The 72,089-nt window shown below is 30.0% G+C and overlaps 5 protein-coding genes across 5 annotated transcripts in view; 3 read left to right on the top strand and 2 right to left on the bottom strand.

Moving 5' to 3' along the window:
- Window positions 1-21,037, bottom strand: part of LOC100215352 (zinc finger protein ZPR1) — a 30,993-nt gene extending 9,956 nt beyond the window's left edge. Inside the window, exons 1-5 of the mRNA XM_065788827.1 lie at window positions 19,741-21,037; window positions 17,015-17,176; window positions 9,943-10,033; window positions 453-523; window positions 1-206 (exon numbers count right to left, since the gene is read on the bottom strand). The exon at window positions 1-206 is cut by the window's left edge and continues 200 nt beyond it. Coding sequence (XP_065644899.1) covers window positions 1-206; window positions 453-523; window positions 9,943-10,033; window positions 17,015-17,176; window positions 19,741-19,821 — 611 coding nt within the window. The 5' untranslated portion in view covers window positions 19,822-21,037. The remainder of the gene's footprint in view (window positions 207-452; window positions 524-9,942; window positions 10,034-17,014; window positions 17,177-19,740) is intronic.
- A 13,555-nt stretch (window positions 21,038-34,592) lies between these two features.
- On the top strand, window positions 34,593-35,414 carry LOC136074588 (piggyBac transposable element-derived protein 4-like). The gene is made up of 2 exons (XM_065786923.1): window positions 34,593-35,183; window positions 35,298-35,414. The coding sequence occupies exons 1-2, from the start codon at window positions 34,593-34,595 to the stop codon at window positions 35,412-35,414; spliced, it is 708 nt and encodes a 235-aa protein (XP_065642995.1).
- A 6,160-nt stretch (window positions 35,415-41,574) lies between these two features.
- Window positions 41,575-43,740, top strand: LOC136074587 (zinc finger MYM-type protein 1-like). Its single transcript, XM_065786922.1, has 5 exons — window positions 41,575-41,597; window positions 41,831-42,106; window positions 42,468-42,651; window positions 42,754-43,000; window positions 43,061-43,740. The coding sequence occupies exons 1-5, from the start codon at window positions 41,575-41,577 to the stop codon at window positions 43,738-43,740; spliced, it is 1,410 nt and encodes a 469-aa protein (XP_065642994.1).
- A 3-nt stretch (window positions 43,741-43,743) lies between these two features.
- LOC136074586 (uncharacterized) lies at window positions 43,744-44,337 on the top strand. The gene has a single exon (XM_065786921.1). The coding sequence runs from the start codon at window positions 43,744-43,746 to the stop codon at window positions 44,335-44,337; it is 594 nt and encodes a 197-aa protein (XP_065642993.1).
- A 3,339-nt stretch (window positions 44,338-47,676) lies between these two features.
- LOC136075484 (uncharacterized) lies at window positions 47,677-49,961 on the bottom strand. The gene is made up of 3 exons (XM_065788826.1): window positions 49,647-49,961; window positions 49,408-49,522; window positions 47,677-48,900 (listed from the first exon to the last, which is right to left on the bottom strand). Exons 1-3 carry the CDS (start codon window positions 49,849-49,851, stop codon window positions 48,546-48,548), a joined length of 675 nt encoding a protein of 224 aa, XP_065644898.1. The 5' UTR covers window positions 49,852-49,961; the 3' UTR covers window positions 47,677-48,545.
- Between the last annotated feature and the right edge of the window lie 22,128 nt (window positions 49,962-72,089).

Genomic DNA, 72,089 nt, shown 5'->3' with positions numbered 1-72,089 from the left:
AAACCAAGTTGTTCATTGTGTTCTTTTGATCGTTTAAAGTATTCCATTTTAACAAAAGGATCTGCATTAGGTGCGTACGGGTTTTCTACAAAACTATTTCCAGATATGTCTTCTACTATCAAAGTAAATGGTATATCTCCAGTTTTATATTCATTGAGCTTATTGATAACTTCATCTATTTTTTTTGCAAGATCTGGATCTTGAATCTAGATAAAAAAAACCATTTAAAACTCAACATTTAACTTAAAGCATATAAAATTGTTGCAAAATTGTCTTTAAAAATTTCATGCTGCAAAAATGTCTTTCTTTTATATTTTTTTGTTGTAATGTTTATGCATGAAGTTTATTGCAAAAAAAAAAAAAAAAAAAAATATTTTTAAAAATTTTATCTTGATTAAAAAAATTAAAAGTAATTAAAACCAAAAGTAATAAAAACTGAAAAATAATATTACCATTCTGAGCTGTTGTTGTTGCTGCAAGCCAGCAATAGCATTTTCAAATAATCCTTCAATCGTTGTAAGAGCTAAAATTAAGTAAATTTAATTTAAGTATTTTTGTTTAATTTAAGTATATCTGTTGAATAAAATATATGTTTACTTCAGGGCTTAACTGTTAAATATATGTTACTTTAGGTATATCTGTTTACTTTAGGTAAATCTGTATTTACTTTATATTTAAGTTTAGTAGTTATGTCTGTATGTTATGAGTATGTCTGTATTACTATGTATCTGTATATACCCTTATTACTGATGTAATTGCTCTATTAAGTACATCAGTAATAAGTATGCCTATGTATAGAAAACAATAACAATATGAATGTCTTAACAATTTTAAATTAATCAAAAGGGTAAAAAAAAAAAAAAAGTAAAGGGCGTTTTTATTCAATAAAATTTCAAAAAAATATTTTATAAACAACTTCATTGAAATATCTCAGATCACCAAAAATTTTAATTGAAATGTGCAAGGTTGCAAAATATTTTAAATGAAATATGCGAGGCCACGAATAATTTTGAAATTTTGAAATGAAATATGTGAGGCCACATATAAATTCAATAAAAGAAATTAGTAACTCTAAAGTAATAAATACCAAATATAAAAATATAAATTAAAACTATTTATTAAAAATTTTAATCAATAACAACCCAGTTAAATTTTTATACAAATAAAAGTGAATTTATGTATATTTGTTTTGGTTAATTAGTATTTTAAACTATAGACTTAATGACTAAATATAGTTAGCATTAATGTTATCTTTTATTGCTTCAACTACTAAATATAGTAATAAAAATAAAGATATTTTTATAAACTTAATGATCAAATATGGTATTAATAAATATAAATTTTTATAAATTTAATTACTAAATAACCGTAACAATAGATACTCTTTATGAGCTTAATTGAATCAGTGTTTTTTAAAAGGGTGAATTTGCTCAAGAAGTTTTGAGCAAATCTGCCAAAAAATCATTGATTCAATTATCAAAAATGATAATAATAATATATAAATAATCTTTATAGACATAATAACCAAATGTGGTAATAATAAATATAAATATTTTTATGTAATTACCAAATTTGAGTCATGAAGCAGGAACAACATTAAAATTCTTGATGATGTAAATTTATATTATACAAATACTATTAACTTTAATACAAGTATCAAATTCGACAAACAATGGTCTAACGAAAATAACAAAATTACCTCTAACAAATATATTTTCAAAATTACCTCTAACAAATATATTAACAAATATATAACTACCTCAAATATTTGGTGGATAATCTCAATATATGTTTATATAAATGCATATATATGTACTTCTGTAATTTGAATCTACTAAATTCTTCAAAAGTTATAAAAAACTAAAGAGAAAATTTTTCAACCATCTAGACAACTTTCTAACAAAAAAAAAAAGTTTGATAATCAACGAAAAGTGATAATAAATTAAAAGACAAATTAGGCAATTGCAAATTGCGATGGGACAGAGCCATTCAGAAACTTTTAAAAGTATATTATTTGAAGCAATTGTGGTTGCTGATTTTTATATTTTTTATATAAGTTAAAGTTTTTATGAAAAAAAGTTTCATCATGTTTTACGAAAAATATTGATTTAAAATAACCCAATAATATACAGGGGTGTTGCAATAGAATAAATATGGTAAACAAAGTACAAACACCACCAAGTCTACAATAGGATTGAGAGTCAGCGAGTTTATTATAGGGGTAAAGAAATTGTGAAAAAATCATTAAAAGGGATGAATTTTCTCTACAACCTGGTCATACAAATATTACTTTTGGTTATTTTTTTGTAAGGTCAGGCAAAGCCTATTAACAAGTGACTTTTTGTCACCACTAGTATTAACAAGAAATATTTGTTTTTAAAAATTCCCTAATTTTTATAAGCTTTTTTAGTTGAATAAAATAGTAATGTATTTTTATATACCTTAATTATATTTTTTATTTATTTTGGTCAATAAAAATTAGTATTTTTATCCTGTATTTGTATTACTTGAATTAAAATCTGTTTTATTAATAACAAGTAATATTTAAAACAGTGAGTCTTAGTGAATTTTTCTATTTTTGTTGCAGTAAATTGTTGTTTTTTCAGCAAATATTTTTGCCACCTGGTAAGTTTGAGTTAATTTGCCACTTGTAAATATCAAGAACACCCTACACACTAACACTTAAGTTAAATACTTAATAAGTTCTTTTATGATTAGAATTCTATTCAATTACCTGAATATATTATACTAAATCATGAGTTCAATAGAATCTGTATTAAAAAGTTGGTGGATTCTTGGAAGTAGTGTGTTAACTTTGATAGACATTATTTTGATTGATAATGGTTATCAATATGGCTTATCAATAACAGTCAAGTGACAACAACATGGAATTATTGGCTGTCTACAAAGTTAATAAAAATTTAGCAATTAGTAATATTAACATTTTTTTATCACCTCATCCATGTAGATCTTATAACAAAGGTAGTTTAATATTGAGTATTAAATTTAATGTAACAAAAACTTAACTTTTTTTTAATTAAAAGTTTTTTTAAACTTTTAATTAAAAATTTGTTGAGATTTAGAAAAAGAAACAATAAATCAAAGCAAAAAAAAAATAAACAGTTTCAAAAATATAGATTAAACTCCACCATTACATATTAAGTTTTAGCATTGCTGGAGACTAATCTTTATTTTTAATCTATTGCAGTCCTCAGCAATTCCTTTTTTGTAATGCATTTTTCTAAATTTATAAATAATGCTTTAAATCGTGGTATTAAATACAAACCAGCACCATAAAAAAAGTATTACAAAAAATTAAAAAACAAATTGCATCAAAATACTTTATAATGTGATACTCGGCTTGTTATTTAGGGCTTGTTATTTATTTATTTTTTTGCCAAAATCAAATTTTAGCTTAAATTTAATGCATTTAAAGGGACTCCCAAGTGCTGGGACAAGTTATGTTTATTTTGTAAATAAACATTAGGAAATAAGTTTTGAGTTTATTAAAATCACTAAAACATTTTATTTATTGAAATATTAACAAAAAACATTTGTTGTTTTGCCATTATACTTCCAGTAGAAAGGTAACATCACGAAACTCCACGAATCTGGATAGTTTTTTAGATTGGGTTTTCCCCTTCTATTAAAAAAATGTTTGCTCTACATTATACAGTGTAGTTCAACTGTAGACTTGACAAAACAAAAATTGTAGTTAAGCAAGGAAACTTTGTTTTATTTTTATTTCCACTAAAATGTTTTGCTATTATTTAAAGTAAAGTCAAATCTATTTACACTATTTCTTACTAAATCAAAAAAAAAAAAAAAAAAAAAAAAAAAAAAATAATAATAATAATATTTTTGGTTTTAAAATTTTATAAGCAGAACTTATTTACAAATATCAGTATAACTTTTAAATTTGCATATCTTACATTTATAGCACTAATATTAGTTTTGTTTTTAAAATAAAATAAACATAAGTAAGACTTTTAAAGTGTTTACTTATTGATCGTGTTATTTTTATTAGGTTATACATTTTATAAAAGGTTATATATGAAGGGCTCAGTGTAAAAAGTACTTAAGTTACATTTTTTCAAAAATGAGTTAAGACCGGTATATTATTTGATTACCTCCCCTAAACCATTCCTGTAAATTTGGGCCATGGAAAAAGTACCGAAGTAGCTTAAATCGAATACTATACATCAGCTGTTTTGGTAAAATTTTGAAGAAAAAGTTCTTAAGTGCTGATCTTTAGGGAAAAAAGTTCTTAACTGTTACTAACCAATCACAAAAATACTGCCAGCCAATAAGAATGCACCAAAGAGTCACACCCTTCCTGTTACTTTCAACAACAATGGCTGACACCGTAGTTGAGAAAAGTGAAAACAAAACTGGGAAAAAAAGAAAATCTACACCAAATAAATGGTCAAAGACTGCAATAATGCGTGCCAAAGCTTTAGGTATGTTGTTTATTGAGTAATCAAAATAATGAAATTAAAGATAGCTATGTATACTAACTTATATTTAAAAAAAAAAGTCACTTTACTTTAAATCATGCCATGAGGCATGATGCTATAATTTCGGCTTCCATGCTGTACAGACTGTACACAGTACTGTTATCACTGCAGAATTTCGGCGATTTGAGGACTTTATTATTAACATTATGTAAAATCTAGATCTAGTCTGTTTTAAATTATACGTATATTAGCCTTAATTATTTATTTCTATTGAATTAAACAGTTCTCAGTTCTATTTTTAAATAGTAGGCCCTATCTTAATTTGATTTTTTTTACATTTATAGTTTATAGATCTAGTTACTAGATTTAGTATTAGCCTATCTATACTATTAGTATTACGCCCTCTTCACCTCACTCATTTTATGTTGTAGTCTAATGTAAAATGTAAACTTTATATTTGCAGGCGATGCGGACAAAAACCACGTGGGAAAGGATGTTGATGAAAGGAGCCAGCACTATGTGGACTGCAGGTGCAAATGCCTAGAGAAGTTTAACGATGGAGAAAAGAGTAATATTTTTAAAGAATTTAATGAGCTTGCCACTATTAGGCGAAAACAGAGTCAGGCAGTCCCCAAAACATTCCGTAGCAGCTACAGCTACACAATAAAAGAAACTGGCTCTCCTATACCTGTGTGCAAAAATGCTTTTTGTGCTCTGCACGGTATTAAAAAATCACGCCTGAAAAAAAAAGTCCTTGACTTTGAAGAACCCCTACAAGACTTAAGAGGAAAGCATGGCCATCACAAAAAACTTAATGATGAGATTCGCCAAGCAATCCGTCAACATATTTCTTCATTTCCTGCAAGAGAAAGCCACTATTCTCGAGCAGACAATAGAAAATGGATCTACCTAACCTCTGACCTTAACATTTCTGAGATGTTTAGGTTGTTTTTGGAACAACACCCAGACATGAAAACTATCGCCAAAGAATGGATCTACAGAGATATTTTCAACTATGAATTTAATATTAGTTTTGGGTTTCCAAGCACAGATGTGTGTGACACATGTGAAAACTTTAATGCTGATATTAAATCTGCCACTGTCAACATAAATAATGATTTGGTGTTAAAACTGAGAACTGAACATGAAGTTCACAAAAGAAAAGGGGATGCCTTCTACGAGCAGATAAGAGAGGACAAGCATCTTGCTCTTTCTACCAATAATACTCAAGTCATAGCTATGGATTTTCAAAAGAACCTGCTTCTACCTGTTACTGGGATTGGTCAGGAATACTACAAAAGACAGCTGGCTGTGCATAACCTTGGCATTCATGATGTTTGCTCTGGAAATGCTTCGATGTACATTTATGCCGAAAACTTTGCTCACAAAGGACCCAATGAGGTTCTTTCATGTCTGGAACACTATATAGATGAATTGCCAGCGTTGATAAGGAAACTGGTCATTTTCACAGATAATTATTTTTCACAAAACAAGAACCGATACATTGTTGCTTTTTTGCAAAATTTATGTAATACTAAACTCAGTGAAGTTGTTATTAAGTACCCTATTCCTGGTCACAGCAGAATGCCATGTGACAGAGACTTTGGCAGGATTGAAAAAAAAAAATTAAAAACAGATAAGTTTCATAAGCCTTCTGACCTGGTAAATCTTATTGCCAAATCAAGCATTAATAGTTCATGAAAAATTGTGTATGTCGAACATCCATTTACTGACAATTTGGAAATGGACAGTAGACCTGTTGTAAGGGTTAAAGATTTTAAATCTAGCCTGGATAAAGTAATTAAAGCGCCAGAGGGTATTGCCAGTCTCAGAGGGATTTTATTTGAAAGGCTGAAGAACCCTGTAGGCAGAAGCTCAATGACTGGCCCCCTCACTTCCATTTAAATTTATTAAAAAGGGGAAAATCACTGAGCACCTTAAAATCGGCAATTAAAGATTGCCCTTTGGCATTCAACGGTTTTCTTCCAATAAAAAAAGCAAAATTAAATGATATTATGTCACTTTTGTCGCATGTCCATCTTCCAGAGAGTGTAACTTTTTACACTTCCCTTAAACCTATAGAAATGTCTCCAGAAGAGGATGAGCAAGCTGATGATTTTGAATAGGGCATTAATTTAATTTAAATTTGTATAGATAATTATGAGGAGGCTGAATAAGTGCGAATTTCATAACTGTGAATCTGCATAAGCGCGAAGCAGTTGCAAAGACTGGCATAAGTGCGAACTGGCACAAGCGCGAATTGGCATAAGTGCGCCGAAAGAATTTGCAAACATTGGCATAAGTGCGAACTGGCATATGTGCGAATCAATTGCAAAAACTGGCATAAGTGCAAACTGGCACAAAATCGAACTGCCATAAGTGCGCCGAAAGAATTTGCAAACATTGGCATAAGTGCGAATTGGCATAAGTGCGAACTGGCATGAGTGCGAATTGGCATAAGTGCAAACTTGCCAATTCGCCATATATGCCAATTTGCACTAATGCCAATGTTTGCAAATTCTTTCGACGCACTTATGCTAATTCGCGCTTGTGCCAGTTTGCACTTATGCCAGTTTTTGCAATTGGTTCGCACTTAAGCCAGTTTGCACTTATGCCAGTTTTTGCAAGTGATTCCCACTTATGCCAGTTCGCGCTTGTGCCAGTTCGCACTTATGCCAGTTCGCACTTATGCCAGTCGCACTTATGCAGATTCGCAGTTATGAAATTCGCACTTATTCAGTCGCCCTATAATTATTATGGTAAATAGTGTTACCATCAAGATTGTAAATAATCATCACATCACATTTGTTTTACTATTTTTGTTGACCAATAGTGTAAATTCACTTTGTGTTTATACTTTTTTGTTTAAAATTTGAATGGAAATAAACATTTTGACATAATCATAAACAGAATCTTGTCAAAAAAGTGTGTTTATTGTTAAAGAATATTACTATTTGCCATTAGATGTTTACCTTAAAGGCAGTCTTTTAATAAAATGATTTTCCAGTAGGTATTATTCAAATAGCAACTATAACAAGTATCAGCAGATTGTTCCATCTTATGTAACCTACACTAATAGGCAGATGATCACTGATGAACTTAACACTGGCAACAGAAATGTTATCTACCTATTAATTAAACATCATACTAACAGTTGCTTGAATTATAAATAAACAGGGTGTGAGAAGGGGACTATTATAGATTGACAAAAACATTTATTGGTGCAAAACATTGCTGGTAAATTTAAAAATTAAGTTGAAAATAAAAATTTAGGGCAAAAAGTACCTAAGTGCAAAACATCTTATTTATCACAAAATCATTATTTTTTTACAAAACAAGTATAAAACTTGGTTTAGATATGTAGCAGTGTGTGCTGGATATAAAAAAAAATGTTACAGTTGAGTAAAATGAATAAAAGGTATTTCAGCTTCAATTTAAAAACTTTGACCTACTTTTTCTCATAACTCTCAAAATACACTTAAGTACTTTTTCCACTGAGCCCTTCATATGAATGCATTTTTCTACATTAAAAGTTATTTGCAAAAGGGAAAACCCAAACATAACATTTATAACTCGAGTTTAAGTTATCTGAAAGATATTTTTTGTATTGACGTCATTTATAAACTACAAAATTGCATTAGTCAGACCAGTATTTTTTAAAAAAAAATCAAAGAGCCGGATCTTACCTTAATTTTAATCAGTTTTTTGCTAATATCTTGATAAATGTTCTGGAAAGTTTGATTAACACGAAATTTATTTTTTTAAAATATTAATGACATGAACACAACTTGTCTTGGCACTTGGGGATCAATTTAAGAAATTAACTTTTGTCAGAATCAATTTGAATGGGAAGCCCGTATAATTAAAGATTGTATTTCATAAAATATAAAAAAATATAAAAAATTTGAAAAAATTGTACAAATTATACAAATAGTTTATTTGAGTACATTTACCACGGTTTATCATTGTCTGATTTAATCAAAGGTGGTAAAAAGTTACACAAAAAACATGTTACAGTGAACAATTGATTAGCTGATCCATAAAGATGTGGAGATATTTCTGATTGGTTGTCAGAAAACTTTTATACTTATAAAAGATGTGGAGATATTTCTGATTGGTTGTCAGAAAACTTTTATACTTATAAAAGATGTGGAGATATTTCTGATTGGTTGTCAGAAAACTTTTATACTTATAAAAGATGTGGAGATATTTCTGATTGGTTGTCAGAAAACTTTTATACTTATAAAAGATGTGGAGATATTTCTGATTGGTTGTCAGAAAACTTTTATACTTATAATGGCTCACTCGGATTCTGACAAATGCTATTGTTTAACTTTCTACCACTTTTATATTTGTACTTAATTGTGACCTTCCATTTCAAAAAAATATATTTAGTCCTACATCAGCTTGATTAGTTGATTATGAAAAAAACATTACTCAGTAATAGTTTTTTATGAAAGCAACACATCTTGTTTTAGTAATACTTTTTTTTCTAAATTGATTAATTGATTTGTTCACCTAAGTATAACAAACTGCAGATTTGCACTGTTGAATGTAATAAGCTACACTGCCCCTAAATACTTTTTTTTTGTTTAATACTTTGTATTTTGCAAACTAGAAGCAAGTTTATATTGCATCAAATTATTTGAAAGCAGAACTGCTTCACAATACCGCTGATGATATTTAGTGAGTGGGCTTTTTAATATATTTGTATGTTTGAGTTTTGTTCGAACCTTTGGCGCGGTGTTCATCCACTCGTAATTCATTATGTATTTATGTATGTTTATGTTCAATTGTAAACTTCTTGTTTATTTTGATTAATAATTTTATTAACTTTGATGATTATTATTTTCAAAATTTTATTGAAAAGTTGTTGTTGAAAGTTTTGTTTTAATAAAATCAATCGTACAAACTGTTTTAAAAGATTTACATTTAAATAATAAAAAATAATTCTTAATTATATAGTTTACTAAACTTAATATAATTCTTAATAAAACTTACTTAACTTTATATAATTTGAAAAAAAAAATTTAAATATTTACTTTTGATTTAAAAATCAATAAAAGTAAATCATCATTTAATTTAAAAGCACTTTACTAATATAAAAACATTTGATTACAAAAGATTAATCTTACGAATTTAATTCTTTTAGCGTGTTGAAACTTTTCAAACATATACATAAACATATATAAATTTGAATGTTCTTAAAACTTCTGAAAAGCTGTGACCAAGTTGTCACAATTAAATATAATTTGTGTGGTTTGGAGGAGTTCAATCGCACCCACTTCCCAACCAAGCCCGCATTTGATGTTAGCATCACAATTTAAAAGGTTTTTAAGAGGTTTATGTTAAAGTTACATAAATTATTATTATTACAGGAGATGTCTATTATAGCAAAACTATCAAAATCTTCCTAAAACTCAAAAGCCTAAATTTTTGAATCTTATTAAAAAATCTTATATGTTTGTCAGATTTTGACACCTACCTCCTTGTGAAGTAAAAGCCGGACCTTCAAAGTCTAATTCTTCAATTCGAAACATTGCTGATGCTTGCTTAACAACTTGACGATCCATCAACTTATTAAGAAAACAAAACAAACATAAAAATTAATACATAATATAGAAATAAATATTTCTATATACAATGAACAAAATTTAAAAACTAATTGCAATCAGTTTCATCATCAAAGAAAATATGCTATATATACCTCTCTCTCTCTCTCTCTCTCTCTCTCTCTCTCTCTCTCTCTATATATATATATATATATATTTATATATATATATATATATATATATATATATATATATATATATATATAACCCAGGGTTTTTTCAATCTCTCTCTCAATATATATATATATATATATATATATATATATATATATATATATATTGAGAGAGAGATTGAAAAAACCCTGGGTTTTCTAAAAAGTTGTGTTTTACCTGATATAGCCAACAAACAGATTGATCTATTGCTTGACATCCATACTATTCCAGCTTCTTTATCTAAAGTGATTTCCTGCTTAGACTCTTCAACAGCTTGTGGTCCAGACAACATAACCAACCCTCGGAATTAGGAAAAAAAAAAAAGAAGGCAATAATTTGCCGACCTCAATCTTTTAGAGGTCAGCATCAGGTCGGCAAAAAAATTTGATACAAAGGTCTTGCCATAAAATATAGAAATGAGGTCGGCAATTTTTTGCCAACCTCAAACACTTTTAGGTTGGCAATTAGGTCAGCATTGCCGAATGCCAACCCTAATTCCAAGTGCTGCATACCTGTTATAGTCTTGCAGAAGTGTTCTCTATACTTTCAAAAATATTAAACAATTGCTTATCAGAATCTTGTTTTCCAGCCTGCTGGAAAGTGGTATCTGTTATTCCTATTTTCAAAAACTCTGGAAAGCAAAATGACTCATCTAACTACTGTCCCATTAGTCCTCTCCCTATCTTAAGGAAGGTTTTGAATCTTTAATTAACAAACACTTAATCTTTCATCATTAATCTAACAACTTCCTTTCTGATCATCAATATGGATATAGATCTTCGCATTCTACAGCTGACTTGCTAACAGTAATAACCGATAGGTTTTATTGTGCATCAGACAGATGTGGAGAGGTTAAGGCTATTGCTCTCGACATTTTTAAAGCTTTTGATAAAGTTTGGCATGCTGGTCTTCTCCATAAACTTTCTTCCTACGATATATCAGGTAAGATCTTTAAGATTATTGAAACCTTCCTTACCAATCATAAAATAAAATTTGTCCTCGATGATAGCACTCTTCTTCTTATCCTGTAACTTCAGGGGTTCCTCAAGGTTCTATCCATGGCCCTATACTCTTTTTAATTTACATTAATGATCTTCTAAATATTCTCACATCTAAGGTGGCATTGTTCACTGACAAAACTATCATTTATTCCTGTCTTGATAAGAAGCTAACACTCTCTGATTGCTTGAAAGGGGCATTTGAGCTTGAAAAAGATCTCACTTCTGCTATAGCATGTGGCTCTCAATGGCTGATGAACTATAACTCAGATAAAACCCCATTTTTTTCGGCTAATTGTTATCTTCCTATGTTTACAAATGGTAATGTACTCGATGAGTCATCTACCCTTCATCTTCTAGAATTAACTCTTACCTCTGATCTTTCTAGGAAACCATGTATCAAATCAATTGCAAAGTTAGCATCTGCTAAGGCTGCATCTCTTTATTGTGCTTGCCACTTTCTTACTCAGGATTCTATTCTTTATCTCTATAAATCTCAAATCCTTCTTTGTTTGGAACACTGTAGCTATATCTGGGGCAGATATTTCGATGATGCCCTTTCTCTTTTAGACAAGGTGCAAAAACATATCATAAACATATTTTGATCTGCTCTTGCGGCCAAACTCCAAACATTATCACATCATTTAATGTTGCTTCTCTTTTCAATAAATACTATAATGGGCAATGCTCTAAAGAGCTGTTGTCTCTTGTACAATCTACTAAAATTCATCATTGTGTTACTCATCATTCAATTAAGTCTCACCCTCTAACTGTGACTGTTCTTAAATGGTCCAAAAATTCTTATTCATCTAGTTTTTTCCTCGAACATCAGTTCTTTGAAATTTGCTTCCTTCACCTTGCTTTCCTAATTCATATAATCTTTTAAGTTGCCTTTCAATTGTTATCTTGCTCTATAAACTTTATCTTTTCTCTTCCAGTAACTTTCAACTCTAATAGTGGTTGCTTGCAGCCTTGTTGAAAGTGAAGATTTTGAAAAGAAAAAAAAAAACTAAGCTAAATGGTTGTTTTCTTTTGGGAGGGAGGGGGAGGGCATTGGGTTTTCAAAAATTCCAAATTTTTTTTATTGTATGTGTACAGTAATTTTTTTAATTTCATAAATTTACCTCCTTATTGCTCTAGTGTCCACTACAGGGAAATACTTGTTTTTTTAAAAATATTCCTCCTAAGAAAGGTCCTAGGCATGATCAACATTATACATTAAATATCTTTATTGATCATATTCATATTTTTAAAACGGGGTGAGAACAATGATTAGCCAACTTGGGGTGACATTAAACACTTCCTGTTTTTATTTTTCAGATTTTGGATAGATTCCTTTTGCAAAAGGATATGTGCCAAAGCTTAAATTGTTCTTAAGAATATCTAAAATGGATTCAATAAGAACTATTACAGTGTCTTCACCACCAGGTTCTTCATTTTTTCCATTTTATCACCTCAGTTTTGCAACTGAACCAAAATAACACAATATACAGCTCTATTAATCTCTATTGTGTGTATTTCTTCACCTTTTAGTAAACTTGGTACTGATGTTCATTTTTACCCCGCTGTTCATAGTCATCCTCATTGACGGTACATGTTGAAAACCTGTAGAATAGACAGATGAGCATGAGTATCATTTTCACCAACAAACCTTGTTCTTGTGAAGTGCATACAAGTTTCCAAAATGTTCTCTCATTAAATGAGCAAACATGTCACAAACTTGCATGCATATAACGTATGTATTTAATGTTTTAAGGTTGTATGCACTTCACCTAGACAAGTCCACAGTCTAGTAAACCAAAGCATAACTTTTTTTGCCTCACAAATTTCCACTTTCAGACTGTGAATAAAGTTTAACAATTTATATATATAGTGTTCTGCTTGTAACTTTGCACTGACTTAAGTTAATGTTATAAACTTTTACTGTTTATAACATAAACTTTACAAAATAAAGATCTAATATTAATATAAAATGACAAATCTGAAACGCTTGTTCAAACAATAGGCATTTACGAGGAGAGGAAAGATATAAAAGTACAAGAGATTACTAGTTATTTAGATATTTATTTTATTTTTTACTAGTTATTTATTATTTATTTATTTTAGTTATTTACTATAAAACTAAATATCTAGTAATCTCTCGTACTTTGAAATTTAGTTAATTTTTATTTCCTTTCTAAATACTTAAATAATTTGCTCTAATATTAATAACAACTTGCAACAAAAAACAATTGATTGGTTTTGGATTATTCTGTAAAGAGTTCAAACGAAAAATTATATTCTAAACACCATTTTGTATATAAATAGAGTGTATACAAGAGTATTTACAATATAAAAAACAATAGCCAATTTTTGTTGCAACATTAGTACTGAAAGGTGGGTTGTACTATTAGGTTTTGTTGGTGTTTTTTAAATGGGTCTGGTTTTTTATTCAAATGGTAAGTGAATTTGTAAATAAAACCTGATTTAACTGATGCATCTTGACAAGGAGGAATTGGTTGTTTAGAAACACTTTCATTTAAAGAATTGGTTGACAGTCTTAGCTCGATAGTTTGAGGAAAACACTTTAGTATGCTAGGAGTGTGGTTAAAGTCAGCATGTATATAACATGTATAGAATTATCCGGCTTGCAGAAAGGTCAGAAAAACTAATGATAATGAAATTACAGCTTATGGATATAAGGAAATCATTATTTTAAAAATATTTTTTACAAAATACTTTTTATTTTGTTCCTTTTGTAGGCCACTCCAGTTCTTAAACACTGTTAGACTATTTCTCTATATAATCTGAATTCTTGTTGTAAGACCATGACAATTGTTTATTATAGCAAACAATTATTTATTATTGCAAGAAATCGATGTAAAAAAGTGCTGTCTGATGCTAAGCTATATTATTCAAAGTTTGCTAAATCTCGTATCTTATCAGAAGTTAGGCTCTGAAAACTTTTGGAAAATCTTCAACAATATTATTAACAAAGGTATTTTCTAACATTCCATTTCTCATTCATGGGACTGGTCTTATTACCTCTCCTAATGATAAGGCAGAACTATTTGCAATAAACTTTTCTTCTAATTTGACTCTTGAATCTTATGACCATTCTCTTTCTACCATTCCAATTAACCCATTGTTAGACATTCAAATCACTCCAGCTTCGGTTGCTAAAGTCATATCTCAATTAAACTCTTCTACAGCTTGTGGTCTAAACAACATTTCTGTTATAGTCTTACAAACTATTTAATAAGTGCTTGACTGAACCTTGTTTTCCTGCCTGCTGGAAAATGGCATCTGCGGTTCCAATTTTTAAAAACTCTAAAAAACATTATGACCCCTCCAAATATCATCTTCTTTCGGTTATTAGCAAGGTCTTTGAGTCTTTGATCAACAAATTTCTCACATCATGTCAAATAACTCGAAAAAAATGGTCGAGTCAAATAACTCGAAAAAAATGGTTTTCAATCCTCTTGCTCTACGGCTGACTTGCTAACTGATGTGACTGAAAGATTTTATCCTGCATTAGATAGAGGCAGAGAGGCTAGGGCTATTGCTCTTGACATATCTAAAGCTTTCAACAAAGTTTGGCATGCTGGTCTTCTCTATTAACTGGCTTTATGTGGCACATCTGGAAATGTTTTTGAGACTATTAAATTGTTTCTTTCTAACTGCTTTATCAAAGTCATCAAAGGTAAACACTTTTTCTTCATTTCCAGTAACTTCTGGGGTTTCTATCCTTGGTCCTGTTTTGATTGTTATCTACATAATCTTCCTGACAACCTTACATCTAATGTAGTTCTTTTTGCTGATGACTCAGCTTTATACTCTTGTCTTGAAAAAAAGTCTTCTCTGTTTGATTGCATATAACAAGCAGGCAATCTTGAATCTGATCTCACTTCTGTAACAGATTAGGGCATGCAGTGGCTTGTGATCTTTAACTCCAACAAAACTCAGTTATTTACTGCAAACAACTATCACAGTACTGTTGTCATTCCTATATTAATGAATGGCAATCCTCTCACTGAATCCTTTTCTTAATGTCTTCTTGAATTATTGCTCACTAATGACCTTTCATGGAAACCATATATACAACCCATTGCTGAGCTGAGCTTTTGAGCCTCTGCTAAGGTTGCTTCTTTTTATTGTGCTTGCCATTTCCTTATTTCTGATTCTCTACCTCTACAAATCTTTTATTTGCTGTCATATTTAGGCTGGTTCTTCTAATGATACTCTTTCTCTTCTAGACAAAGTCCAAAAGTACATTGAAAATGTAGTTGGACCTGCTTTATCTGCTAAGCTTGAGCCTCTCTCCCATCATTGTAAAATTGCATCTCTTTATCTTTTCTACAAATACTATAATGATTACTGCTCAAAGGAGCTATCATCTCTAGTTCCATCAACCAAAACTCATTCTCACTTGACTCCTCATTCAGTAAAGTCTCATTCTTTTACTGTATCTGTCCCTGCATGCTCTAAAAACTTTTATCTGTCTAGTTTTTTTCCCCGAATTTCAACTCTTTGGAGCTCTCTCCCATTTTCATGTTTTCTTGACTCATACAACTTTCAACTTTTTAAGTCTTCTGTCAACCTTTTTTTTGCTCTTTAAGCTATTTCTTGCTCTCAACTCTATCTTTTATTTTCCTGCAACTCCCAACTTAAAAGTGGTGGCTTGTAGCCTTGTTGGGAGTGAATCAGAACTGTATATATGTATATATATATATATATATATATATATATATATATATATATATATATATATATATATATATATATATGTATATATATATTAATTTTAGTTTAATACATTATTTTCAGTTGAAATTAATAAAATTAATTTCAACTGAAAATGTATATATATATATATATATATATATATATATATATACATATATATATATATATATATATATATGTATATATATGTATATATATACCATTAAACAAACTTTTTAACTAATAAAGTTATTATAATAATAAAAAACAATAACAATTTTTGACTACCAAAAGTCATTTTCAGTTGAAATTAATTTTTTAAAATTTGATTAAACACCTATAAAGGTAATTAAAAAAAAAACAGTACAAAAAATGTAATTGTACTGTGTACACATAATCAATAATATAAATCCAATTATACAATAAAATCTTTTAAAAAATTTAGCATGTCATATTAAAGAACAAATAGAAAGTAACAAAAAAATAGGTAGAAAAATACATTATAAATATAGAAATAGTTAAACAGAAAGTGTTAATATAGAAATAGTTAAACAGAAAGTGTTAATATAGAAATAGTTAAACAGAAAGTGTTATTATTACATGGTTAACCTTTTTATTCATATCAGATTTTAACCTATGAAACTTTAACTGAAACTTATTACATGCCAAATCAGAAATAATACAGAAAAACACTTATTTAATTTCAATAATATTCAAAAACACAACTTATTTAACGGATGAAAAAATTTTCATTAGCATTGAGATGTATATAAATGAGACTTTTTGTCTTTCTTGTAATGCTTAGATGTCTGCATTTTGGAATGGCGAGTTGTTTTGCCTATATAACAGGAATTAATCCTGTCCATACAAATTTATAGATCACAAATGATTTGAACTCTAAAGAAATAGGATCTTTAGATAAAAAGAATTTCAAAATTTTTAAGTGAGGTAAATACTAATTTAACAGTTACGGAATGTCAATATTTTATAGCAATTGAATTCGGTGTTTTTAAAAATTAATAACATCAACAAAATCTATCAATATTGATTTGTTGAAAATATAATAAAAATGATTAATTCTTTAATTCACCTTCTTGTCATTAATGGTGACTGTGTATCGAACACCTTTTGGTTGTATTGCTGAGCCTGGTTGTACTTCATTGTTACTAAATCCACAATGTTCACATTTGAAAGATGAGATTATAACTTCCTTGAAAAAAGGAATCTTTGTTAACAGCAACTTTGTTACACCCTAACAATTTGAAAATAGAAGCTTTTTAAAACATTAACTTAAAAAATGAAATACTAAATATTTATAATACCAAATATTTATAATATTCAACATAAATATTTAAAATAGTTGAAATAAAATACTTAAAAAAAAATAACACAATACTCAACTTTCACTACCATAAAAAAATTGTGCATAAGATTTCTCTTGAATAAAAACAATATAGTATACTTATATATTATGATAAACTATTGTTTTGTTTAATATTTTAGCACATAATAGATTGGCATTATAAGTAAACTAATTTTTAGTTTTAAACTTTTGTCTAAAAATTTTTTTTATTGATTGTCACAAACATTTTTTTAAAACTACACAGCCAAATGAAACATTTCTCTCTGAAACATGCTCTTTACAACATTTACAGGTTTTTGAATTCAAGAGTAATTTAGCTTATAACCTCAGCAATGTGTCAAATTGTAATTTATGGCATGTAATTCTACTATTACCCACATTCATTAGTAAAACCGTTTTTTGTTTTTAAGGTCTCCTAAAAAACTCTTTTGATAGCATCTGAAGCAGTAGCTTTTAAAACTCATAATATTTTGGAAATGTCACAAATGATTTAATCTTGCTGTAATTTCATGTAACATTTTTTTCCCCGTTTAATACTATTTCACTTTCATTAATAACATTAGTGAATTATCTATATTATGTAAAGGAGAAACAATACAGGACCAAGGGAAGAACCTTGAGGTACCCCAGAATTTACTGGAAATGAAAAAGAGTGTTGGCCTTCAAGGATGACTTTAATGCTGCAGTTAAAAAGAAATAATTTAATAATCTCAAAAATTTTTCCAGATAAACCATATGAAGCAAGCTTGTAGAGACTACCAGCAGTAGTGATGTAGCGGTAGAGCGTTTGCTTCATAAGCGAGAGGTTCCGAGTTTGATTATAGAGTTGAGAGAGGGTTATAACCACAAGTAGCCTCCTCATCTGTAGTGGCCTTCACTACCTTGGTGAGGTGAATTATAAAAAAAAAAAAAAAATTATTGAAAGTTTATATGTCAGAAGCAATACCCCTTGCCTTGCTGCCTCCATCTAATGCACCATGAAATGTAAAGTCCAAGCAACGAAAGCTTGGATAATTTGGATGTATAACAATAAGTTAACCTGTTTAACTGGAATGGCAAGAAGAGTGTGGTCATTGGATTCAAGAGTCTAATTAGAGGAAGTGTTTTTGCAAGTTTTGAAAAGTTCTGCCTTATCTTGGGAGAGGTAATATTTGAAAATTTGAAAGGTAGAGGTAAGGTAGAGGTAAAATTTGAAAGGAGAGGTAATATTTAAAATTTGAAAAGTTCTGCCTTATCTTGGGAGAGGTAATAAGATCAAACCCATGAACTAAAGATGGGATGTACCTTTGTTAAAAACACTCTTGAAAATTTTCCAAAAGTCTCTAGAAACTAACTTCTGTCAGCCTAATCCCAGTCAGCATTAGGGTAGTAGATGATTTAAGATTAGGGTAGACGAGATAAAAGATTTATAGAGATCATTGCATGGTCAGGACCACCTGGAGAGGTAGTTCTGATAGAGAAACTGAACACAAACTAGGATCAAAGACACGCAAATCTAGGAGAAAAGGTATATGATTAGGGTTGTCTCGAAAACAAGTCACAAAGTTAACTAAGTAAGAGATTGAGAAATACAGAAGTTATCAGCTTTAGTGCCAGCAGGGTCAGTGGTGTTAAAGCCTATCATTCAGCGTGATAAGCATTAAAGTCAGCAATAACAATAATATTGGCAGAGGGATACAAAAAAAAGGACCTGGTCAATTTGATCAGTAATTTTATCTAAAAGAGTACAATCTTGAGAAGGAGATTGATAAAGAACAAATAGAAAGATGATTGAGCTTAGCAGAAAAAAATAAAAGAATGGTCAGAATGGTCATATATTCAAACCTGATTTATACTTTAGTCATGATTTAACTTAAAGAAAACTTGACTTATAGATAGATAGATAATGACATCCCAAGCAATGAGCTACACTATTGCCTCAGTCCTACTAGTAATAGAGTGATCATGATGATCCTGAACATGACCTGACCTGGAGTAGTTAAAAGAAGTTAATTCTGTAAGCAATACTTCAAAACAATAAATTAGGAAAAACATTACATCTAGAATACTACTGGAAGTTAATATGAACGTATGCTATATATTTGTAGTCAATTGTTGGTAACTGGGCTAACACTACACCAGAGATTCAAACAGAACACAAACATTTATATAGTAACTTACGAGTGAATGAACACTGCACCAACAGTTCAGACAGAACAAAAACATACATATAGTAACTTACGGGTGGATGAACACAGCACCAGAGGTTCAGACAAAAACATACAAATGAGTTCAACACAAACATACAAATAGGAACTTATGGACGAGTGAACACTGCAAGAGGTTCAGAAAAAACACGAACATGTATATATAGTAAATTACGGGTGAACTAATACAGAGCTACCACTATAGACATGACAGATACTAGATAGTAATTTTAATGAATTTAGTAATAGTGTGTTAAAAATACATACATTTTTATAACATTGCATACACAAACTTTCAATCTCTTGAGGTCCCTCAAATGCATCAGACAAATCAGGAAACAAAGACATAATTTCTGAATGTAAAAGTTTCTGTAACAGTAAAATATAATTAAAAAAACATTAATTAAAGTTTATATAACTGCTATAAATGAATAAAATCAAATAAAAATTGGTATAAAAAAATAACAAAGATAGTAAAAATATCAATACACCCTGCTTACTTATATGGAAAAAAACTTCAAACATTAAGTAAAGAATATAATTTTAAATATTAGCATTAATTTAATGTGGGTAACATATCTATTAATGTTTATTTGTACTGATTATTTTTATGGATTTTAATACTTTTGGATTGCCTTAATACTTGAATTACCTTAAATTTATAGAATAAAAGTTCAAATAATATAAAGCTAATATTTATAAAAAATTCAACAACAACAAAAATCTGTTCTAACTAGGATTGCTATGTATAAAAAACATAAACATTTGATCTGTTTAAAAGTGATATTATTCAAATAATAATATATATTTGTATTTGAAATTAGGAATAAAGCGCTCAATCTAGCAATTATTATTTTGTGAAGCTTAAAGATAATAGTGTGTGTGTTGAAACTGTATGTATGGGTTTGGGTAGGCATTATTATACATTTGTTTAACAAAAATATCACTAAACTTTAATTTTCATCAGTATTATTTTTTTATCATATTTTTAAAAAAAAAAATTGACACTTAAAATTGATTAGGGTATATCAAAATGCACACCTTACCTCTTTCACTATTTAAAAAGAGACAACACAAAAAATAATGAAAAGTAAGAAAAAACACAAAGAAAATAATGAGCAACCTTAACTAAAGAGCCTTTACAAAGTGAAAAACAAAACAAAAAAAAAGAAGAGTGAATCTATTCATTTACAAATTTTATCATGAATTCACATTACGATTTTCAAAATACACTTATGTTACCTATTATCATTTTAATACAATAAATAAATCACAACTAATAAAACATAAAATCTATTTTATTGAAGAAATAAAATGTTAAAGGCCATAATTATACAACAGCCAGCCACCCAAGGGCTTTTTCTTTCTCCAATTCTTGCACATTTCCAAAATATACCAGTAAATCCAACTTTATAACGGTCTAAGATGCTTGGCACAACAGCGTGAATATATGTGCATGCACATATAAGAAGTAACACCACAGTTAATAAACTTTCAAAGTTAAATATTGCACTCATTTTTTATTTTTCTACTGCCAAGCGGTGCAATCACAAATAATCAAACTAAAATACACAAAAATATTTGAAATTATATATATATATATATATATATATATATATATATATATATATATATATATATATATATATATATATATATATTTAAAAAAACAACAAATTTAATTAGTTTCCTCAATTAATCTTTGCAATGACATTGCAAATGGAGGAAGTGGGTAAAAAATAAAAAAAAGTTTTATAGAGAAAAAATAATAAAAAACATTTTGGAAAAAAAATAAGTGTATAAACAAGAATAGAGTTTTAAATACATAAAAATAAAAAACAAGAAAAAAACCAAAACAAATAAAAAGGAAGTTAGAAGAAAAAAGTCTTTGAAAATGAAAAATAATAAAAAGGAATTAAAATTTTTTCTACTTCTAATATTTTATAGAAAGAAAAGAAAAAGAACAACTTTAATTAATTTTATACATTGTTTATATGTCGTGTATTTATGTATACAAAAAATGCTAAAAGTATTTATTTTTTTGCATTTTTCTCTGCCAATTTAGTTGTTGTTGCTTTTTCTATATCTTATATATACGTTTGTTTAACTAACCTATGTAATGCATAATATAGGCTTTAATATTGTGTATGTATATATATATATATATATATATATATATATATATATATATATATATATATATATATATATATATATATATATATATATATATATATATATATATATATATATATATATATACAATATACGATAAAAGTTAGATAAGTGTTTTTTACTAATTAATTATTGCTCTGTTCTTTAAGAACATTGAGCACTCTATTTGTAAAATACACTAACGTAATTTACACACACATATATATATATATATATATATATATATATATATATATATACAATATACTATAAAATTTATATAAGTGTTTTTTACTAATTAATTATTGCTCTGTTCTTTAAGAACATTGAGCACTCTATTTGTAAAATACACTAACGTAATTTACACACATATATATATATATATATATATATATATATATATATATATATATATATATATATATATATATATGTATATATATATATTTAATTTAAATTTGCCTTTATATTGCTTTTTTATATTTTTCTACGAAAATTTTTTTCTCTCACTCTATTATTCTGAACTTATGTCATTAAAATTTGTTTCATTTTTCTTAGCCTTACTACTTTAATATTATTGTTCCTATTACTTCTTTTTTTCATTACTTGTATTAATGTAGTTTATTTTCTTTATTATTTTCTTGTCTTAATATTTTATTATTTTATTTGTTTATACTGAGGGTTTTGGTTTGGGCAAGCGATCTATTGATTAAAAAAAAAACATGTATATATATATATATATATATATATATATATATATATATATATATATATATATATATATATATATATATACATATATATACATATACATATACATATAGCCCTCGGAAATAGGGTCGGCATTTGACATTGATGACCCAACTGCCGACCTAAAAGTGTTTGAAGTCAAAAAATTGCCGACCTTGTTTCTATGATTTATGGTAACTCCTTTGAGTACAATTTTTTTGCCAACCTCGTTGGTTATTCAACATATTTATAACAAAAAACAAATAGTGACTAAAAATTTAAAAAGCATTTTAAAGACTTTAAAAGAAACATGCACATTATTCCTTTCTTCAATAGCGTTACTTTTAAGTAAAATAACTAAGTACGTTATTAAAGAAATTATGTTTTAGCATGGTTTTTGCATACATTAACAAAAGCATGCAAAATTTTACTTAAAATAATTGCATTTGCCATTATAAAAGAAACCATGCTTTAAAGTTATAATTGCTTTCTTCATAGCGTGCTTTTTTTTTAAATGTACATATTTTCCTTAAAGGTAAGTAATTGTTTGCAGGGCTGGAGCGTTTGGTTTGTTTGCAGGGTTTGTTTGCTCAAGTAAGGTTTGTTTGCTCAAGTAAGCGTCACTTGGGGGAGCGCCATTAAATTTTTTGCTAACCAAAAAAAAAGAGGTCCTCTTTTTTTTTGAAATATGCTGACTAACTGCTCAATGCAACTAAGGCATGGTACACGGTTTTCCGAACAAAAATTTAAGTTTTTTCAATTACAATATACGTAAATTTTTTCATCAAAAAGTATGACATATTTGGTATGTATGGAAAGATTATTTTAACTACTGTTAATAATCTGGTAAAAGTAATGCGATTATAGCAATTCGTCAAGCGTAGTTTTATTTAGAAAAGATGAAATTTTCAACGTAAAGTACTTTGGGCCTTGGCAATAAATGAATCGATGTATACAAAAACGTTCTAAGTCATAAAAACTATTTTTAAGTCAGACAACTTTAACTATGTATAACACATATATATATCACAAATTTTGATATATATTTTAACAAATCTAATATTTAAAGATTTCAAAAAGCACCCAGATTTTTTTTTGAATTCATTAAAGTAATAATTTTGGATTTAATAAGTTTTTTCTCGTTTACAGAAAAAATAGTTTTTATGACTTAGAACGTTTTTGTATACATCGATTCAAATAAGCTATGGATTTGATTTTTTTCATAAAAGCACATATGGGTGTTTGTTTTCAATGAATGCAACTTGACATTTATAATCAGACATTATTTGGAAAATTATCTATGAAAAACCATTTTTTTATGAAAATTAAAGTTATTATTTTCAAAACCATACCTAAATGAGTATCTTTAACAATAATGTCACTTAAATTCAGATAGTCGTTTTTGCATAAATAATCAAAACTTAAAGCCCCACAATTTGAGGGGGGTGTAAACTTTATAAGGTCATAAAATCCGAACAACAAGAGATTATTGAATCAAATTTCAAATTCGTCGATGAATATAAATTAAGTTTAAGATTGAAAAAAAAAATTTTAATTTGACTTGTTGCCCCCCTATTTGGGGCTGGGGGGCTAATGTTTTAGGGTTTTTGTTGCTCCCCGTCTCCAATCACTGCAATTTTTTGCATAGCATCCTCATTCCTCATATATATGAACATACTTAAACATGGATTTTTCTTCATATTTTAAATTTGCTTAGCTCAAACATCAAAAAAGGTTGTCTACGTTTTGCTAATTATCTTTTGTCAAATAAAAAATTGCGCAAGTTCTTTAATGAGTGGAGCGAATATAAAATTTCAAAAACAATACTCTTTTACGTCAATAACAAATGTGCTACCCTTCATACCTTGAATCAGGTAACTTAATTCAAAAACCATCAAGATCTGACACAAAATAATTACGAAATAAATATGCAAGGTTATTTAAATGCAGTGTTGAAAAATGCTTTGAAAAAACAGCAGTTGTAAGGTACTTAATTTAAAAAAAGTTAAACTGAATTTGAATTTGATTTTATTTAGAATCAATAAATTTACAATCAATAATAATTTTTTTTTATTTTTTATGTTTTTACAAATTCAATAATACTATAAATTAGTCAATCATTGATTATAAAGTATATTGACGAAGAGATGCAACACCAGGCATCTCTATACTAACTAATGTGTAGGGCTAATTGTCAACGAGACAAGATGCCCATCATGATAGGAAACTTTTGAATAAGTTGACCGAGTGAGTGTCAATTGCTTCCTGTGGTAGCATATTCCAGGACGGTGTGACACGATTAGTAAAAAAGTGATGTCGCTCTTCGCAATCGCTGACAATTTGTCTGTGTAGCTGTTTATTGTGACTCCTCCTGCAATATACGTTGTTAGAGATCCTTTGAGGAACAAAAAAGTTAACATCATCAATTTTATTTATAATTTTAAACTGTTCAATAAGATCTCCTCTAGCTCTTCTCTCTTCTAGTGTTGTCACTCGCTCTGCGCTGAACTCTTTCAAGCATATCCTTTTTTAGGTGAGGAGACCATGCTTGAATAGCGAATTCCAGGTGTGGGCGCACATATGTGATGTAAAGCGTTCGCCAGAGATAAATGCTTCTGCTTCGGAACACTTCTTTTAGTAGGCCCAATTTGTAATAGGCTACTGAGACTGCAGACTCTACCTGGGCACGGACTTTGAGGTCATTTGATATTAGAATACCTAGATCTCGTTTAGTTTCAGTTTCCTCCAGGTTTCAACGAGTGCCATCTGTGTTCGTCATTGAATAGACTTGATTAGATTTTCTGTTACCTCGACCGACATGCATAGTTTTGCATTTTTCCACATTAAAGAACATCAACCATTTGTGAGACCATTTTATGGCTTGATCAATGTCTGATTGTAAAGCTAGCATATCTTCATTCGATTTTATCATGTTCATAATTTTACTATCATCTGCGTAGAGCTTGAACTGGCTGGTAATGTTGTCCGGCAGATCATTTATAAATAGTACGAAAAGGAGAGGGCCGAGGACACTTCCTTGAGGGACGCCACTTGTAACTTTTTTCCAATCTGATGTGAATATTTTAGCAGTTGAGTGAGTATCAATGACAACACGCTGTTGTCTATTGTTAAGCCAAGCATTTATCCACATTAGTGCTTTCCCGCTGATGCCATATGCTTTCAATTTGCTCAATAGGCGATTATGTGGGACTTTATCAAATGCTTTTGCAAAATCAGTGTAAATCATATCGACTGGATACTTCTTGTGTGCAGCTTCTGTGAGGAAGTCGCGAGTTTCGAGGAGATTAGTCAAACAGCTTTTTCTTTGAACAAATCCGTGTTGTGCTATGCTTATTAAACCGTTTAAGTTACAGTGTAGCATTATTTTTTCATGTAATATACTCTCAAATATTTTGCATGGTATGGATGTGAGAGAAACTGGTCTATAATTTGATGCTCTTAGTTTGCTTCCTTTCTTGAAAATGGGCGTGACGTTAGATTTTTTCCACAGGTCTGGTATAGTGCTGGTTGAGAAAGATTTCTTGAAAACTAATGTTAGTGGCAATGCGAAAGCTTCTGCGCAGTGTTTGAGTACACGAGGGTGAACGTTATCAACACCAAGAGATTTAGATTTGTCTAGGTTTGCGAGTCGAGCACGGATATCGTTGATTGAAAAGATATTCTCGTCTAATATACATTTATTGTCAGTTCGGGGTTCTAATTCCGGCACAGGTCCGTCTGGCTCGTTGACAAATACTGATTGGAAATAATTGTTCAGGGTTGTGCAAATAATTTGAAGATCTGTTGAAATTGTTCCATCAATTGTTTCTATGGAGTTGAATACATATTTTGAGTTGGTTTTGTTTTTGATATGAGCGTGTAGCTTTTTAGGGTCGTTTTTATATAAATTAGCAAGGTTCTCTTCATATTTTAACACTGCTAATCTCAAAGTTTTTGTTACATTTCTGCATGCTTCTTTGTGCTTGTCTTTGAGCTCTCTATGTGTATGGCGACCAGAGGCAATATATTTATTCCAAAGTTCTTGTTTTGTTCTAATAGCTTTTAAAACTTCGTCTGTTATCCATGGTTCGTGTTTCTTCTTGAAGGGCAAGGTAGTCGACGGAATGAGTTCTGTTGCTAGTTCGTCGTACACTTCTAGGAATAGATTGTAACATTCGTTAGCTGAGCAGTTTTCGAATAAGCTTTTCCAATTTGTTGAACTTAATTTTAGCGAGAAATTAGCTTAGTCGGCTCTGCTCCAGATATAGCGCTTTCGCTGCACGATTGGTGGTACTTTTATCTTGTCGTTCAGAACAAATCGACCCGTGATTAGAGCATGAGATTGTCCCATTGGAGTGTCCCCGAACGAGTCTTCTTCTTTTATTTCTATCAAGAGATCTGGTTTGTCTGTTATTACTAGGTCTAGAGTACTGTTCGGCTCTGAAAATCTGTTACTACGACATGTTTTGAAGATGATCAATTGTGTGAGTAGGCATTCGTTTAAGCAATCTTGAAATTTCATGTCTCCTGGTCGTTCATTTAGCACGTGCGCTGTTGTCGCCACGCCACCGCCAATCTCAATATACTCATAAAATGTGTTGCTAAAATTAAAGTCCCCATAGATTATAATGAAATCACACTCTAACCTTTGGGCGGCAGCTTTCGAAGCTTTGATAGTTTTTGAGAGTTTCTTTGATAGTTTGATAGTTTTTGAGAATTTCGTCATTTAGGTCGTGTGGACGATATATACATCCGAGAAGCATTGAGTTGTTGCCAAGCTTAATAACGCGCCACATTTGTTCAATGGAGTCTGAGTTCAATTGTGCAAAATTGGTTTCTAATGTAGTTATCTCTTCTTGTATATAAATGGCCACGCCACCTCCTCTTCCGTCTCTATCTCTTCGATGAATTTGATAGCCTGGTATAACCGTGTCGCTTGTTCCGTTGTACCAAGTTTCGGTGAAGAAAAAAATGTGAGGAGTATTTTTAACTTCTAAGTTGTGTAAACGGGCTATGGCTTCGTTGCGTTTGTTTTTATTTAGCGAGCATGGATTGTTGGCCCAAAAGTGGAGATTTGCAGGAGATAGATTATTTTTATTTATTACAGGGATGCTGGTCGTTATTTTGGTGTGTTTTTTTTTAGGTGGACAAGTTTTCTTGAGCGGTGCTTGTTGTAGCTGCTGCATTACTTCTTCGATATTCGTTGAGAGCTGTAGTTGCTGAGGCGAACACATATTTTTTTTGCTCGTTTGACATTGTGACATCAATACAGCATATTTGACCGGTTCTTTTGTGGATGACATTCCGGTTGGTCGAGAATCCCAGCATCTTTCAGCTCTTCGTTTTTCTTTTTAAGTCTAGCTCGAGTTTCGTTGAACGCTTGTTGCTGAGCCGGAGTTCTGTCTTCTCGTGCGAAAACTCCGTTAAATTGTTGTAGTTGATGGCGATTGCAGAGATTTAAAACAGCGGTTTGTTCCATTTCGTTTGCAAGAGAGACTTGAATAATATTAGAGTTATGAACAGTTTGTTTTTTACTTGAGTTTAGGCGTCGAGCTTGTTTGATTGTAAAGTCATCAAGACCACAAGCCTTGATGAACTCCGTGACGCTTGTCTTGTCGTCTTTGTTCTCGGTTTTGGGTAGATCAACCACAATGACGTTCATGGAACGATCCTGCCTGTCTTTGTTTTCGGCAGCAACAATATTTATTATTTCGTTTCTGTGTTTGACTGTTTCAGGTGCGTTTCCTTTGAGTTTCGAGGCGTAGGTAATAGATTTCTAGTCTTCCAGTTTCTTGTTGAGATCGTAAATTTGGGCAGTTAGTTTAGCCTCGGTTTCTTTATTCAATTTAATTATCAGTGTGAGTGCAGAGATTAATGCCACCTTGAGCATTTCGGCGACGCGGTTTTTGTAGTTTTCGTTGAATGTTTTGTTTGTGAATGTTGTTGCCATGGTATCTCTTATCGCTGCGTCGACTATTGATACGCAAGTTGTGTCGAGAGCTGCCGCAGCAGCCACTATTGATGTCATTTGATAATTGTCAATTTTAATAATTTACAATTATTAAAATAATAATAATAAAAATTTTAATAATAATGATAATAATAATAAAGATATTAAAATAATATATTTCAAGTTTTAGCAAACATTAAAACAAACTTAATTGCTGATTAGAACAGAACTAAGTGTTTATAGCACAATCAATTTATATTACGTCGTTTAGCAAATAATGTAATTTAAATGGCCTATACAAAATTATACAAAAGGAATTACGTCAATTAGCAAGCTAGAAAAATTAATATACTAAGAAATGTATTGTAGTTTAGAACAAAATTAACAATTAATAAAATAAAATACAAAAATAAGGAAGATGTTTAACAAATCACAATATAGTAGATAAACAAAATAAAACCAAAAATATTCAAATATATTATAGCAGTCAAATATAATATAGCAGTCAAAAATATGTACATTTCCGAATAATTATAAACAAGGAAAAAGGACGATCTTCGAAAAATATATATATGTGCAAAAAACTTTATAAATAAATTATTGTATAATTATTTCAAAATAAGACCTTAACAAAATAAAACCTTAATTAACTAGGAACTATATAAACTATAGAAACTATATAAAATTTCGGACAATTTTTTATATAAACTTTCTTAATAGACTCAAATCGACTGCAATAGTTTTTATATTTTCCAAATTTGAAAATCATCTTAAATAAATACAAATATTTTATTTATAGGACATTTGAAACTGAAATATCTTTTGAAGAGTACAAAAATGCGTATGAATCAAAGCTTTGAAACTTTTGCAGATTCAAAAATTCGTAATGAAAACAATCCTAATAACGGGTGGTTACTAAAAATTCGGACAAAATTTTATGGGCAACTACTCCCATAGTTTTTATGGTAGAGATTAATCATATCATTAAAAAGAGTTTTTAGTTATTTATTTATTTTAATTAAGTTTGTCTGTTTTTTCGGATCGGCCAACTCTAACACGAGTTGACCCAAAAAATGAAAATACAAGGTTAAGGTCAATTTTTTTCAGGCAAAGCTTTATTCTGGTTTGTAGTTGCTTCACGTCTTTTGCTTGCCAGTTACTCTCATACACTTTGCCTTTCAAAATAGCCCAAAAGTCTTCTATTGGATGACACTCCGGTACGGCTGGCGGATTGTCAACTTTTTTGATAAAATTGATGTTACGAGTCTCATAGCAGTTGGTCACGGTTTTGGCATAATGCGATGACGCCAGGTTCGGCCAAAATATATAATTACCATCGGCATGATGAGCGTTGATAAAAGGCACTAATCTTCTCTTTACACAATTAATTTCATAGATGGCTTTATTGACTACAAGGCCGCTGGGAACAAAAAATGGCTTTGAAATACTTTTGTCAGAAGCGGCCAGCGAGATAAGCACCTTGGGTTCGAACTTGTACTTTTTGCGATATTTAACACTTGGTGGAGTCTTGTCTCTGTTGCTAGAGTAGCAGGTGCTGTTTTCATTAATTGTTGAGTGTGACAGCGTAAAGTAAGACTCGTCGTCAAGGATGACCGATTTTCCTTTTAAATCACGATAAAGACGATCAATGCCGGTTTTGATTCGCTCATTCTGGTTCTCTTGTCAATGAGGTATACCCTGTTTTGTATAACTTTTGATGTCGGTGTACTTGGCAAGAGTTTTAATGATATGTGAATGACTGCATCCATATTTTCGACCAGCTTGCCTCATCGAAACTCGGTCACTGTGATCAAAGATGGTTTTCAGGGCGCTTGATAGCCCTTAGGAGTCATGATTTTTTCCTTGCACGCTTTTGTGCCCAGAATAATTCTCAACACGTTTGATTATATTATAGATAGGGCTTCTTGGAATTTTTTCAGCATTGAAGTGAGCTACTGTAAACTTTTTACCTTGCAATTTATTATTCAAATAGAACTCGTAAATCCGTTTTCTTACCTCTTCTTGCTTGACCATCATTATTTTCTTAATTATTATTAATTATCTAAAAACAAGTAAATTAACTTAAAGAGAATTAAATAAGCTTTAAAATGGAAATAAGCATGAAAAAAAAAGATTTAGCTTTTGGCATTTAAAATTCAGTTAAAGTTAGTCCAGATTTTTAGTAACCACCCGTTAAAGTAAAAAATCACACTGGAAACTACACAAGTAAATGGAATGAAAATGATTGTTGGATGGAAGTAGTTTCTTATGCGTCAGGTACAAAAATCAACTTTACTGAACTAGCACGAAAATGCAACGTTATTAGCAGTAAAGGTGAGTAATGGCTAAAAATAGGGGTGATATTGTAAAACAGTTTCTGTTAAGTAAAGGAACTGACTTAAGTTGTTTTCAATATAAAGGTCAAGGAAATAAAAAAATAAGACGATGCAAAAAGAAAATTTATGCAACAGATATTTTTACGTCAATAACAAATGTGCTACACTTCATACCTTGAATCAGGTAACTTAATTCAAAAACCATCAAGATCTGACACAAAATAATTACGAAATAAATATGCAATGTTATTTAAATGCAGTGTTGAAAAATGCTTATTATTAGTATATCTGCTGAACCAACAATGAAAAAAATAAAGATGAATATAATAGAGTGTCTAAAGGAGAATACACGATTGGTGAATTAATTATAACACAAAAGTTTAAAATCCTTACAATAACTGATGATAAATCTTTTAAAACTACTGAGGTTGAGGTAGCAGGTAGAAAAAATATCCCTCTTAATCATATTAGAAAAACACTTGCTGAAAATTGCAAATGTTTTTTGCGATTACATTCAGAATCTGAAATAAATTCAATGGGTGATAACAAAATTAAGGAAGTTCTACACTTCAGGATTTGCGGAATAAACTATTATATCTTAACAGAAAAAGAAACATTCAAACTTGGCATGATATATCTACTATAAACAACCATTTTCATTTACTGTTTATGGTGAACTGTGTCTGTGCAATAAAGCAATATATTACACTGAAAAGGAATATTTTGAAATTCATGGTTTTAAAATAAATGTTCAAGCTTAGATTGATAAACAACTAATGTAAACAAGTACCAGAAATGAAGATAACAGATGTTTAGGTGAGTCTATTAATGTAAATGGTAAAAAAATGAATGATATAATGCGATTTTTTCATGGTGATGCATCTGCCTGTCACTTTGAGATTGGACAGCAAAAAAAAGCTGATTATCCTTGTTGTGCATGTCCAATTAACATACATCTCTCTAATACAGCTCATTCATTTTATTAACCTCTATTGAGCATAGAAAATAGAGTAAAGAAGCTCACCCTTACTCAAATAAGTAGAAAACAAATTGATAAACAGCAAACTAAACTATACAAAAACTTACCAAAACATGAAATTGTTGATGAACTTAATGAAAGAGGAATATATTTTCAATATAAATCACATAAATTACATAATATAAATCACATAAATTCTACAACAAAAGCTTGATTGTGAAATGCATGGCATGCAGCGATTACCAGCTTTGCTGTTTAATGAGGATTTCAATGACTTAGAAAAGCTATATTTGGGTAACTATGTAATCTTGCCATGTGAACCATTTCATGATGTGAAAGTTTACACATCTAATCTTGATGAAGAAAATGGTGATGATGATGAAAATTCTCATTTGAATGTTATTGAAAGAAAACTGTTTAAGGAAATGGTAAATTTATCATTTGACAACAAAGGTTTCAAACGTGGCATTGACTATCGCAAAAGTTTAAGTAAATTAGTTTTGACATTGAAGGGTAAAATTGATTCAAAAGCTTACAATGTCTTATTAACAATGTTTAGCATTCATGGCATACTGTATGGTAATGAACTCAGTCGAACAACTGAAAATATTTTGTTTCTCTACAATCAAACTTTTTTACATTCAATTTATTTAAAAGAACTTATAACGGACAAACCAAAAAACCTGTTTCACAAAGAAAAATGTATGGCAAATACCAAGATAACCATACTACATACCCCACACAAAGATACTACATACCCCACACATGTTGAGAATAGTTTTTGGAATATCAGCATACTCTGAAGAAGAGGAAAGAACTTTTAATGCAATATAAACAGTTCAACTACAAACCACGATAGTGAGCATGTAATATTAAACACCTTGCTTCGACTACAATGTCATAAAAACTTAAACGAGGGCTACAAAGCTCAAAACTATCAGCATGCAATAAGAAAGATAGTAAATGAACATGAACGAACAGAAACAGAAATTACATTTTGGATGATTGAAATGTATCCATGGATATGGCAAGGACATTTAGAGCGGATATCAGACTACTTGTCAGAAGGTAAAAATATTTGGTGGTTTGAATCAAAAAATGGAATAATATTCAAAGATAAGATTGATAATATTTCCACATTAACGTCTGAATATATCAATTTCAAGAATATCTGGAATAAATATTTATTGGACAAAACTGAAATTCCTGCACAAAAGATCAAGATTGAGTACAGCGCGGGTACTCAAATTTTAAATTGTAATACTTTAAAAAAATATATAGTTTTAGAAAATAAAATTCAAACCAGTACTAACGATTCTTTTATTAATTTTGCACTAATAACAGAAGAACTAGAAAAAGAAAATTTAATTCAGATTCAAAAAATAATCAGGTTAAAAAACCTAAGTATGGACCAAACAACCAGTACTCTCTATTTATCTGATGCTTCAATAAAGCCTTCTGTTCAACCTAATAAGGAAATTACTTCACCAATAAAGACAGTTTTTAAAAGATATCAACCGGTAACCACTTCTTTCAGTGATCTACTTTTATCAAATGACACCAATACTTTTAATACTAGAGATAAGGAGATATCAGCAATAAAATAGTTAATTGTAAAACCTAATACTAATGTCCGTTATTTGTTTAAAACACATACAGCAGCACTCCTATTTAAGATTTTGCCAGAAAAGTATGATTTTTGCAAATCTTTTGAAAAAGCAAAAGTTGATTTAAAGCAGAATAAATTAGACAAAGATCTTATAACAAAGTATAAATATAAAGTTGCAGAAATAGAAGTAAAAATACTCTTAGCGTATGATAGCATTAAAGATTAATTAAAATCAATAGAAAAAATAGAATGGGAAAGTAGTGTCAGTTTAAAACTAATTCCAAAAAAGAGAGAAAAAAGAATTCGTTATAGCGAGCTAATAAACGAAGGAAAACAAATAAATATATTTAAAGATATATTTTTAAAAATGTTATTCGTTTGTAATAAAAATAAATACTTTTTGTAATGTTACTGAGAAACATTTTGTTAAAATTTTTTTAAGAGTTTTTAGCATTTTTTCACATAATTTTTATGTCAATAAATTTTAACCCCTTTCTGCATACTGTATCATATATGATACAGTTTATAAATTGTATATCTCTGGTTGAACGCTCAGCGATTTTAAATGGGAATTAAGTTTATTTAAAGCATACAATATTTAAGTGAGTGTGGCCACCGTACTTGAAATGTTTTTGGGAATTTTACTTTCAATTTTATTTCTCATATTATCAAAATGGCAACCGGTAGCAAATCAACTAATTATTGTAAGTACATATTTTTGTTGGGAAAGATTCCTTTCAATCATAAACCCATAAAAATTCCCAAAGTTTCTTATACATATTAGTAGTCCTCTTGTGTATTTATTTACCTATTTTCTTAAACTTTCATTCCTCAACAACTCTTTTTGTAAGTGTATCATAAATGATACATCATGCATCTAAAGAAAAAAATTTTAATTTTATAATTTTGATTTATTGTTATGTCTTTTGTTATAAAACGTTTTTATTATTTCTTCTAATCTTTAGCAATCAAACCAACTTCTTTCTATGACAGAAAGCCTTCTGGTATCCACAGGATACAGGCACCTGTCTTGATCAAGTTTGTTGATGACGACACAGATCTCTGCTCCTCAAGCGGAGATTCCAGCGATGAAGAAGATATAACCAATCACGAATTATTTTTGCCACTATCTTCTTCGTCCAGTGAGGAAGTTAATAGCAGTGATGAGAATGCTGACAGCAATGACAACCAGTCACTTTCAATATTAGGAAGAGCAAAAAAACACTAGGCCGCAGTGGTGCAAGCTACCAACAAACCAAATGCAAATGGCAAAAAGCCTGCAAAAAATCTCAGCTATTGTGGAAAGTTAAAAATCTTCCCAATAAACAAAAAGACCGCAAATTTAAAGGTAACCTACAAAAAATGGACGAGTTATTGGATTGTCTTGGTTCAGAACTGTCGTACTTTTATCAGATTTTTCCAAAAGAGCTTTTTCAAGAAATTGCCTATCAGACAACATTGTACTCCATGCAAACCAATCCTGAAACCCCATTTGCTGTAAAAGAGGAAGATATAGTTAGTTTTGTTGCATGTGTTTTGTATATGTCCATTTTCAAACTCCCAAGCACAAGAGATTGTTTGTCGTCTTCCATTGGAATTGCTTATGTAGCTAATATTATGCCCGTCAACCGCTTTGAAAAATTAAAAAGCATTATTCATTTTGATGACAACAACTCTGCTGACAAAGACGATAAGCTTTTCAAGATACGCCCTCTCATAAACAAAATAAATGAACAGCTGAACAATATTCCGTTTGAAGAAAATTTGGCGGTTGATGAGCAGATTATTCCGTTCAAAGGGAGACATTTAATCAAACAATACATCCCTAAAAAACCGCACAAATGGGGGTTTAAAGTTTTTGTTCTGAGTGGTGTCTCTGGCTTCAGCTATAATTTTGAAGTTTACTGTGGAGGAAGTGACAACATTTGCCTTGAAAGTGAACCAGACCTTGGGGCAAGTAGTAACGTTGTCATGCGTCTAGCCTGAATCCTGCCCGATGACGTTAATCATAAATTGTATGTTGACAATTGGTTCAATAGCATTGGTTTAAATGTTTATATGTTCAAGAGGGGAATTAAAATGGTTGGAACTGCACGTAGAAACCGAGTTGGAAATTTCCCAGTCTTGTCAGATAAGGAAATGAAGCAAAGGTGTTGCGGAGCATTTACCGAACATGTTGCCTAGGTTGACGGAGTTGATGTATCGGTAGTTTCCTGGTTTGACAGCAAAGTTGTAACTTTGCTGTCCAACTTTATTGGAAGTGAACCTTCAATTGAGATTAGAAGATTTTCAAGAAAAGATACGTGCCATATCAACATTTCCTCTCCAAGAGTAGTCACTATCTACAACAAGCACACGGGGGGAGTCGACTTGCTTGATTCTCTGCTTAGCTATTACAGAAACAAGATTCGGTCAAAAAAGTGGTATCACCGGATCTTTTTCCACTTGATTGATATGTCCATAATCATATCTAATTACCAGGTGTCGCGTAAACGAAAAACAGGTCGCCAATCTCTTGCTGACATCAATAGATTTTTTATTTATCATGATATCTTTATTGAGTGTAACTCTCTGAATAGCAACAAACATTAGTTTATAATTTTTTCATAAAGTTCCACTACTGCATGATGTATCATATATGATACAATTAATTGTTTTGCAATTAATTGACCTAAACATTTTTTTTTTCTTTTTTGGATGTTAGGTCATTAGGTCATAGAATGCTTCTAGAATCATTAGTTTAGTTCGATAAAAAAAAGTTATGCAAAAAAAGGGTTAAGGAAAAATATTTATGTTTTCTAAAATCTCTATGAAAATACGCTCCTTTTGAGACTCTGGTTGACTTTTGAATAATATTTTTTCAGACAATATAAGGGACTTTACCTCAAATACTTAAGATTTGAACCTAAATATCTTTACAGCTTGACGTGATGATGAAAAATGAGTTGAATATTTGAAATCAAAATGAGAAATGCTATACAAAAAATAAATTGTTTGCTCGGTACCAGAAAAAAAAAACTTTTTTTGTTGACCTGTGTTATTAATATAATGCTATCAGTAAATATAATTATATGTTGCCAGACTTCGTTTTTATTTTAAATTATAGAAAACTAACTAATAGGTAGCAGCTATGCCAAAGCTTATTAAAAATATTTCTTTAAGTGTTTTATAAGACCTTGGCATGCCAAGGCCTAATAAAAATGTTATCTGTGGTACCAATTAAGGTAATACATGGAAAATGAAAGCTTAGGTTTTTTATGTTAGTTTTTATTGAGTTTGGTGCATAACCTGATGGAAGAAATTGCAATATTATATAAATAAAATCATGTTTTTTTTTAAATTTTTTTATTTGATTTAGACAACAAGTACAGTACAAGGTCCATAGTTAACCCAAAAAAAATTAATTAACAAAAGTTCTGTTTAATCTATACATCGCTGCATTGTACAGGTAACTAACTGATTTATAAGACTAAGTCTGTAGTTAGGCAATAAAGTATCAAGATCCGGCAAGCTTAGTACCATAAACGTATTTGTAGCGCTTGAGTACTTGTCATATCCAAAAAACATAGTTGCACTTTTACCATAATTGAGCATTTCTTGAATCGTCTGATTAATATGTTTGTACGTGTATTATGTGACCCAGATACTTGAATTTGTCAATGAAAATTAATTCACATCCAGCTAAGGTAAAGAGTGGAAAATTATTTGATACAATCTTACATCTCTGTTTTGGGTTAAATACCATACACATCGTTTTTTTTTTGTATTAAATGACATGTTAATGGCAGTTGCTTCAACATTTAATGCAGTTAATAATTTTTGCAATACAAACAAAGATGGAGCAATTAGTAGAATATCGTCAATATTGTCAGCATATGCCAAAAGATTCAAAAAAGTTCCACCTATGTTACATCCAAGTTGGATATTCGTAATTTTGAAAATCAGTATTCTTATATAAAATTTTAACAAGAACGGTAAAAGAATACCACCTTGCCGTAAACCATTGCTTGTGTTCAAGCTATCAGAGTTTACTTTCTGCTATCTGACAAACATAGTTTGATTCTTGTACCAAGATGCAAGCAGACAGACAACATTCTTGGCAATACCCTGATCAATTAATTTAGAAAACAGTTTCCAATAATTAAGGCTATCAAAAGCTTTGCTGAAATCTATAAAGCATGTGAATACATGGCTTCCTCTAGAAATATAGTACTCGACTGTTTTTTTTAAATAACCTGTAAAAGACATTGCGGAATGACTTTTCTTGAAACCAAACTGAAAATCATCAGCATTCTCAAGAGATTCGATTCTTTCTAATAAAATATGTTCAAGTATTTAAGAGCAAGCTGGAGAGATTGCGATTGCTCTGTAATTATTTACATCTATTAAGTCTCGAATTTTAGATTTTACTAGAGGTTTTATTGTGCTTTCTAAAACCATTTCTGGAGAGGCAAAGTTTTCTATCTTAACTGCTATGTTTATGCTAACAAAAGTATGAAATTCCATTCCAGATCAAACCTTCATAAATTGCTTCAAAATATCAGAAATATCATTAGAAGCAGTGGAAAAGCATGTAAATGATGATAACGACCCTTTCTGTGGCTGAGATGTAGACGAGACTGTAATGGAAAACTTAAGAGATGATCTCGAATTATTAATAACAAAATTCAATGCAGATTTTAACCTTACGGCCGACGAGTTAGTTGACATAGATTTCGATGTTTGCATTGCTAACAAATCATCAGATGAGGACATCATTGCAGAAAATTTCTGAGCGTGATGCTATTGAAACTGAAGAGGAATCTGATGATGAGTGCGTTAATGTTTCTGACAATGCTACAAAACCAAGTCTGAACGAAGCGATGCATGCTGTCACTGTACTGGAGAATTTCAGTCTTTATTCTAACTTTAGAAATGATTTGACGAAGGCTCTTAAAGACATAAATCGTGTTATTAAAATGGATTTAAAAGCCTTAAAAAGACAATCAACAATTACTGACTTTTTTTTGAAAATGTAAAAGTTTAAATCACATAATATATATTGCATTTAGGCCTAAGAATCACTATTTGTTTGTTTGTTTCATTTCTATTCGTTACTTCGACCGGAATATTTGAAAAAAAGTCAACTTTCTATAATTCGAAAATCTCTCTAATTCGAACTTTTTTTTTCCCTGTTAAATTCGAATTAGAGAGATTGTACAGTAAATCGTTATTAGGTTCATAAATTATGTCAAATAAACACTTCGAGATATCTTTGTAATTATATTGATATATCTCCTGCAAAACTGTTATAACGAACGTTTTAGTAAAACGTCCGTTATAACAGTTTTGCAGTCAATATATTACAAAGATATCTCAAAGTGTTTGTTTGAGATAATTTATGAACCTAATAATGATTTAATACATTTGTGTTGATATATTTTAAAAAGTAGGCTACTTTTATAGCAGTTGGATTGAATTATGTAATATATGCTTCATTATGCGCTGTGCTAACAACAAATATTTTATATATAATTATAATTTTTAATATTTTATTATTAATATTAATTTTAAACAAATCCGTTTCTTTGTTAGTGGCAAACCAAAGAACTTTTTATTTATTGGTATTTAATTTATGCAAACCAAGAATTCGTAAATAATGGCAAAGTATTATAAACAAATAAAACTTTTAGTTTAAAGAATTTGTAATTATATTATATACATTACTATACTATAAACAACTGAAACTTAGTTAAATATAATATTTAACTAAGTTTCAGTTGTTTATAATATTTTGCTATTATTTACGACTTCTTGTTTGCATAAATTTAATATCAATAAATAAAAAGTTCTTCGGTTTGCCACTAACAACCAATCAGATTTGTTTAAAACTATCGGCTATTTTTTTAAACGAGTTTATTTGTTCTATGCCTTAGGGGTCATCCTTAAATGATGTCAGTGTTTATTCTCAATTTTTTGACTCCCCCTTCCCCCTTTGTCAAACTCTGTCAATTTTTGGACAACCCCCCGTTATATATGATGTCAGTTTTTGTGTACTCCCCCCCTAAAAACAATAAAATGCTTAAAAGCCATTGTTTTTTTTTCTGACTAAATTATACATTTATATAATAGTAGATCTCATCAAATTATATTATGTAATAGTCGATATCTCATTAAATAATCAACTAAGCAAATAATATTATATATCTTTAATATAATCTTCCCATACGTTGTTGAAGTGATCATCGATTAAAACAATAGGTAGTGAATGCTCTCCGCGCTCTAAAAGGACATCGTATTCTTGAGGTACAATCAAATTCGTTGCGTCAACTTCATTTTCATCTAACCATTCAGCAGTTTCCGAACTCTTCTGCAAGGTGATGACTACCAAAAATTCGGTCTGACACTTGACAGCGATACGAACAGGTTGGACCCTTTTGATTAGAGAGAGTGTTATAGCAGAAGAATGGATAGAAGCGTGCTTTTTCAACATAGCTTGAGAGGCAAAGTAGATATTGTACTTTTTACAGATTCTATCAGCTAGGCTAGACTGAATTGATGGACAAAACGCATCATACGGCAAAATTGGAAATCCTTTGGCAGTACGAGGAAGAATACCTTCAATGTTTGATGCGATAAGCATAAAGGCGGATGATGAAAACAATTCTTTTGCTCATTCTGAGACATCTACTGCTTTGAGCCCGTCTCTCGTTTGGTTGACAGGGACAGGTGGCGGAAGAAATCTTGCTCTACAATTTGAGTAAAATATTGACTTGTTTAAAGATGATCGGCAATCCAACGTTGATCTTGTAATAAAAAGCTCCTTGATTCTAGCTCTGATTTGTCTGGATCAATATACTCTGCAATGGTTGGATAACCGTCAATTTGTAAATCAGACCAAATATCAGCCAAAGCCTGTCCAGCAGAACCAAAGTTCTGTTTTTCTAAATTTTCATCTATTGTCCTGCCTGATTTAAAAAGATATGTTGGTTATTATAGGTTAAAAATTATATTAATATTTTTACAAATTAACTTTTGTCAATGTAATTACGTTGAGAATCACCCCAGATAATTCTTTACTTAGAGGTGCCATTCGTCGCTCAGCTCTGTTGAATACACTGCGGCCTGGAGCGTTCGTCATGATGAAAAGAGCGTCAAGGTTATTCTTCAAGAAATGGTGAATCCCGATTTCAATTACTTTTGACGCTAAACACAACAATAGGCTTAACCATATTAGTTTGAGGATCTCTGGTAATAGAGTCGAATTCTTTGATATCCAAGAGCCGCTGAAAGTCTAATCCATCTGCGAAGGCGGTCGAGGATGCGTGTTTTCCTGATCGAACAGCAATGTAGGTAGGTCCAGCATCTGTTTTTCCAAGTAACAGCATCTGTTTTTCCAAGACCATTTTTTTTGATCGTAATTTGAGCGTATACAGATGGTATAAGCTTGTGTTTAGCAGCCACGACCCAGTCGTGGTCCGGGAGAGTTACCCGGTACTCCAAATGCATCAACAACGGCGCCTGTTTTTTGGCTGCTGTGATTCCAATTGGCACTCTAGCCTTGTCGTCTTGGCTAATGAAACACACTTCATCTGGCCCTAAAATAGAACAAACTTCTTTCACATATTTTATAGTTGAACTGCAAAAGAGTCCGTCAACATGTTTTAAATGAGATTCATTCTAAGGACTGATCAATCTAACAGGGACTGTTTTGACGTGCCTTTTGCCTTCTAATGTTCCGTAACTTCTCGGAAGTAGACGAGTATAGAGGGCGCTCTTGCTGATTGCAAATCCAATTTTGTTTATCTCGGATGTCGATTCGTCGAGAGTTTTAATGCTCTAAATAATAAAGAAATATATTTGGATATAATTAACTTTTTTACAGAAAACGGGATTTACTTCGTAAATTATATTCAAATCAAATCTTGAAATTAGTTGTTAACAGTTCAAGGTATTTAAAATAGTGCAAGTACTAATTAAGAGTAAACTTCTAACAAATACAACATTAAAAAACATAGTTAAGCTATCATTACCCGAAGAATCTCTGACCGACGTCTTTCATCAGCGGACGAACCATGGAGAGCAATATCCATAATTGCCTTCAAAAGAAGAGGTTGATCTACTTCTAATGACGGTCAACCAGGTTTCTTTCTGATTTTTAGTTTTTCTTTGACTTCTGGATGCTCCAAGCTGATTTCCTCCATTCTATCTTTTTTCAGTTCTCTAGTTTTCTTCTGTTGAGCTTGATCATACTTTTTTTGGCCAGTTCTTTACATAGATGAGCTAGTTTCTTCTTTTTCTTTTTCAAATCATCCTCTTCAGCTTACCAGAAAAGCATACCAACCGGAATAAATATACTATAACTATGGATATACTCGTTTTTCCAAAGTACTTTGGCTTTTTTACTTTCATTCAGTCAGTTCTGTTTTGTTTCTCCGTCCTTGTTGGCGCAGAAGGAAATTGCTTGCTACATCAAAACTCATCAGTAATTATGACTGGGAGAAAGTTTGAATCTGGTCATAATAAGAGAAAAAGAAAACTCGAGGAAGAAAAATACTTCGCCACTCAGAAGAATTCAATTTTGCGTCACCTTTAGCCACTGAGTGATGCAAATACTCAAGAGATCGCTATTCTAAAGTTGCACATCGTCCTCATCCTGATAATACCCTTCATCTTGAAGATCCACAACCTCAAGATGATCTTGACAATCTTCCTGCGCTTGAAGATGATCCAGATACCCTACCTCATCATCATGGAAAAGATGATCCAGGTCCAATACAGCTTGAAGAAGATGATAATGGGATTTATGGCCCTCAACCCGAAGATGATCAACAGCCCCTCTATGTTCCAGAAAAAAATCTAGTTGAAGAAAATATTACATTTCCATCAACATCACAGTAAGTAGGAAATTATTTTTGTATGAAAACAGTACAGTCCCTGTTATCCGTCACTCGGTTATCAAAAATTTCTTTTTTCCTTTTTTTATTTGGTAATTTACCTTTCTTTTTTATTGTTTCTATTGCCTTGTTTTGCGTTATTTAAATAATATAAATACGCACAATCACATTAAGAACTGTAACCTACTAATGCATATAATTTTTTTTTTTTTCATTCTCCATATCCTTGTTATCCGACAATTTTTTTTCTTATCCGACACCCCTTGGTCCCATATTAGTCGGATAATCGAGACTCTACTGTATAAATCTTTCTTCTCTTATGAAAGATCCAATTCTAATTTCCTTAATTGTTGCATTTCAGAATTAAGGATCCTGCTCTTTGGCCCAAAATCTTAATGAATTCATTTAGAGAAACTCTGGTTCAACAAGGTCCTATAAAACTGAAGGAGGAAGGTTTTCAAAAAGATGAACATGGACGAAATTTCTCTGTGATGTATTATAAAGGGCATTTTGCAAATGAGGAAACCTATGCAAGAAAATGGTTAGTTTACTTCAAGCATTCAAACAGCATATTTTGTTTTCCTTGCAAAATACTTTCTATCGGAAAAAAGAACATAAAATTAACTGAAAATGAATATTCTGATTAGAAACATATAATATCAGATCTCAAGGACCATGAGAAGTCCGTAAACTACAAGGAATGCTTTATAAAGTGGATGGATTTGGCTGCAAGAATCAAGAAAAATGAGACTGTCAATGAATGCAACTTAAAAAAAATCAAATTAGAAGTGGAGTATTGGCAAAACATTTTGAAGAGAATAATTTCAGTTATAAAATTTCTTGCCTCTCACAATTTAGCATTCCAAGGAGATACTGATAAATTATTTTCTAAAGGTAATGGAAATTTTTTGGGCTTAATTGAAATGATTTCAGAATTTGATCTAATACTTTAAGAGCATCTAAGAAAAAATAAATCACACGAAGTAAGTGATCACTATCTTGGCAAAAACATTCAAAACCAAATTATTCAACTTTTGGGTTCAGAGATAAAGAAATCTATAATTTCAAATCGTCAGAATGCAAAATATTATTCAATAATTATGGATTGCACTACAGACGTAATTCACCAAGAACAATTAACCCTAGTTCTTAGATTTTACAACTGCAAGTTATTTGCAGTTGCAGAGCATTTTATTGGATTTGTTGATGTAAATAGGACAACCGGTGAAGTTTTAGCAGAAACTTTCCTGAAATATTTGACAGAAGCAGGTCCAGATATAATAAATTGTCGAGGTCAATCATATGATAATGAAGCAAACATGAAAGGGATTCATTCTGAAGTGCAAAAAAGAATAAGAGACATTAACCCTAGAGCGGTTTTTGTGCCATGTAGTTTCCACAGTTTGGATTTAATGGTATGTGATGCTGCAAAATCTTCTTCAAAAGCAGTGTCATTTTTTGGTTTGGTACAAGAAGTTTATAACTTTTTCTCAGGTTCTAATATCAGATGGACCATTTTAATGAAATCAGTGCAAACTTTGACTTTGAAGCCACTGTCTAATACTCGATGGGAGTCTCGAGTGGAAAGCTTAAAGACATTGAAATATGAATATTCTAAAGTTTATGATGATTAAAATATGAATATTCCAAAGTTTATGAACAGTTCAAAGTATGATACATTTACCAAATTTCAGGCAAATAATCTTGACAAGCAAATGTCCAAACTTACATTCATGGTAAGCTTGAGTGTATGGTATGACATATTATTTCAAGTAAATTTGGTCAGCAAAAAAATGCAGTCTCCAGACTATGATCTATCAACAGCACAAACCGAAATTGACCAACTTCTCAAGTATTTAATGACTTTCGTGATAAAAGAATTAAGGATGCCAAACTTTTTGGAAATTGCAGAAGAATTAGAAGTAATTCCTCAGTTTGAAGTTGAAAACACAGTTTGTCCCCGAAAGAAAAAAACTCTTTTTTCCTATGAATCTGCAGATGAACCAATTTTAAATCCAGAAACACAGTATGTGGTGGAAGTTTTCAATGTACTGGTAGATCAAGTGCTATCATCTTTAGCAAGTCGATTTAATCAACTGAAAGAACTTTCTGAGCTTTTTAGATTCTTATATAAAATTCCAGAAGTCACCCAAAATACTGAAGCACTTAAGAAACATAGCAAGGATTTAGAGGTTGCCTTAACTGAAAATGGACATTCGGCAAATAATTGATTTCAAATCAATTATTTGATGAAATCAAAGCAATATCCAGTATGGTTCCAGGAAAATTGCTCCCTAAGGCACTGATCAAATTTATTTTAGAAAATCACTACGAACAATCTTTTCCAAATTTAGTTATAGCATTGCGAATTTTATTGACATTGTCACTCACTGTTGCTTCCGCAGAAAGAAGTTTCTCAAAACTTAAATTAATTAAAACCTACTTAAAGTCAAACATTGTCAAAGTGCAAATTTACAGGCTTAGCTGAGATATCAATTGAAATTGACGAGTTAAAGAACATAGATATTAGTGCATTAGTCGAAACATTTGCTAATATTAAAGCTCGTAAAGTCAAGTTTCAATGAAGTCATGACTATAGTAATAATTTAATAAAAATAATTACAAAAATTTTTCTTTAATTTCAGGGAGGCCTCACATTTTGATCTTGCCCAGGGCCTCCAAAGTTCAAAGACAGCCTCTGATCAACTAGAGAGCAATTAGAGTTTCGTATTTGAAATAACGACAATTTAATTTCAAAAAATGACAAATTTATGAGTTTACTTTGAACCACACTTTATAATCTGCTAGCGAGCGAATAACGATTGTGAATTTTATATTCAAAGAGTTAACATTTCTAACATAATTTGATTCGTAGTCAAATGGTAATATATTACTAAAACGATGGTAATTTTTATTTTACGTTAGTAGTTGTTATTTATTTAATGTCTCTGGGAAACTTATTATATTAATTTATAATATTATATTATAAATAATTTAATAAAATATAATATCAAATTACCTTTAATATTAATTTCCCCACAAACAAAACATCATTTCTATACCATTTAGTAGATTTAAATACCGTTAAAATCTGCTCATTGAAACTTAAAAAATGATTTAAATTGACATCATTTTGGCCTCAACACCCCCTCCCCATTGTCAATTAGTGTCAAACATTCCAGCACTTCCCCCCCCCCCTTCCTATGTTTACTGACATCATTTATGGATGACCCCTTAGTTGCATTGAGTGGTCGTAAAGGTTTACTTGTGCGGCTGACTTGTCTTAAAGGATCAAATTTGCTGACTAACTTTACAAAAATTCATTAATGGAAAAAAGTCTTAAAAATTTTTTTAAAGTTTTGCCAAAATATTTATAATCTAATAGAATATATAGAATTATAATATTTATTATAGTTTTCATTTTTTATTGTGCGTTTAACAACATCAATCATATAATATTCTTATTAACTTATTATTAAATACTTAACATAATATTATTATTTTTAAAAGTTTTAATAAAGATTTGCTTTTTTTTTGTATTTGTAATTGTAATTGTAAATCCTAAAGGAAAAAACTACAGAAAATTGTAGTTGTATTTACAATTACAATTTTCTGTAGTTTTTTCATTTAGGATTTCTTTTTTGCTTAACAAAGCATTATTGTGATCTTTTATAATTCTTTCCATATTTTTTATGCAACTGTGGCGAACTTTAATTGTATTTCGATTAAAAATTTTATGTAATTTATTACCCAGCCAGCATGTCCAATTAGGCCCCACATGGGGCCCAAGTGGGCAGCTCTATGGGGCCCATATGGGTTGCCCACATCCCGCCCAAGGAAAATTGTCGCTGGGCGTGAATTGGGGCCCAAGCTTGGGCCCCAATTCACGCCCAGCGACATAATTCTAGGTTTGTTTTTTAATTGTTTTAAAGCAGTGAAAAAAACAACAACTTAAGCAACACTTAAGTGTTAATTAAGTTTTAGATTATCTAAAATCGATTAAAATTAATCTATAATTTTACCAGGATTTATTTTTTGCAATGTGATTTAGATTAATTATGCAGGACGTATTCAAATTATATGAAAACTATTCAAAAACCAATTATAAAATTTCAACATTTTAAAGAACAGAAAAAACACGCTGCTACGCGTGAAACCTGTGTGTACCTGTGAAAATTGTAGCCTAATCTAGTATTAGATTAGGCTACAATTTTCACAGGTCGGATTACTTTTTAGGCGCCCGAAAAACATACTGCAACACCGAAACACAAAAATAAGTGATCAATTTTGCAGGTCGTATCTTTAACATATTTTAAAGAACCTTTACATTTTGCATAATTAAACTATACTGCCAATATAATTATTATGAACACTAAGTAAAATACAACATTATAAACACCTCGAACAAAATTAGAAAATGCATATTATACAAGTGAAGCAATAATCGTTCTAAAAATACATAAAATATTCGAGTTAAGTCAAACAAAAAATTGCAAAAATGTATATACCGTTGATCTAAATATCACAAAATGTTGCAGTATTACCAGGAATTTGTTTATAACAAAAACAAATTAAATTCAAGTATATAATGTAAATAGAAATGTTTTTAAACTTAACAAGAAACACCAGTTATAGAATTATTCAAAAAAAGAGATATGTACATGAAGTAATAAGATAGCAAAAAATTGTACATAGCAGGCAACAAATTTGGATTGATACATGAATTTATATTATGATCACTTCCTGCTTTCAGGTTGTCTCTCCCTCTTGACGTAGCCTCGTTTCATTTGTTCTTTTGGCTCTTTCCGCTCGTTTGCCACCCCGATCTCGCGCCCCAGTTAACCATTTGCCTATAGCTATCTCTATATCTTTCACAGTTGCACTTGAAGTTAGCACATTTTGCTGAACAGCACCTAAAAAAGGTTATAGTTACTAAAACACTTGCTATTTCCTTGATATAAAATTACAAAAGAGAAAAAATCTAGGTCATAGACTTATCACCTCATATTATAGTGATGCAATATTATTATTTATTATTAAATAAAAAAATTCAACACAACAACACAAAACACTTGAAATAGTATCATTAATTAAATGTAGACTAATCTTATAGTAGTCTACAGTACTACTATGATGCAAATATATTTGCATCTTTAATTTTCATAACTAAGAAATTATTTGGGCTCAAAACCTATTTGGGCTATAAAAAATATTGTTACAATAATAAACAACAACAAATACAAAATACAATTTCATACGTACTGCACAATATATTGAAAAATTCAGTTCCCTTTATTCCTTTTTTATTGTTGGTTCCACTATAATAAAATTGGAGAGCTATGTTATCTGGCATAACTGCTTTCATCATCCTTGCTACTGCTTCAAAAACTTTCCGCCCTCCAAGACTGCTCAAATGAGAAACCTATTTCAAAGTTACTATGCATTTTAACATTTACTAAAATTTATAAATAAAAATTTATTTCATACTAGGTCTTTCTAATTAATTAAACAAAATTGTTTGATTGCATTGTAGAGTTATATTTATTAAAAGCATTTAATTGTACAAATTGTTTAACTAGATCTACTTTGGTAATAAAGTTTACAATTATTTCAAAAACACACAAATAGCGCTTCTTTCATAAAAACTGCTTAAATTATATAATGTAATTTAAATATAAACTGTTCTCTAACCAGAGCTTTAGAAATGTTGTAGTCTGTTTTGAGCTTATCGTTTAATTGCTGGAAGTCGTGGAGTTCTTTTATAGGAATAATGCCACGGGGAAGTTGTGACGCTTGGCTTACCACATTTTTTTGTTGCACTAAAGCATTTAAAATATTTCCATGAATAATTTGGGTGACTTTTATTTCCTGTACAGTTTTTAAAATTGCTTCGAGATAAGGTCTCAAATTCGAGCCTATAAAACAGAATAACTGAGCATTTTAAAAAATTGATTACTGCTGTTAACGCTACACACTACTAATTCTGATATAATTAAAAATTGTATAAGCAAACACTAAGGTGTTATCGTCAACAAAAATTGTAAACAAAATCAGTGTCATATACATAACAATTATGCAGTTACTGCAGAAGGAACTATTTGCATTAAATCTTGCTTCCCTTTGACAAAATTGATGAAAGTTGTGTGTGCAAAAATTTGTATGATAACAATAATTTATTAAGTTTATTTTGGCATGAACGTAATCATATACTATAAATAATATAAAATACGCTAACCTCCTGAATGAAAATTCATTGCTGATAATGACGAAGAGCTCGGCACATCAGTAAGCAAGGTGCACAGATCAGCTGTTTTACATTTATTTAATTGAATACATTATAAAATATGCAGAAATAAAATTAATAGATAATTTAGTAGATAATAAGACTACAACCAAGAAACTTAATTAAATTAGGCTTTACAATACATCTAATGTTATACTAACCTTGGATATTTTGGCCAATATCAGGAGCAACTTCAGCTACAGAAACAAGAGTTGTGTCATTAGCAGTCAATGGTGTATGCTGACTGGTTGAGCTAGTAGTAGGCGTACTGCAGATGGCTGGTGAAACGTGTCCAACAGAAAAACCAACAGGAGAATTTGTTGTACAAGGCGGACAACAAGGAGTGATTTGTAATGATTGAACAGATGTAGAACTGGAAGGATTATATTGAACATTAGAATTTATTCTTGGAGGTGGACTGGGAGGTTGCAGCAAATTTGACTTTTTTCTAGGATGTTCTTCATTGTCAGTATCAGAATCTGAAGAAATTCTCTTTGAAGTAATGAAACGCCTGAAAGTGTAAAAATATTATATATAGTCGAGAAATAGGCCATCTGGCTGGTATTAGTATTTAATTTTCAAACTGGTATTAGTCATCAAACTGGTATTAGTATTTAATTTTGTTTTTTGTTTGGGTAAGTTTTATATCCATTTTTAAACACTTGTGCGGTTTGGATGGCTTTTCATAGTGACATATAAATGCCATTATAAAAGAGTAGAAGCAATGTTTTACAACAGGATGGCATTAACATAAAGCAGGTTGTACTGGATTACATGTTACTAATAGCAGGATAACCTTACTTTACGTAAGGATAACCTGACCTGACTATAACTGAATATTAATTTAATAAAATGATTGAAATATGAGTTACATATTTTATGTACAAATGAGTTACATATATATATATATATATATATATACATTACAAATGAGTTACATTGTTTGAAAATTATCTATTAAATCGAAATTTAATTACGGATTGTATGTAATAATAAGGAAACAACAAGGTTTTCTTACCCATGTTTACTCCTCTTTGAGGTTTGTTTGCGCACTGGAGCATCTTGGTCAGTTGTGCCAATGTCTGATTGACTCAAGGCTTTTGTCACCTTTTCTTCAGCCCTTTCATAAGTTGCTAAAATATACAGCCAAAAATTGATATTAATTCATGCTCAACATTTTTTTTAATTTCATTGCATCATTTGTATCAAAAAAATTGTGTGAATATAAATTATGCCTACAAAAACATTATATTGTACCTGCTCTTCCCAGAACTCTAACAAAAAACTTTGGCCAAGTTACCAATGACTCACATTGATCACTAACAAGCTTTTTAATTGTATTTCTGCTTACTTTAGAAGGAAAGAAGCACTCTTCTTCCTCTTCTGAAACAAACCATGATACAGGGATAGTGGCTACACTATGATTACTTATAAATTCGACAATAGCAAACTTAAATGACATGTTGCTGCAAATAGAAATTAGGAAGTGAGGAAATGATACTATATTTAAATAATTGTCATTTCCTATATTTGAAATATAGTAATACTTAATGGATATAAATATTAAATACTAGATTTATTATAATAAATATAAATATAATAAATAAATATTTAATTAAATATGTTATAATAATTTCCATGGTTTAAATCCTATATCTGATTCCACAGTTAGAAAAATTAATACTATATCAGCAATGATATTACATTAAAATACATGTTATTTTTTAACTAATTTATATAATTTATTTAGGATTATTATAAATTTTGAGGATTTATATAATATTACGCCACTTAATTGAATTAAGGACGTTCTAAAATGTAATAAATTTTACAAAGAACTTTGCAAGAATAAAAAAACAGTGCCAGATTTTTTATATGCATTCAGCTATGTTAAAGAGCCATTAAAAACAAATTTTTTGGTCTACAAGAATTATTTATCATAAGAATTATTAGTCATATTGACTTTTAGAATTATTAGTCATATTGACTAAATTTATTCTTGATGCAACAAAGGCATAAGAACAAAGTTATCACCAAAAGGCATAATAACAAACTTTTTTCCAATCTTCTCAGACAGTACAAACTTTAGATCTGTGGATAAATGAGCAGCTAAAAATATTTCTAAATGAGTAAAATCTAATGGATAAATAAAAAATGGTTCCAAATGAATGAATTCGTTGTAAATAATGAATGTATCATTTTTTGATGTTTGCAGTATATTTCTGACAATTGATAGCTTCCCTAGAATTTCAAAGCAATTGTTGCCAACTGTTGATGAAATAAAAATATGATCTGTTTTCAAATGTTTATATTGTTGAAAACTTTCTTGAGAGAAGTTTTGTGGTACAGGACCAGTATAATGTTCTTTTGAAGGCATATTTTGTTGAATAGTGCTAGTATTTTCTGCATCCAAGAAAATACAGTCTTTTTCATAATAACGTCTCATTATTTGGATTCTGAGGCCTTCTCACCATTTTTTTTATTTGACCCAAAAAATTTTCAAAAGGAAATGATGATATTCTATCTAGTGCTCCAAAGTTTCTACAATCTTGTGGCAAATGAATGACAGAGTGTACATTATATATGAGCTGGTTTGTACCATATATAATTTCAAAATCGTTAACAAACAGGAGCAACAATTTCTCTGCATAGTCACAGTACTGCAAACTGTTTGCATATTCAGGTCGCAGTAAACATATCATTGCAACAGAAAATGTTAGAACGTTACGGTACATATTAATGGGAATAGCATCACGAAGAACAACTGCTCCCAAATATAACATAAATTGACGCAGCTCAGTTGCTTTCCACTGTTTGTATTCCATAATTGATCGTGGTCGCCTGGCAAATTCACGAGGCATGTGGCTCCTCAACATAATTAAGTTTGCAGATATATTCTGTAGTATCCTTGATGGCAACCTATAATGCAAATCCCCTTTCGTCCAGAGGCTAATAATTCTCCTAACTATGCCTAAACAAGTAAGGTGCATATAGTCAAGTGGAAATTTAGAAACTAAACCAATATTAAGTTCTAGCAATGGTGACCGTACATCGGGTAAATGGTGGTCCTCATCTTTTTGCTTAACAAAGTCAATATCGGTTCTAAGAGAAGCATGCAAATTTGGATAGATCATTTTATGGTCCAAGTAAGTGCCTTCCTCTGCACAACGCTCACATGCATTATAACCTCCATGCCCCTTAATACACTTTAAATATGATCGTGCTGGTGCATCACAAATAATTGCATTTACCCCAAATAAGATACACTTGATCTAAATATCTCACACCATTTTGAAATAAATGTTTCATTTCAATGATAAAATCATTTAAAAATGTATTGATACATAAAGGCTTTGATGATCCAGCATATAAGCCAATGATAAAAACATCTGCTTTTGGTAATTCAACAATACTGCCTAATATTGGCCATAATTGCATACGTGAGCTGCGAAATAGCGGCAAACCATCAATATTTATATTAAGAGACAATTTCTTGATTTCAAAATGAGTGACATTGATTTTTTTTCTTAAAGATGTGACTACTCCATTTTCAATACCAAAATGGTAATAGTCTCCGCCAGGAATCTTCTTAATCTGTGTACTTTTAGGTGTTTTTAACAGAGTTCTGGAATCCTTTGGTACTGATAAACCGGCTTGCCACAAAATATGAAGTAGTGATGTTACAGCTGCATGAGAAATGTTGAATGAAGTAGCCCAGTCACGTAAGCTACTGTTAATGTCAAATTCACTATATTCATATAAATCATTTTCACTCTCACTTGCCTCACTATCTGAGTCAGAGCTTTCATTTAAGTCACTTTCGTAATCATGTGGAATGCAGCAGTCACCATTTATTTGTAAATCAGGTATAGTATCCATGTATATTTCTTGATCGAATTTCTCAATAATAGTATTTGCAATTTCAGGCAATTGCATTTCCATAGTAGGCAATGTTGCTTGTTCTTGAAAATTGGCTGAATCTTTACTATTAGTTGTGTCGTTGAGATTCAACATTACCGAATCAAACGCTCTTTTAGCTTTCCTTTGTATAGTTCGAATACTGAACGCCATTGTGATATCTTATAAAATAAAATATTAAAGTTTTTTAATTTTCCCAAATCAATAATTTTCCCAAAAAAAATACATAAAATGCTTAAATTTAATAAATTTTTTTGATGCAATTAGATAGAATTTTTTTATCTGCGGTCATTATGCAATTATCAACATTCTATATAAGATGATGCATATTACGAACGCAGTAAAACCACTGATTTAGGATTGAAAAGGAAATTAGAAAAGAAATCTATCAGACAAAAAAATATTTAAAATAAATTTTTCGGTTTAAAATATAAAATTAAATAATATTCCCTAATTTTTCCCTGATTTCAAAGTTTTTTTTAAAAATGTCCTGAATTTTAGGTATTTCCTCTATCTTCTAAATTTTAAAAAAGATTCCCCTGAGTGCCCTGTAATACAGGGCACTCAGGGGAATCATAGAGGCTGTATGCAGCAATTTGCAGAAAAATGCAGCAAAGACTATAGCAGGCTGGAACTAGTTATTTGCAATTAACTGTACACTAAATACTCATAGTGTGTGCACAAAAATACGACTCGTATATCCAATGTCATAACAATTTTTAAACCAAAAACAAAATAAGTTAAATATAATTTATATCTATCTTGTATATTTATACTTTTTTATTTTAATGAACTCAAATACAAGCAACTTTAAAGTGAAGTTTAAATTTTGATATAAACAGCAACTGTCTTAAGGCCTAAATCTTTTATATTGGTTATTTTACTTAACAAATCTAAAATATATAGTCCAACAAATTCACAAATTTCTGATCCGTCATAACTGCCCATTGTTACATCAAAGGTGTCATGTATGTTTTTCTTTTTCCAAGTTTCCTTATTAAAATAAAGTAAGGTTTTTCTACAATGTTTTATTATACAGATTGTGTCCTCAGGAATAACTGTGTGGCTTTTTGCAAATTCAATTGTCTTATCTAAAATATCTGCAGTTATTGAGGGGTAAAAATCATTAATGTCAAATTGAATAAATGTACAGTTATTTTTATTTTTGATTATGAAGAACCAATTTATAACATCAGTGGTATTTTTCCACTGTTGCAAATTTAATTTATTTCTAAGAATATTATTAATTTTGTCCAATTTAATTTTGCTTACATGTCCAATCCACTTTTTGAGGGAACCAATAACCTACAACGAAGTTTTTTTTGAAAATTTGGTTTATAGTTTTTTAGTGTTTGGCTTGGGCAGGTTTTTTCGATTTGTTATCAAGGTTTATTTTTTTTAGTAATACTTTGCGCTTCTAAATTAATTGCAGCCTCCAAATTCTTAGGGGCTTTCTCATAAGAACTAGTAATATTGTCGCGTAAAATTTTTTCATAGTTTTCTGTTGTGAGTTGGTAAATGTTATTTGTTTTATCAGCAAAAACTAAAACATTACGGTTTGATTTAATTTTTTTAACATCTAACTTTAATTCTGTTTGAAATTCGTTTTTTATAGGGAGAAACTTTATTGGTTTAATTTAATGCAATAGGTAATTTTCAAAATTTTTCAAATAAGGTATAAAAGGTTGGGTATTTTTAGTTTTAAATCCATAATTACCATTATTTTGGTTATTATTAAATACAACATATGTGTTTGTTTTTGGTTTTAAGAAAAAATGGGCTTTCCAACGAATTCTTTTAATAAAATGCTCAACTTTTTCAATTAAAGAAATAGTATAACTTTTTTGATCTAGTAAAGGTATACTTTTCAACGAAATTATAAGTTTCCATATTTACACGGAATGTTAAAATACAATTAAGAGTGCTAAACAAATGTTAATAAGGAGCCTAATATATATTTAAACAATTTTAAAATGTATTCTACAAAATAGAGTGCTCAATGTTCTTAAAAGAACAGAGTAATATAGCAAAAATGTTTCCACTAACATAGGAAAAGTGTTTTTAAATTTGGTCGATAAGCATTTCCCGCCCTCTAATATTTACATAAAATTTTTAACCGAAATACAATTAAAATTAGCTACAGTTGCACAAAAAATATAGAAAGAATTATGAAAGGTCACAATAATGCTTTGTTAAACAAGAAGAAATCCTAAATGAATAAACTACAGAAAATTGTAGTTGTAAACAAAAAAACAATTGTCCAATGAGATGAAGTTGTTTATCAAAAAATGTGGTATATGGTATATAAATATGTTATTTCCTCTAAGAATGTACCTGATAAACAATATATTGGCATAACAGAGGGTGAATGAAAAAAACGTTTTGCCAATCACAAGCAATCTTTTAAAAATAAAAAGTATTCAAGAGACTCCTTGTTGTTCAAATATATATGGGAATTAAAAAATATTAAAAAAAAAAGCATAAGTAATTATTTCTAATGAATTCTTTTTATATTAGTGTCAGCAAATTTGAAAAATGTGTGAAATTTGCGACTTAATATAGTTTTTGGTATAAATTAAAGTTTTATTAATTTGATCATTCATTTTTGATGAGCCTTTATTGATGAAACATAGAGTTAAATGAAAAAAATTTTGTTAAGTGATTTTCTACTAATTTATAAGTGCTCTTATAAATTAGTAGAAAATATATATATATATATATATATATATATATATATATATATATATATATATATATATATATATATTTATATATATATATATATATATATATATATATATATATATATATATATATATATATATATATATATATATATATATATATATATATATATATATATTAACAGTTTAAAGTTGATACAATGTTAATATATTATGTTCAATTTTCAAAATGTAAATTTAAACCAATATAATAATTTATTAAATATAATTAGGAATAACAATTGAAAAAACAATATATTTTTATTAAGGCATAATAGATATCCTATATTACAACTATATAACTAACCCTTTGGTCAATATTTGCATTGAAGATTAATGCAGATGGCTTTTTTAGTATGTCATCAATGACTTTTTATACAAAGTTTTTGTATTTTATAAATGTTAACGCCCATGTTTCCACACTTGTATGATTTGAATAAGTTTCCGTGATGCTATTTTCTAATTTTATGAAACATTAAGAAAAAGTTGAAAGCAATTTTTTACAACCGGATGTTGTAAAAAATATCTTCAACATAAGGATTGGGCAATTTTATTGTGATGATACCATTATCATTTTTAAACCTGAACTTATTTATGTAAAATAGTGGAAAAAACCTACAGAATTTTGGGCTGAAAAATACTGTGCTTCAAAAAATTTAGTCTACTGTAACTTTTTCTCAATGCAACCTATGAGTACTCTAACATTATGAGATCTCTTGGACACAAGTGACCAGGAACAAGTAGTGATTCAAAACCGGAGTCCAAATCTCTGGTAACAGTTAATTATTGTCCCTGTTGTATGATTGTATTAAGGTTATAAAAGATTATATTTTAAGTGCAATTATTTTTTTTTAATTTTTCATAGATTTTAAAGGATGAAAGTATGGCCACAAAAGATGGATCAAATGAAAAAAACCTAGTTTGGGCAAAAAAATAAACTGAGCTGTTTAAATAATGACATTAATAATAATAACAATAATAATTATCATGATGATGATATTTTATGACTGCTATGAATATTTTTTAAAGAACAACTGCTTCTGTGTAATATCGCTAGAAAACTTATATTAGTCTAGACATCCCTTAAATTGATCAATTAAAAGATTGTCTAAGTATTCTGTGTAAAACATTTGCTTTTATTTAAAAAAATTTCGTTACACTAAATAGACAATCTTTTTTAGAATTTATATTATTTTTATGTACATTTCAAAGGCATTTATAAATTTAAAAAAATAATTAATTTAATTTTTTATTCTTTTTAATAATGCTAACTGCTAAGAGAGAATTTGTCTTTGATAATATATAAGTGGTATAAGTAATTTTGCAGCAAGTGGCTTTCAATTTAGTGGTATAAGTATCATAGTCACACATGGCCAACATATACGCTATACCATAAAACAAATGGCAATTACTTAGTGACACATGCGGCCCACACAAAATTTTTATTACTTTTATTATTGTTATTTTTTATAGTTCATTTATTTTGTATATCATAAGATTATAATAAAGACTTATATAACATTATATTTTAATAAAAACCACGTATTATTAAAATCCATATTTGTATTATCTTTTAAATCCTTACGAGCTGAAAATCTAACACATATATCACAGAAAGAATCGTTTACTTGGTTCCACATCAGAGTTCGATATCGCAATTTCAAATTCTCACTAAGCAGTTAGCATTATTTAAAAAAATGAGAAATTAAATAAATTATTCTTTCTAATTTATAAATGCCTTTTAAATGAACATAAAAATAATATAAATTCTAAAAAAGAAGTCTATTTAGTCTAAAAAAATTTTTTTTAAATAAAAAACAAATATTTTGCCAAATTTTTTTTATTTACATCTTTTTCAAGCAAAAAGCAAAGTTTGTCATTTTTTTGGACAAACAAATTTATAAAATCATCTATTAGGTATTACAAATAAAAAAAAGCTCATTAAATATGTAAAAGTGTCTCCTATAACTTCTATCCCCCATCCCCCAATTGTGGCACTAGCCACGGATCTAAAAATATCAATAAGATGCGCAGTTATTGCAAAACTCAAAATTGTATGAGTTAAACTTACTCTTAAAGATGTTTATATTAACGACATTAACATCATCGAAAGGCAACTGGTTCTATATGTTAACAACAAAAAAGTATTAAAAAAAGAATTGGTAGCTTTCAGACCACAGCCATTGATAGAGATGACGGATGAAAAAATAGAGCTATAACTGAGCAACACCCAATATTGAGCAATGAAATAAGTATCAGCAAAATAATGAAAGTCAATGTCCACTATCTGATAGTGAGAGTATAATATAGTAGTTTATAAATATATATATATATATATATATATATATATATATATATATATATATATATATATATATATATATATATATAAATACATATTTTGTGTGCCTGTATTTAAATAGCCTTGATTTTATTTTGTTATATTTTTGTTTTGGAGCTCGATATCTTTTTTTTTTCATTTTTTCATTTGTTTCATAAAACTTCATACAGGTTTAATGATTAAAATTTTTTTTTTTTTCTTAAAGCGTTCTATGATCATTGCCGCATCCTAGGCTATAACCTGTTTAACTCAAAAGAATAATGCAACCTGGTACTATATTATCATTAAAACTAGAAAACTGTTATAAATTTTACTTCTTAAAATTTATCAAGGCAAAAATTTTAATTAATTTTCAATAATAAAAATTGATAACTGAAAATACTCAATATTGGCTTAACATAATTTACAATATTGGCAACTATATTACGTAGCCAATGTGCATTTTAAAAACTATAGCAAATAATAAAGATTTTGCGTTTATAGGACGCAATCATATATAAAATGTAGACGTATTAAAAATAACATTGTGGCCTTTGGCAAGTTATAAAAAAATCAGACTGCTTTTATAAAGTGTTTGTGATTTAAAAAAGTAATTTTGAAAAAATGTTTGGTTGCCGAACATTCTTAAACATAAATAAAAAATATTTTCAAACTTTTTGTGTTCAAAAGTTGTTTTATACATAATCGTAATAGTGTTAGATATTTTATTTTCTACAATTTTGGTATGCTAATAAGTTCATTAAAGGTGGTACCAGGGTAAAAAACGGCTATAATAATAATAATGTACACTGTGACAATTGATGAAATCAATTGTGGAGCACAATAACAGAAGATGTTGTGCTATAAAAGCTATAAATGTTTTAAAAATAGCATTGTTTACTTTTCAATGTATATAAATATTATTTAGTATTTAATAAATAATTTTTGCAATAATCTGATTTATCAAGTTTATTTTTAAATTGGTCAATTGTTATTGATTCAACAATATGTGGTGGTAAACCATTCCAAGCATTTACGACTCTACACGAAAAGAAATTATATCTAGCATTACTTTTACAGTATGTCTTTGATACCTTTTGGTTATGACTACAAAAATTGTAAGGTTTTAATTGAACTTTAGATATTGAGTCGTTTATCCAATTTATTTCCTCATAACCGTTCTGTATTTTATATTGAAAAATAAGATCTCCTCTTAAACGACGTTCTTCTAGAGTTGTTAATTTCAATAACTGTAGTCTTTTTTCATATGGTATTTTTCTAAAAGCTGGTACCAGTTTTGCTGCCCTTCTCTGTACTTTTTCTAACTTTAAGATGTCTTGCTTCAGATAAGGACACCATACTTGGATTGCAAACTCAAGATGGGGTCTTACAAAAGTCGTATATAATTTTTTTGCCATATTTGAGTCAAAATATTTAAATGTTCGTTTAATAAGAGCAAGCATTTGATTTGATTTTCCGACAGCTTTATCAATATGACTGGTCCATTTTAAATTAGATTGCATCATTACTTCTAAATCTCGTTCTACTTTTGATGTTGCTAAGATATTATTCTGTTGAGTTTCAGCGTCGAACATTGAATAAGTTATACATGGATTTTTAAAGCCAATGTGCATAGTTTTACACTTTTCATAGTTAAATTTCATTAATTTTTAATAAAATTTCATAATATTATCAATATCTAGTTGTAATTTGTTTATGCGAATATCTTCATCTGATTTAAAAATATTTATAATTTTGCTATCATCTGCATATAATTTGATATTATTTTTTAATGTGTCTGGCAGATCGTTTATATAAATGAGAAATAGAAGAGGCCCGAGGACAAAACCTTGTGGAACTCCACTCTCGACTGTTAGCCATTTTGATACACAATCCCCTAAAATTACTCGTTGCTTTCTATTATGTAAATAGGCTTCTATCCAATTTAGAATTACTCCATAAATACCATATGATTTTAACTTTAACATCAGTCGCATATGAGGTACTTTATCAAAAGCTTTTGAGAAATCTGTATACAACATATCAACACACCAGCCATTCTCAATAGCATCAAATAAAATATCTTGTGTTTCTAGTAGATTAGTAGTACAGCTTTTGTTTTTTCGAAAACCATGTTGGTTATTATTTAATAAATTGTTTGTTAACATGTAATCCATTATTTTGTCACCTAAGATTGATTCAAGAATTTTGCATGGTATTGACGTTGATGAAATTGGTCTATAGTTTGCAGGATCATTTTTATCTCCATTCTTGTATAGTGGTGTTACATTTGCCATTTTCCATATGAGTGGAATTTGTTCTTCTTTTAAGGATGTTTTAAATAGTAACTCTAGAGGTTTGCAAAAACTATTTTGACATTTTTTTAACACATATGAACTTACACCATCTGCTCCTAATGCTTTATTGACATTTAGTTCACTTAGTTTAATTCGAACGACATCTTGAGTTATTACTGAGTCTATATCTAATTCTAAAATCTTGCTTGTTTTTACTGTAATGTTAGGAAAATTTGTCGGATCTTCTATAACAAATACTGAATGAAAGTTTTCATTGAGGATATTAGCAATATTATCACGATTTGTTTGTAAAGAACCAAATTTATCTGTTATTATATTAATGCCTAATTTTATTTTTCTGTTTGAATTAACATATGTATAAAATAGTTTTGGATTTTCTTTTGATGACTCAGCTATTTTTTTTTTTCATAATTTATTCTTTTTGATTTAACTAGATTTTTTATTGTTTTGTTGATATTGGACTTTTAGCTTGTCACATTTAAAACCATTAGATAATAATTTGTGCCATAAACTTGTTTTGTTTCTTATTGCTTTTTTTGCTTTTCTATCAATCCAAGGTTTGGGCTGTAATTTGTTATTGAAGTATATATTTTTTTTAGGAATGTATTTGTTGCATAATTCATTATAGATATTTAGGAATATTTCATAGCACTCATTAATACTATTTTTTCCAAAAAGACTTTCCCAATCATTTTCATTAATAGCTTTATTTATGACTGTGTAATTACCAAGTTTATAGTTAAATCCAGATTTCCCAAAATTTGACATTTCATTTTTAGTAGTGTTTTTTACAAAATATTTCCAGCTAAGTATTTGGTGTTCATTTCTAGTGTTGCCTAAAGTTGGGTTATGATGGATTTTATTTATATGTTCAGGTGTTTCTGTTAAAATTAAATCTAAGATATTACCATTAATTAAATTTGCATTATATGTAGGTGATATAACTGCTTGATGTAAGTAGTTGTCATTTATATATTCAACAAATTTGGTGGAGTATTTATCATATTTTTTTATGTTTTGAACATTTTTTTTTTCCATATTATATTTGGATAATTAAAATCTCCTGAAATAAGTAAACAAGAGTACCTATTATGATCAATTTTTCTTAGCCGCTTCTATTATTTTACAGATACAGTTATTAATTTCTTCAGATGCATCAGGTGGCCGATAAATACAACCAAGTAAAATTTGTTCATCTTTTATACTTAAAATACACCAAGTATGTTCAATGTTGTTGTTTTTAGTGAAACTATAATTGGGTGAGTAAACTAAAAAACTTTCTTTTACATAGATAGCAACACCACCTCCATGTGTTTTAACTGAACGACTATTTGATCTATTATTATGGATTATTTGATAACCATTTACATGTGTAACTGAGTTTTCATTAAACCAAGTTTCTGTGATCATATAGATATCAGGTTTAAAGGATGCAATATCCAATAGAAACAAGTCAAATTTATTGTTTAATGATGTAGCATTTGTGTATCTACAACTTAGACAATTATTATTTATATCTATACTATATTTTTTTTGAATTAATTACATCACGAGTCTGAGATTTTTAAACATATTTAGTCAATGTGTTAGTTGCAATGTTTTTTTTATTGAATTTGTTATTAGACAAAATTGGTTTGAATGAACTAATATTTAAACTCATTGATTGCTAATTTTGTGTACGTTTTAATTTCACTATTTTGTAATCTCTGATACCATAATATATCGACGATGCATTAGTAATTGAAGTATTTAGTTTTTTAGTTTGATTTCTTAGTTGATACATAAGGTACCTTTCTGCTTCAGTCATATCAACGTTAAAATAAATACCATTAAATTTGCCCTTGTTATTGTATGCATTTTTCAACATTAAATTTCTACAGGCTTTACTTTCTAATTCAAGAATTATTGGTGCTGATTTACCTTCTATTTTAGATCTTAAACGTGTCAATTTTTTTATCTTTATATCCTCTGTATTAATTTTAGACATAATTGTGTTTATTTCATTTTGGTCAAACTTTTTTTTCTTTAAAATATCATCATTATTACATTGGGTTATTCCGTAAATTAGTATGTTATTTTCTTTTTTCATTCGTTCTGCTGTTTCATTTGCAATAGTATTGATGATGTTAATTTGCTCTTTAGTCTTCTTAATGTTCTTTCCAGCTACGATGTTCCATGCTTTTTCGCTTTCAACAACAACATTATCTAATGTTTGTACATTTTTGTTCTGTTTTTCTAAAAGTTCTAAATGTTCAATTCTATATATTAGGTTTTTAATGATTTCGTCTTTTTCATCTAGCTTTTTTTCAAGAATCAATACTTTTTTAGTCAAATCTTTTACTGCTGCCATCGCCATGCTCAGTTTTCTTGTGCTCTGTTTTCTTGATACAATAACACAAGATTTATATAAGTTTATTTTTTTTTTTTACAAAATTACGATCGCCATTTTTAAACGGCGCGCAAATTTTTCTCTATTTTTGGTAAAATTTAGAAAAATACCAAAATGCAATGTTTTGAATTCTTAAATTTTTTGCGAAAAGTTGAAAATCTTCTCAATTTTCATTAAATTTACCCTTTTTTAAAAACATTTTGGTTTTGGCTTCATAGCAACGAGCTTAGCAACGCTTTTTTTCTAATATCTCCAAACCAAAAAGGCTTTAAATTTTTGCTCAATCATTAGATTTCTTCTTAAATATATTTTTAAGCTATAAGTTATACGTTAAAGCCACAAAAATTATTCTCAAAATAGAGCTCCTGAAGGACGGTAGTCAACTTTTTGTCAGTACTTCCTTAAGCTTAAATTGAGTTAAATTAAAATTAAATAATTGTTATTGTTTTTATCTAAAAATGGGTTCTTTATGCAATTCTAAGCAGGGGCTGATCAAGTATTTTTTGGTCTTTGAGATAAATAAAATCCATACATGGAGCAAACTCCAAGCATATATATGTTTATACTTATGTCAAATAAGAATTCCAATCACCGCAATTTTTTGCTAAGTAAAAATTGCGATGATTGGAGCCTGGGATTAAAAAAAGCCCGAAAAATTTTTCCCCCACTACCTCCTCTTGACCCAAACGTGAGAACAACAAGTTGATAAAATATTTTTTGTACTATTCTCAAATAGACTTATATTCATTGATAAATTTTAAGTTTCTCAGCGTTCAAAAGTTATGACCATGTAAAGTTTGTAACCCCCTAAAATTGAGGGGAGTTCAACAATTTTAGGGCTTTTTTATTCCCAGGCCTTAATCGTTGCAATCTTTTGCAAAGCATCATTATTTGACATAAGTATAAACATATAAATGTATAAAATTTGCTCTATATTAGGAAGTTAGCTATTTAGAAGACCAAAAAATGCTGGATCCTCCCTTGGGTATATGTACTCTAAAAGTAAAAAAAAAATGTTTTTTAGAGGAAAGTAACTGATAGTAATACAGCATCAAAAGTTACAAAAAATATAAATAAATCGGCTTGGCTGAGAAATTTCTGTTAGAAATTCCAAAAAATTTTTGTTAGAAATTTGTTTTGAACTGAAAGACGATTCTTTATCTCCTTTCATTGCATTAGAATGTAACTTTATTAATAACAGCGAGTTATCTATATCTCTAATAACCACCATTGGTCGATGCCCTGCCTATATTGGGAGTATCAGCATTAAGGGATATATATATTATTGGGAGTATCAGCATTAGAGCAGCCGTGGCGCAGTGGTAGCGTACTTGCCTCAGAAACAAAGGATCCGTGGTTCAAATCCACCTCTGGGCAAGTTTTGCGACATCGGTTAGGAAGGAGGCGTAAACTTCCAATTAAATGCTCATCCGCAGTACTCTGTGATAAGACCGTAAGGACTTCTTGGGGCACCTAAATAAAATTAAATTAAAAAAAAAAAATAAAAGATTTAATTAAAAAAAAAAAATTAATTAGTACAGTTTTTCAAAATTTCTTGCAATGATTGCGATTTGAACCTAAAGTTTTGTTCCTCGAAGGAATGTAATAGAGAATCTAATGGTTCAGGAAGAGGAAGTTATGAAGTAAATAAAAGAGTACTTATTGCTTTTTGTGAGAATGGTCAAGGGTATTCTTCATTAAAATTTTTTTAAGGTGCATGAATATGCCTCCACCAATGGCTCAAACAACTTTTGATGACTTGAACTGTGATTTGTATAATGCTCATGTACAAACATCTCAAGAATCAATGACTGAAGCAGGAAAAAGAGTTCATTCTAATTTGTCTGAAAACATAAATAGTAATTTTTCGAGGAATGCAAAAGTCAGTAGTGACTGTGCATGGCAAAAAAGGGGTTACTCGAAACAAAATTACTGGTAAAACCTACAATCATAATATTAGTATAGTTAAACCAGTATTTTCTTTTAAAGATCTTGGTTGCGATGAACTTTTGATAAAATGTGTGCATGGTGAAACTCAAAACGTAAATGAGTTTCTTAATAATCTGATTTGAACAAAATGCCCGAAACAAGTTATTAACTATAATGATGGTGCTACAGGATTTCCTGAAGCACCTAATAACACTTCCTGTGTTTATCAACTAGGTGGAAATTGTGGTTTTTATTCTGCTGAGAAAAGTCAAAATAAAGATATTCATCTTGTTAAACAATCGGATCATATTACAGAAGATTGTGTTAAAAAAAAGTAAAAAGCTCAGAGCCATGAGAAAAGGGTAAAACGATAAAGATAAACTTGAAAAAAGAGAAACATATGGTTATTGTCAATATTTAATAGTTTATTATTATTAATACAATATATACTTTTTAAAACTTGTTTTAGCTTTTTTCCTATACTTTTTTTCTCGCTAAATCTTAATTTTTCAGAAAAAAATAACTTTTGATAGAAAATAGATAATAAGTTGAAATTTTATTGATAAGTATTCTTTTATATGCTGAGTAAATATTTTATGATGAGTAAATATCATTAATACTAACAAGTAATACCTTATATTTTAATAAATTTTAATAAAAGAGATATGGAGAAGGGGGTAATGAATAATATTGTTGACATTTTATTCTGTTGTTTTATAAATATATATAAGTTTTACAACGATTTTTTAATATGTGTAAAAACCATAGATTCATTGAGAAACATAGATTCATTGAGAAACCAAGAAACACTGATTCATTCTCAAAACTCTAAAGCAATTGGACGTGTTTTTCTTGCATTGATAAGTTTAAGAAATCGTAAACCTACAAATTTATCTTTATAGTTATATATTTAAATATTAACTTAAATAAAATGAAATCAATTGATTTGTAATAATGAAGGGACTTCTCAATGTTTAAAAAGAAACTATTGTGTAGTATGCAGCATGCTACACAGCATGCTACACAAGCTGCTGCAACACCAACCAAGCTGGTTGGTGTTGCAACAGCTGGGCCTTGTGTAGCTGCTTCTTTCTTCGGCTATCTTCAACAGCTAGATAACTTTCTTTCTATTTCAACACATCGCTCGGAAGTTTTAATATCAAAACTGGAAAAAAGTGTTAAGATTCTAAAAAGTCTCTCACAGACTAGATGGTCTGCATGTGCAGATGCGTGTTCTGCTTTTCAAACGGGTTTTGTTAGTTAAAACATATAATTACCAGAATTAGTTCTTGATTACTAATAGTACTTATATATTTTGAAATATGCGTATAAACTTCAAAATAGCTTTAAAAGAACTGAACAACGACAAAACGCCAAGCACAAATGAATCGGTGAAAAGAAGAACAGTACTAGTCCAATATTTTCATTTCGAGATAATCAATGTCTAAGTTTTAAAAAGTTATAGTTTATAAACTTTTTACTTTGGATGCCAGTTATCTTAGCAGGTGTTTACCTCCATTCCCTAAGGAACTGTTAATATAGTGGTAGTTAATAAAAAAAAAGTTGTTTTTGTTGCTACAAAAAGTAAATAAAATGCTTGGGCAAGTACTATTCTTCCTCACAATCAAACTTTTCGAATTAGGGAATAAAAAAACTGTGAACTTTACGTGAAAAGCTATACTTTATTAAACAAATAAGTATTTAAATTAACAAACAATAGTCATTGCAATAAAAATAAAAGTTAATTATCTTCCTCCACGCTGTCGGTTGTTTTCCAGGAACATATATTTTTATAAAACTCAGTTGCGTTTGTGGGTATGTAACATTCCAGCTTTTTAATATTATTGATCTTTTTTTCATTTATTGCAACTGATTCCTGATAAACTTTCTTGGTGTGCAGTTGTGGCTCAACTCAATTTTTTACAAGTATAAAAGTTCTGGAACATAGTCCATCAATAAAGTCATATGTTGTCTCATACCCAGACTGTCATAAACAAACATTTTATAATCCGATACAGAAAATGCACGATCGTATGTTGTCTCTGATGGGTTTTGGGGCTTTTTTATAAACATTAGGCCACCAATCTTTAAAATTTAAAATGTGCTCGTGCGTGATCTTCGTGACCGTAAATGGTTTGAATTTTTTTTTGCTACAGACTAACAAATCAATATACTCATCCACAAGGTAGATGCGATCATGCTTTCGTATATTTCTTTTGATAGTACCAAAGTCTCTATTACAGGGAAGGAATGAGTGTCTCCGCGTAGGAAAACGATGATAAATTTTCTTAAAACACTTTCCAGCTTGTAGAGCTACTAGAAATCAAACAAGAGTATGGTTTTTATTTTGCCCAGAGCATCCATCAGAGAATAGATGAAGTTCTTGAACAGAATCCGGAATCCGGAGAATAGGTAAAGTTTTTAAACAGAGTTTTTGTGAAGATATGGTTCTGTAGAATGGTACATACTTCATTTGAGCCTTTCGGGCAAGCCCTTCGTGATAAACATAACAATGGCCCGTATTATTTCCCAGATTATGAATTTCAAAGGTAACTACCCAAAGCTGACGATAGTAAAATACCTCTTGAACAGGTATGTGCGGAAGAGGGAGGTTTTGCATGAAGTTAAAACACAGTGCGGCTACGTTTGGATTTGTATTAAAAAAATTTGTTACGTTTCTAATCTTATTACAAAATTTATTAGCACGTCTTTTGAGGACCATGAGCTGCGCTGCAGCCACCCTTTTGGCATTGTTGTTTAAGTTTTTGTCGCGTATTCTAGATCCCAAGTTCTCACATTCTGAGCACACTTTAACTTGAGGACGTCCAAATCTGAGATTGTAGTTTTCTTGAAAATAATTTAGGTAGTACTCATACTTAATTTTACTTGTCATATCGGGGTGTTGCTTTATAAACAAACTATGCATTGTTTGCCAGGCAAATATTTCAAAATTTTGGAAGAATAATGAGATGTTTCTACTGGGAATGATTTAATATGTGCTCTAAGTTTACCAATAAATTCGTCATTGATTTTAGATGGTCTATTGATTTTAGATGATCTATAGTGCTTTCCACGTCCATCTTTAGCTGACACTCTAGATAAGAGAATATTTGTTAGTCGCTGTACTTGAATGTGTGATATGGCATGCAAACTCATGAAGGCATATTTACATTCAGAAATACGATTACTGTTTTTAATAGCAAAATATAAAAAGTTACTCGTTCTAGGTTTTGCGTTTGCTGCACCAACTTCAATTCTCAGACGGCGTCTGATGACAGGGGTGTGTTCAATTAATTGAAGCAGTGTGTTCAATTAATTGAAGCTTTGAGCAACCGTGGCGCAGTGGTTAGAGTTCTGGCTCAGAACCTAGAGGTCATAGGTTCGACGCCAGCTCCGGCCCAGCAAGCGACATTGGTACGGAAGGAGGCGTGAACTTCCTATTAAATGCTCTCCCGTGTTGGTCTGTGATAAGACCGTAAGGACTTCTGGGAGTACCTAAAATAACTACAAAAAAAAAAAAAAAAAAAAAAAATAATTCGAGTAAAAAGGTATCAGCCTCATTTTTACATTTATCGTCGTACAAATGGCAAATAATTGTCTTCCTATCTTCATCAATAAATTTCTTCATGCACTGACGTTTACTAACACAATCTGATCGAGTAGTTTAGCTTCTACTAGCTTACCTGACGTGCTTGGTTAAGGTAGTCCTTTCTGGTGGGCCTGCTTTATCTTATGTCGTTTCCAGGTTTGAGGATTTGCTTTATGTTTTTTTACTTTTATTGGCGATTTATTTTCTTCATCGAACGTTGTTTCTGAATCACTCATGATTATTAAACAGAATTTCCCAACAACAGTTCATAAAATCTTTAATTAATTAACTCAAATTGAACAAAACAAAACGTTAATTATTTATCAATTATCTACGTTTGTACTAAGCTAACATTTTATAGACTTGGGCACATTCTGGTATAGAATTTATTAAACTTGATTTGGCGCGTTATAAAAATTGAGTAGAAAATTAGTACTAGTCCTGAACAAGTATTTTTCTTCGACTAGTTTAAATCTACTTTATGGCAAAAAAAATTGAAAGAAAGATGGACTAGTATTATTTTTGTAGTACATAGAGAGATCGATATAAGTTAAATGAAATTATGAAAAAAAGTGCAAATAATAAAAAATGGACTATTACTGTTCTTCTTCTCACCAGTTCAATTGGATTTTTAGTTCATCTTTCAGATATGGATTTTGTTGCATTTACATCGCATGCCCTAGAGCTTTTAGAAATCTACATAAACAATGCGGATATTTAATTTCCAAATAAATGTCTGCATTTCAAGAACTTCGTTTCCACTTCAATTGATATTGGTGACCAAAGAAACTCGTATCACATTCCCTTCGGCAAAAAAATTTCATTTTTTATTACAAACTTAAAGGAATTTTTAGTTTTTTGAAAAGTGTTCCATAGTTTTGGTCCTCGGTATGATATTCCATATTCAGAGTACTTACTATTAATTCTTGGCAATTTATAAGTATTCTATTGGTTTATTCTAAGAGAATACTTTTTGATTACATTTTTCGTAAATTTATTATTAAAGTTTTTTGGAATCAAGCTGTTGTTACATTTATACATAAAAGTTAGGCTTTGTTAAATATTGATTTCATATTAATCATTTTTCTTCCATTAATGGTTTGCATGTTCATATTTTTTTCTTCTTATATATAAGTCTCATGCATGTTTTTCTTCTTATAAGTCTGCATGCATGTTTTTGTAGAGAAAATATTTTTTTAAGTTTTGTTGGTTGAGTACTAGCCAATGCAATATTGGAATAGCATATAAGACTATATTAGGCCAAAATATACTGGTTTCAGACTTTTCTCGGTACATCAAACCAATTGTTTTTTGAATTTGGACAAATTTGGTACATCAAACCAATCGCTTTACTAATTTTTGATTGAAAATAATTTATATGGGGAAGCCATGATAAATTTTCATCAATAAGAATTCCTAAGAATTTTATTCAATCATTTTTACTAATTAGTGTATCATCTAAAATCAAATCAGGTAATTTTAAAGGAAGTTTTTCATCTTATGATTTTTTATGAAATAAAGTTTTTTTTTTTTCTCGTAGTCGTGCAGTTTCAAAACTATTGTTCGTTCACGATTACACGATTTTTTTTGTATAAGCAACTCGTTTATAAGCAACTGAACTCGATGTGAAAAAATATTAAGCAACTTCAGTTCTGAACAAATGTTAACATAAGCAACTCATAACTTGCACATAAAAATCAAGCACTCAAAAAGTTCCTTATTTACTGTCAAATACTATTTTTATGTTGGATATAAAACATAGCTATATGTAGTTTAAAAAAATTCCGTACACGTTTTTTTGAGAAATGAAAGCATTCGATTTTGCGTTCGAATCAATTTTTTTCTCTGCAATGAAATGACTTCTTTTAGATAAACGATTTCAAAAGTAATCACAGTAGTGTTGTTGTTGTGCATGTTGTTGACAACGCTGTTAAGATCATGAGTAAGAGAAAGCAGACTAATTTGTTCAACTTTGGTTTTACCAAAAACATTTGTCATCGTGGTGAGTTGGTAAATGTAGTGTTGAAGGAAAAAGAAGATAAGTTGTTTGAATGTTTTGTTTGCAAAAAATCACTGAAAACATCACAAGTCCTTTCGATGCACGAGTTTTGGTGTAAAAATAAGTTATCACATAAGGATATTGCTCAAACTGACAAAGACCCGAAATCAATGAGCTTGGATCAAATCAATGATGGAAAAAACAAGTACGATAATATTGAAAAAACTGTGAAATCGGTTTTAGAGAAGCTTGTTACTGATGTTGAAGCTAACGAATTACCAAAAATTGCTGACAAACGGAAGAGCTATACGTTAAAAGAAAAGGTTGATGCGCTAAATGACGATGGTATGTTAAGTAAGGATGTAGCAAAAAAGTATAACGTTCATAAGAGTATTATTACACGATGGAAATCAAAGGAAAAAGAAATCTACCACAAGTACAACGAAAATAAGAAAAACGCGTTATTCAGGAAATGCCGAAGAGGCGACAAACACAAAGCTTTGTTTAACAAACTTTATGACAAATTCTCCGAAGCAAGAAAAAAGGTGCTGAAAGTTAACTTTGAGTGGTTGTATGTCCGAGCGAATCACATTCATCTACAACATAGCCCGAATGCTGACAGATTACCAAAATCAATAGTCACTCATTTCTTAAGGAAAAATAAGATCCGCATGCTGTGTGTTCAACGTAAGCGCCAAGCTGACGTAAAGAAAGAAACCCCGATTCTGATGAAATGGCATTCAAATTTCCCACCGAAAAAGAGAATCAATGTAGATCAAATTCCTCTCCAGTTTGTAGTCGAGAGCAAACGAACCTATGAAATTCCAATGAGTGAGGGAAAAGAACGAAGGGATCATAGAGTATGGGTAGCTCAACCTGGCAGTGGGCTTGATAAGCGACAAGCTATTCTTCAAATATGTTTTAGTCCTAAAGGAATGGTGAAGCCGGCGTTGATTTTCAGAGGTAAGGGGAAAAGGATTAGTCAAGATGAAGTTTTAGCCTATGACACTGATGTAGATATGTACTGGCAACCAAATGCATGGGCAGATACAGCGTTTTCCGTGAAATGGGTGAAGATCACTCTCTCCAATGCTGTCGCTAACCTGGATGAGTATGTTTTGTTCTGCGATAACCTGACAGCCCAAGTCAGTGATGAGTTTTTGAATGAAGTGCGACAACATAAAGGTATTGTCTGGTTTGGTGGTTCTAACGGGACACATTTATGGCAACCTGTTGATGCCGGACCAGGAAAAACATTCAAATCACATATTAAAGCAGAACAAAACATCTGGCTCGAAAATGATGAAAACATCGAACTCTGGCTTGGCAACGATGATCGGAAACTGTCAGCAAAAGATCGCCGCATTTTGATAACTCGTTGGGTCGGTGAAGGTTACCGTAAAACATCCTAAGACGAGGTTGTCTTATCACGGCTGATGGTAGCGAGGACGATAAGATAAATCCTGAAGGCATGCCTGCTTATGTTGGTCCACCCCCTGTTGACATTGACAACCCGGTGGAAATCACAGAGACTCCTATTCCAGACGAAGTAAAGGATGACCCTATTGATGTTTTGCCTAACGAATCAGACGGAGAAGACGAGGAACTAGATGGACAAGTAGAAAAATCAGACGGACAAGAAGACGAAGAAAGTCGAGATGAAGAAAATAAAGATCCAGCAGAAGAGAGAAACATTTTTGATCTTTTTTTTTTATTAGAATTTAAGTGATTTAGTTGTAAAGAGCACTCTTCTGTTAAAGACTTGATATTAAACCGTATTTTGTCTCTTATTCGTAAAAACACTGAAATTTAGGCTAAGAAATTTAAGCAAAAAAAATCGTGTATTATTCAAAACGCCAACTCTGTGCGCATGTTCAACTTTGACTTCTCTTTTGATGTTCAGATTTTCAGCAAAGAGTTTCTTTACTTTTTCTTTGGTTTTTTCCCAATCTTTTTCATCGCTACTCTCAGATAAACCATCACGCAAGTTGTTTCTTCGTTTTCGATCTTCGTGTTAAATTACACTGGTGTAATTTGGTGGGCAGCATGAAAAACACCAAAACGGTGTTAAATTACATTACACCGGTCTTAAATTAAACTTCACTGTTTGGTGTATTTCACGCTGCACACCTTTTTAGTGTTAATTTACACGTTTTGGTGTTAATATGCAACGTTTTGGTGTATTTCATGCTGCGCACTTTTTTAGTGTTAATTTACACCGTTTTGGTGTTTATTTAGACTGTTTTGATTATTTCAGGCTAGTTTCAAACAAACAAAAAAATTAACATACACATATTTAATTATAAAGTACATAAAAAGTTCTTGTTTATGTTCTACTTACTCGAATATTTTCATTTAAAAATGTTTATGGTTCATTTACAGTTAACGATTTCAATAGTTGAATTGCTTTTATTGATAAAAGATTTTTTTTTTAATATAAACTGCCAACATATCCCAAAATGATTTTGAACTAGTATCCTAGTTGTATAATGTATAAAAATTGTTAAATGTATAA

This window comes from Hydra vulgaris, chromosome 01 (assembly GCF_038396675.1).
Source record: "Hydra vulgaris chromosome 01, alternate assembly HydraT2T_AEP".
Taxonomy (NCBI): domain Eukaryota; kingdom Metazoa; phylum Cnidaria; class Hydrozoa; order Anthoathecata; family Hydridae; genus Hydra; species Hydra vulgaris.
Note: the sequence above shows the minus strand (reverse complement) of the source record. Positions and strands in the feature narration are given on the sequence as shown.

What these genes read in the sequence shown, in the direction of transcription:
- LOC136074588 (XM_065786923.1), top strand. Translation starts at nt 34,593, where the DNA reads ATGGACGAGTTATTGGATTGTCTTGGTTCAGAACTGTCGTACTTTTAT. An exon ending in AAAGTGAACCAGACCTTGGG is followed by an intron (nt 35,184 to 35,297) that starts GCAAGTAGTAAC and finishes TATATGTTCAAG; the next exon opens with AGGGGAATTAAAATGGTTGG.
- LOC136074587 (XM_065786922.1), top strand. Translation starts at nt 41,575, where the DNA reads ATGGATATACTCGTTTTTCCAAA. An exon ending in CCTATGCAAGAAAATGGTTA is followed by an intron (nt 42,652 to 42,753) that starts GTTTACTTCAAG and finishes TATTCTGATTAG; the next exon opens with AAACATATAATATCAGATCT. An exon ending in TGATAAATTATTTTCTAAAG is followed by an intron (nt 43,001 to 43,060) that starts GTAATGGAAATT and finishes TAATACTTTAAG; the next exon opens with AGCATCTAAGAAAAAATAAA.
- LOC136074586 (XM_065786921.1), top strand. Translation starts at nt 43,744, where the DNA reads ATGAATATTCCAAAGTTTATGAACAGTTCAAAGTATGATACATTTACC.
- LOC136075484 (XM_065788826.1), bottom strand. Translation starts at nt 49,851, where the DNA reads ATGTCATTTAAGTTTGCTATTGTCGAATTTATAAGTAATCATAGTGTA. An exon ending in TAGAGTTCTGGGAAGAGCAG is followed by an intron (nt 49,523 to 49,646) that starts GTACAATATAAT and finishes TGTATATTTTAG; the next exon opens with CAACTTATGAAAGGGCTGAA. An exon ending in TCAAAGAGGAGTAAACATGG is followed by an intron (nt 48,901 to 49,407) that starts GTAAGAAAACCT and finishes TTACACTTTCAG; the next exon opens with GCGTTTCATTACTTCAAAGA.